This window comes from Aegilops tauschii, chromosome 2, assembly GCF_002575655.3.
Source record: "Aegilops tauschii subsp. strangulata cultivar AL8/78 chromosome 2, Aet v6.0, whole genome shotgun sequence".
Lineage (NCBI taxonomy): Eukaryota > Viridiplantae > Streptophyta > Magnoliopsida > Poales > Poaceae > Aegilops > Aegilops tauschii.
The window spans coordinates 288,749,106-288,821,194 of record NC_053036.3 but is presented as its reverse complement, the minus strand read 5'-3'; the positions used below and the strand labels follow the sequence as shown (position 1 = coordinate 288,821,194).

General features: G+C 44.2%; 3 protein-coding genes and 1 long non-coding RNA gene across 5 annotated transcripts; 1 reads left to right on the top strand and 3 right to left on the bottom strand.

The window, feature by feature from the left end:
* Nucleotides 1–24,898: 24,898 nt before the first annotated feature.
* On the top strand, nt 24,899–28,482 carry LOC109755645 (uncharacterized). 2 transcript variants are annotated; one of them, XR_012202506.1, is made up of 2 exons: nt 24,899–26,012; nt 27,998–28,482. It is a non-coding gene; the product is annotated as an uncharacterized lncRNA (long non-coding RNA). The 2 variants fall into 2 exon arrangements; XR_006669860.1 differs by having other exon boundaries at nt 26,093–28,482.
* A 15,896-nt stretch (nt 28,483–44,378) lies between these two features.
* On the bottom strand, nt 44,379–45,863 carry LOC141040946 (uncharacterized). The gene is made up of 2 exons (XM_073507060.1): nt 45,546–45,863; nt 44,379–44,795 (listed from the first exon to the last, which is right to left on the bottom strand). The coding sequence occupies exons 1-2, from the start codon at nt 45,861–45,863 to the stop codon at nt 44,379–44,381; spliced, it is 735 nt and encodes a 244-aa protein (XP_073363161.1).
* Nucleotides 45,864–48,330: 2,467 nt separating this feature from the next.
* LOC141040945 (uncharacterized) lies at nt 48,331–49,765 on the bottom strand. Its single transcript, XM_073507059.1, has 2 exons — nt 49,419–49,765; nt 48,331–48,760 (listed from the first exon to the last, which is right to left on the bottom strand). The coding sequence occupies exons 1-2, from the start codon at nt 49,763–49,765 to the stop codon at nt 48,331–48,333; spliced, it is 777 nt and encodes a 258-aa protein (XP_073363160.1).
* Nucleotides 49,766–53,125: 3,360 nt separating this feature from the next.
* Nucleotides 53,126–55,842, bottom strand: LOC109755641 (protein FAR-RED IMPAIRED RESPONSE 1-like). The gene is made up of 4 exons (XM_020314535.1): nt 55,771–55,842; nt 53,856–54,349; nt 53,343–53,725; nt 53,126–53,196 (listed from the first exon to the last, which is right to left on the bottom strand). Exons 1-4 carry the CDS (start codon nt 55,840–55,842, stop codon nt 53,126–53,128), a joined length of 1,020 nt encoding a protein of 339 aa, XP_020170124.1.
* Between the last annotated feature and the right edge of the window lie 16,247 nt (nt 55,843–72,089).

Sequence of the window (72,089 nt, the reverse complement as noted above, 5' to 3'; positions counted from 1 at the left end):
ACGCTGGCACCAAATAACAATTATTCAGGTCTAAAACTAATCCCGAAGGTAGATGTAGAGGTAGCGTGCCGACGACGATCACATCGACTTTGGAACCATTTCCCACGCGCATCGTCACCTCGTCCTTAGCCAGTCTTCACTTAATCCGTAGTCCCTGTTTCGAGTTGCAAATATTAGCAACAGAACTAGTATCAAATACCCAGGTGCTACTGCGAGCTCTAGTAAGGTACACATCAATAACATGTATATCATATATACCTTTGTTCACCTTGCCATCCTTCTTATCCACCAAATACTTGGGGCAGTTCCGCTTCCAGTGACCAGTCTATTTGCAGTAGAAGCACCCAGTCTCAGGCTTAGGTCCAGACTTGGGTTTCTTCTCTTGAGCAGCAACTTGTTTGTTGTTCTTCTTGAAGTTCCCCTTCTTTCTTCCCTTTACCCTTTTTCTTGAAACTGGTGGTCTTGTTGACCATCAACACTTGATGCTCCTTCTTGATTTCTACCTCCGCAGCCTTTAGCATTGCGAAGAGCTCAAGAATTGTCTTATCCATCCCTTGCATATTATAGTTTTTTTGACTGGGAACTGTAGGGGAAACCCCCACAGCATATCAAAACTTTATTGAAAAAGAGAGAGCAAGTACAAGTATTATGGGGGATTACAAGAGGTAATCAAACTAAACTAAGGGAACAAGGAGAAGAAACAAGTTAAAATTACAGAATATTGGCCTCAAGGTGGCAGAAATGAGATCCATCTAAGGAGGTCATCCTTATAGGCAGCTTTCACTCTATATTGCATTAAGCTAATATCATGGATGAATGCACTTCTCCATTTATTGAATCCAGCTCTCTCGTGCCTGAAGACCTTAGCGTTCCTGAGAATCCAGATATTCCAGGAAGCAATAAACACCACTTCAGTGAAGAAGGGCTTCCTAAAACTCCTGCTAGCATTGATAACCAAATCAGCCATGGAGTCACCAGATGACCAATCAATTTGCAGATAGTTCCAAACTCTGACACTAAAATTGCAATTAAAGAACAGATGGTCTCTTGTTTCCCTAGTCTGCAAAGGACAAAGGACACAATTTACTCCATCCTCCAAATGCCAATGCCTCCTGTCCACCATGTCCTTGGTGTTCAACCTGTCCATAATAAGCATCCAAGCGAATACTTTGATTTTCATTGTACAGGAGGACTTCCAGATCCAAGCTGTCAAAGGGTTGAAGGATTCTGATGCAAAAGTATGTGAGTAAAACAACTTTGGTGAGTACCCCTTAGCAGTGCCATTCCAAAACCAAATATCCTTGGACCCATGTGTTCTATTGTGGCCACCCAACAGAGACTGGAGAGTGGTCAGGTCATCAAAAGTCTGGCTGGACAAAGGAAGGTGGAAGTGCTGGAACATGTCCTGAGAGTCCAAGAACTCTTGAGCAGTGATCCAGGGGTCCTTAACATAGGAATAGAGCCTGGGAAATCTGAATTGAAGGCTAGACACCTGATCATCAAGTTGCCAGTTGTCTGACCACATGAGGGCAGTGTCCCCTCCATTAATCTGAACCCAAGCACACTCCCTAAAGTTTTGCATGACCTTGCATATATCCTTCCACCAGAAAGAGCCACAATCAGAAGTTCCTTGGGGTACTCTACCATGATAGTAGGTATCCCAAATTAAAGACACCCATGGGAGATCCTTTTTATTAAGAAAGTTATTCGCATGTTTGAGCAGAAGTGCAACATTCTGAACACCAAGATTAAGAATACCAAGGCCTTCCTTGTTTTTTGGCCTACAAATAAGGTCCCAAGCAGCAAGTGAAGGGGCAGGCTCACCCCTATTCTTCCTCCAGGGGCATTGTCTATGGATTCTCTCCAATTGCTTTAGTATTCCAGCAGGAACAGCCAAACTGCAAAGGAAAAAAATGGGCATAGAAGACAAGGCAGAGTTTAGAAACTGCAGTCTTTCCCCCTGATTTAAAAAAGAGGAACTAGCTGTCATTCTCCTCTCAGTCCACCAATGGCATAAAATCCACCATTTTAGGCCTTTTAGTTCCCACTGGTAACCTAAGGTAGGTAAAAGGCATTTTCCCAATCTGGCATCCAAATGCAGTAGCTAATTCAGTCATGACAGCAGTGTCCACATTGATGGGAATAATAAAGGATTTGTGGTAGTTCACATCAAGACCAGTGGACACAGAGAAGACCTTGAGCATGTCCTTCAGAGCTATAAGTTGGTCCTTGTCAGCAGGCAAGATAATTAAGGTGTCATCAGCATACTGAATCACAGGGTAGTCCTGGTCATGACAAAGTATAGGTAGATGAAGAGTGCCCCTTCTGAACATGTCATTGATTACAGTCTGCAGGAGATCAGCAGCTAGGACAAAAAGGAGGGGAGAGACTGGATCACCCTGTCTGACACCCTTTTTACATCTGAACTTCCTACCAGGAACTCCATTAAGCAGAACAGATGAGGTACCTGTGGACAAAAGTTGCTTCATCCAAAGAATCCACTTCTCATTAAAGCCCTTATATCTCAATATTTGCACTATGGCCTCATGCTCAAGGGAATCAAAAGCCTTCTCAAAATCCAACTTTAGAATCACAATAGGTCTCTTGGACTGGTGGAACTGGTGTAAATACTCAAAAGTCCGCCCAATACAATCCTGAATTGTTCTGCTTTTTATGAAACCATACTGGTTCTTGTGAACACACTGCATAATCACCTCTTGAAACCTATTGGCTTCCATCTTAGATAGGAACTTAAGACCCATTCATGTTAAAGAGATAGGTCTGAAGTCACCCACCTCTTCAGGTGAGGGCTTCTTAGGCACCAGAGTTATATATGAGTCATTGATATTTTCTAGGTGAGCAGAACCATCAAAGAAAGCCTGGGCCAGTTCATAAAAATCCTGAGAAATTATGTGCCAGCACCTTTTGAAGAAGAGACCATTAAAACCATCTGGACCTGGAGCTTTATCCACTGGCATATGTTTGACAATATTGTCCATTTCCTCCTTCTCAAAAGGCTTAGTGAGAATATCTAAACCGCCAACTGGTTCAAACCCATGCTAATTCCCCTGGAAGAACCCATTCTGTTTTTAAAACAATACCATATAATACCCTCCATTTGTGAGTGATCGGTCACCAAAGTACCATCAGGCAATTTTAAGCTAGCAATAGAATTCCTTCGATGCCTCTTAGTAGCCATAGCATGAAAGAACTTGGTGTTCTCACCACTCACTTTAATGTATTTGATAGTACATCTTTTCTTCCAATAAAGACATTGAAGGTGGAGCAATTTCTCAACAAGGTTTTTAACCACTTTCCTGAAATTGGATTCATGCCTGTAAAGTGGTCTATATTCCTCAAGCTCATCCAAGAGCAGAATAACATTATTGCATTTACATACTAGAGTTTTCTATTTGGAAATGTTCTTCTGCCATCTCTTGAGACACATTCTCAGGGACTTAAATTTGTCAGCTGTCCTAGCAGTAATATGCCCCTTTCTGGATTGTTTCTGCCATGAAGAATCAACACAATCCATAAAACCCTCCAGCTCCAACCAATAATTCTCAAACCTAAAAGGATTAGACTTGGGAATAGAAGTTTTGATTGTAACCACACAAGGCACATGGTCAGATGCAGTTCTAGCAAGAGGTAGCACCTCAGTCATGGGATAGTCAGATATCCAATCAACAGAAGTGAAGAACCAGTCTAGCTGCTCAAGCAGTGGAGTATCCTGCATATTGGACCAAGTGTAGGAGCTGCCTTTGATGGGCAATTCCAAAAGACCTAAGTGGCCAATAATCTCATTAAAGATGAACATGTCATTCAAATCACCACCAGGTAGGTTTCTGTTATCCAAAGAACGCAAGAAATTAAAATCCCCCAGTAGCAGCCAATTTTCATCCACAGGAATATTCATGTGATACATCCAGGTTACAAAATTATCCCTAGCTTCCCCCTGACAAGGACCATAAACCACCACAAGTGTCCACCTCTCATTGTTTTGCCTAGAAACAAACTCAATCACCACTGCAAATTGTTGGACTTGCAATAAAGTCCCATCAAAAATAGATGAGTTCCAAACAACTAGAATTCCACCAGAGGCCCCCAAAGAAGGAGAGAAAGCAAAGCTGTCAAATCTCTTGGGGCAAAAGCTTTTAATTGTTCTGGAATCGAATGAAGCACATTTAGTTTCTTGCAGACAAGCAATAGCACAGTGACTTTCATCTATCTTTTGTCTAATAGCTCTTTGCCTAGTCTCAGAGTTTAAACCCCTGACATTCCAGCACAGGACATTCCAGCTTCTACATTGAGTATTCATAAATAAAGATCATAAAGAAGTCCCCAAACCACATGACACACAATGTCATATGCCCAAAGAGCACATAAAGGTCTGAACCAACATTATTACATAGCCAAGGATCAGAAAATGAAAACCAAGTGCAGAAAACAAATTTATGGGCTTGCAAAACCCAGCATATGAAAAGCACACTATTCATTGAAGGCTTGATTTGTGGCAGCAGCAGGGTCCACCATAAGTGCATCCTCAGTGAGCAGTGTTGCATCAATCTCCAGCTCCTTGCCAATAGCTTGCAGATGACTTATGGGAGTAGGTGGAGGAACATCTCCAAGTGCAGGTTCATCAGGCATCTCTGCAGAAAGGGGCTTGGCCTTGGGCTTCTTCTTCTTGGGCTACAAAACCAGCTCATGGAAAGTGGGCTTAAACCCATCACGTTGGGCCGAACTTCTGGTACATCTTCGAACAGATGTTTCAACGAGAGGCGTTGGCACCAGAGTTTTGCGAGGCCTCCTCGTTTGTACACGCGCAGGGGGAGAAGGGACAACATCAGGCGTAGCCCTCTCAGCATCATCCACAAATAAAGCTCTAGCCACAGGTCGAGCAGGTTCCGGCTCCTTCCACGTCAACAGAGGAAGATCATCTTGCTGAAAAGCAAAATCCCAGTTTCTCTTTGTCAAAGTGACCGGCGACAAGGGTTTAGGCAGCAGTGGTTTTGGCACCTCAAACACAACTGGTGCATTCAGCAGGTTTTCAAACGATCGCCTCCAGATCATTTCAGGGGGCAGAGGGGGACCAAAGGGGACCTTAATCGCAGGTTGATCCAAAGCTTAAACGTCAATGACAGGAGGTTGATAGACCACAATTGCCCAGTTACTAGCATCCTCCAGGTCCGGTGCAATCTCCATCAGATCATTTTGGTTCACAGGTTGAGCCCCATCAATAAGAACAGGGGACACCTGTTGCTGCACATCAGAGCTTGGTTGAACAGAACTTGGTTGAGCAGAGGCATTCAACACCATGGATTCTTGATCCTCAACAGCAGGTTCCGCAGCAAGCTCATCCCAGTTTCCCCAATTGTCCTCATGCACCTCATTATGTGCAGGTTCAGGCGGAGGTGGCGGCACATCGTTCCACCCCAGAGCTGGGAATGGAGGCAGAAAAAAAGGTGGCATCTCCGGGAAGGGCACACCAGGCAGGGGATGAGGATTGCCATTGATGGGCATCCAGTCTTCATCTTGGGGCATCTGTTCAGCAAAATTGGCCCCAAGAATATACAGAGGCGCCGTCCAAGACACCCTGGCACCACCCCAGGCTGCATAATCGATGAACACCACATCTCTTGGCACCAGAATATCTTCTGGAAAGGACGCAAAGACTAAAGTGCGCACAAGGTATGGATCCTCACTAATCCAATGATGAAATTTCCCAAAGGTGTTAACCGCTGCCCGAATACCTTCTTCATTGCAAAGATCAAGTGGAATCCCCCAAAACATGAGCAGTCCCTGACGGAAACCCTGAACACCTCCAAAAGATTCGCCCTCATCGTGCTTCATAAAACGAACAAAACGATCATTGCCAAGAGGTTGGGGTGGCATCTGAAGGAGCGAGAATCTGACTGCAGCATCCCGAAGCTCAAAAAGACCCACCGATCTAATCCAAGGTTGAGCAGACCTCACCAAAACCCCATGAGCTTGCAGCCATTGAACAACTTCCTCTCTAGCAACACCAATCTGATCGGGAGGAGGGATGGGCATTACCTCAGCTAACATGAACTCCTCATGGCGGTGCACAATTGGGATATGTGGCATCACAAAGGTCCGAGGAAAACGAGCATCACCGCCGTCGATAATGTGATGGCCCGCCGGCACATACAGCAAGGGGTCGAGGGGGAAGTTGGCCATCGGAGAGGCACAACCCGGGCTGGAAGCAGACGGCGAGGACTCCGGCGGAGGAGGGGTCTCAGGCGGCGCAGACGAAGGTGTTTTGGGACCAGGACTGATGGAACAGGGCGAAGCAGTTAAGGCGGAAGTGCAAGAGGAGTCCAAGTTTGGTAAAAGCTGTGTCAGAGAGATATTCTCGGTAGGAGCTGAGCGATCCTCGGAAGTTGCAACGTTACCGGGTTTCGGTTTCCAAACCAAACCCAAGATCCGTGCAAACTTGTTGCAATCTTTTTTACCATGCCCCACCCGCAGACAAGAAGTACAATGCAGATTGGACATGCACGCCGCAGCAAAATGGCGCTTTTGCAAGCATATCTGACACGTTAAAATTTCGTCCACCATACCCGAAACCAAGTTATCAAAATCTTCTTCCGCTTGCTGAGAGGAAGGAATAATAGAAGGCCCAGAAGATAACACCGGCTCGACTTGGACCGTGGCACGTGTAGATGACGGCCCAACATGGGATGGCACGTCCACATTCAAAGAGCTAGTATTTCCGCCCGAGATAGACGGCGTCCCATCCGCGGCTGGAAGAAGATCCCTAACCGTGCCAAAAGATATGGAGGGGGTGGTCGACGTCCACCGGAGTTCAGCCGGCGGCGGGGGATGGATGACCACCCTCTCATGCACAGAAAGCGTGTACCCCGCATCTTCAACAGTTTGAATGCAATTTTGTGTGGCCGGATAACGATAACCACGGCAAGCAGGATAATTCTGGAACTTTGAAAATGAAAGCTTCTTGGCAGGGGCATGAGATGATCTTACCGAAGAATTAAGGGGTTTGGAGTGCATAGCCAACATGCCAAGGGCAGCTCGACGTTTGGAAGAACTAACAATGATCCACTCAGTATCACATTCCAACTTCCAAAGTTTAAACTCACGGCCCCAATTTGGGCCACCATTACCCCAAAGATGAAAGAAACATTTAAAATGATCACAAGAGAATGAACGGAGCTTGAGAATGATCATAGCCACTGCCTTGCAAGAAACTTGAAAACCAAAAACCTTATCCTTGATCATAAAAACCATAAACTCAATGGCAGAACCTCCGATGGCCGCCTCAAGCGCCGCTGCCACTGAATCCTCATTCAAACGAAAATCATGCCAGCCAAAAGAAATTACCATGGTGAAGAAGCCCGTATCATCCATGGGGTGCACCGGAAAGCCCGTAGATTGAAAAACCTTATCCGCAAAAACCAGACCCTTGGAGAAGTCCAAGCCAAGGGTGGATCCATCAACAGAACCCATGGAGCTGGATATTAGGACGTAGATCTCAGAGCGCCGGAGAGATCTAATGGAGAGGAAAGGAAATTTGGTGGCTAGGGGAGGAGATCACCGGAGGTGGTGGCGATCGCCGAGGTGGGGGTGGGAGCGCCTATCATTCCAATCTCTCCACGCGCTACACTAAGTTGCTTGCATATTATAGTTCATCACGAAGCTCCTGTAGCTTGGTGGCAGTGATTGAAGAATTCTGTCAATGACACTATCATCCGAAAGATTAACTCCCAGTTGAATCAAGTGATTGTTATACCCAGACATTTTGAGTATATGTTCACTGACAGAACTATTCTCCTCCATCTTGCAACTGTAGAACTTATTGGAGACTTCATATCTCTCAATCCGGGCATTTGCTTGAAATATTAACTTCAACTCCTGGAACATCTCATATGCTCCATGAAGTTCAAAACGTCGTTGAAGTCCCGGTTCTAAGCCGTAAAGCATGGCACACTAAACTATCGAGTAGTCATCAGCTTTGCTCTGCCAGACGTTCTTAACGTCGTCAGTTGCATCTGCAGCAGGCCTGGCACCCAGCGGTGCTTCCAGGACGTAATTCTTCTGTGCAGCAATGAGGATAATCCTCACGTTACAGACCCAGTCCGTGTAATTGCTACCATCATCTTTCAACTTTGCTTTCTCAAGGAACGCATTAAAATTCAACGGAACAACAGCACGGGACATCCATCTACAACAACATAGACAAGAAAAATACTATCAGGTACTAAGTTCATGATAAATTTTAGTTCAATTAATCATATTACTTAAGAACTCCCACTTAGATAGACATCCCTCTAATCATCTAAGTGATCACGTGATCCGTATCAACTAAACCATAACCGATCATCACGTGAGATGGAGTAGTTTTCAATGGTGAACATCACTATGTTGATCATATCTACTATATGATTCACGTTTGACCTTTAAGTTTCAGTGCTCCGAGGCCATATCTGCATATGCTAGGCTCATCAAGTTTAACCCGAGTATTCTGCGTGTGCAAAATTGTCTTACACCCGTTATAGATGAACGTTGAGCTTATCACACCCGATAATCACGTGGTGTCTCGGCACGACGAACTTTGGCAATGGTGCATACTCAGGGGGAACACTTTTACCTTGAAATTTAGTGAGAGATCATCTTATAATGCTACCATCAAACAAAGCAGAATAAGATGCATAAAGGATAAACATCACATGCAATCAATATAAGTGATATGATATGGCCATCATCATCTTGTGCCTTTGATCTCCCTCTCCAAAGCACCATCATGATCACCATCGTCACCGGCGCGACACCTTGATCTCCATCGTAGCATCATTGTCGTCTCGCCAACTATTCCTTCTACGACTATCGCTACCGCTTAGTGATAAAGTAAAGCAATTAGAGGGCGATTGCATTGCATATAATAAAGCGACAACCATATGGCTCATGCCAGTTGCCGATAACTCCGTTACAAAACATGATCATCTCATACAATAAATATAGCATCATGCCTTGACCATATCACATCACAACATGCCCTGCAAAAACAAGTTAGACGTCCTCTACTTTGTTGTTGCAAGTTTTATGTGGCTGCTATGGGCTGAGCAAGAACCGTTCTTACCTACGCATCAAAACCACAACGATATTTCGTCAAGTTAGTGTTGTTTTAACCTTCACAAGGACCGGGCGTAGCCACACTCGGTTCAACTAAAGTTGGAGAAACTGACACCCGCCAGCCACCTGTGTGCAAAACACGTCGGTAGAACTAGACTCGCGTAAGCGTACGCGTAATGTCGGTCCGGGCCGCTTCATCCAACAATACCGCCGAACCAAAGTATGACATGCTGGTAAGTAGTATGCCTTGTATCGCCCACAACTTGCTTGTGTTCTACTCGTGCATATAACATCTACGCATAAACCTGGCTCTGATGCCACTATTGGGGAACGTAGTATTTTCAAAAAAAATCCTACGCACACGCAAGATCATGGTGATGCATAGCAACGAGAGGGGAGAGTGTTGTCTACGTACCCTCGTAGACCGTAAGCGGAAGCGTTATAACAACGCGGTTGATGTAGTCGTACGTCTTCACGATCGACCGATCCTTAGCACCGAACGTACGGCACCTCCGCGTTCAGCACACGTTCAGCTCGGTGACGTCCCGTGAACTCACGATCCAGTAGAGCTTCCGGGAAGAGCTTCATCAGCACGACGGCGTGGTGACGGTGATGATGATGCTACCGACGCAGGGCTTCGCCTAAGCACCGCTACGATATTACTGAGATGGATTATGGTGGAGGGGGCACCGCACACGGCTAAGAGATTAATGATCAATTGTTATGCCTTGGGGTGCTCCCCTGCCCCCGTATATAAAGGAGCTAGGGGGAGGCGGCCGGCCAGGAGGAGGGCGCGCCAAGGGGGGAGTCTGACGGTGTCCTGGACTAGGGGGTACTCACCACATCGTCTCCCGACCAGGTGGATCGGGCCGAGGACCCCCATGGCGGTTCACTCGTGGGCCACTTCGGGCAGCCCATGCCGCATACAGGAGTATTCCACAATACTTGGTGATCAAGACAAGGACTCCTCTCCACCAACGTATTCGGCTAGGACTCTTGTTATCCTAGGCCTCCGGTACCTTATATAAGCCGAGGCCAGGCTAGTCGCTAGATCATTATGACATTACTCATCATACCCTTAGGTCTTAGACCACAACATATGATCTCGAGGTAGATCAACTCTTGTAACCCTATATTCATCAAGATCAATCAAGCAGGAAGTAGGGTATTACCTCGATAGAGAGGGCCCGAACCTGGGTAGACATCATGTCCCCTGTCTCCTGTTACCCATCGATCCATGACACACAGCTTGGGACCCCTACCCGAGATCCACCGGTTTTGACACCGACAATGGTGCTTTCATTGAGAGTTCAGTTGTGTGATTGGCAAAGGGTCAATGGCTCATCTACAGATCGACTTCGACGTCGGCATCTTCGTCGCCGGCTCGACTGGTCAACTTGGATTGACCAAGGACTGTGTCCTGCCTCCGATCATAATATTCGGACGCGGGCCTCCATCAACATTAACTCCGATCCGTATCAAGATCGTGGAGAAATCATCCTTGGAGCTCGGGGGCTCAACTTCAACATTGCCCTCGGGAGACCGTGCTGTTTTTCCCAACAACAAACTTGTATCCGCTGCCACCACCTCCTCGAGAATCGCTTTGACGATTCCTTTGGTGGAATTGAGCAAAATTAAGTCTACAACAACCATGCAAAATTTCGTCGAGTTCCGATGGAGGAATCTCTGGCAATCTACGATATACCAGAGCCCTGTCAAATCTGGACGGGAATCTGGACAAGTTTAGGGCGTGGTCTCCAACAACTAGCTCGGATGTCCTTTGGAAGATCCAACCGTTGATCGGCTGCGGAATTCCTATATCTACCACCCCTCAAAATTTTAGCTCGATCCGACCGTCCACACTCCGGGAACCTTCCGATTAGTGCATCACTTTTCGGATCTATTTTCTGCGTGAATACGGACCCGACCAGAATTCATGTTTCTTTATGAACGTGATATTGGACAACCTTTTTAAAGGAATTTTCTTCTAGGGTATTGTGCGTTGTTCTTAACACGTGCCCATAAAATTTTAAGCCTTCTCTGAGGCACTCTTCACGACCGCGCTGGTATCAAACCAGTCCGGTAACATTGCTCCACGTCTGCCGACCTGCGCTAGACAGATCGTCGCTTCATCGAGCCGAGCCTAACCTTATCGGATCATCAGCTCGGCAAGCCGAGAAAGAGTTCGGCATCACGAAGGATAAATCATCACCAACACCATCGCCCCACAGATTGCACGGGTCAGGTGCGCCGACATCGCCGCTCGGTCACTTCATCAATCCGGCATTGACTGCGTCACAAGTTATGACCATCGTCGGCATGGTCGCACTGTTGCTTCTTCAAGCCGATGCCCATCACGCTGAACTGCTTCAACACCTCGGCTGACATGGCAGCTGCAACGTCTCCTTACCGACCCGCTCTGTCATCTCGGCTAGACCGGGGACTTTGCTATTTCTTCATCAACCTACTCCGGTGACTTCGGCGTCACCAGTCGACCTGCTTTGACTCATCGGCTGACATGGAGGCTTCGACACCTCGGCTGGACCGGGGACTTTGCTATTTCTTCATCAACATACTCCGGTGACTTCGGCGTCACCAGCCGACCAGCTTCGTCACGTTAGCTGGACCGGGGGCTTTGCCTCCATGAGCCCACCTTTGCCAGCATCGCCATGCCGACGCTTTATCGCCCATCAGGCAATGGGTGTGCGGATCGAGTCCCAATTTTGGGAGTAACCTTTCTTGAGATTGCTACAACAGATAAACCAGGTGCTATTAATCCTAGTATTTTTTCTTGCTTGGGTTCATTTTTCCCAAGGAATTATTACTCAGGTTTGTTTCATCATCTGTACACAGGTCTACCAAATGGTGGCCATATTAACGACGGTCGCGTGGTGGTTCGGTCAGTTTCCGTATACAGTTCGACGAATGCCACATCCGGAACTCGGACCGGCCTGTGAATTCAGGCTTTGCCATGCCTTCACCGCGTCACGCCGACGCCCTGCATCGACATTGACTTCGGCGCCAGGCCACATCTCTTTAAATAAATTATTTTTGTGAAAAGCAATTATCCTTTTTGGACCACACTATTTTATGTGTGTAGGTAATCGACTTCGACTACGTCACGCGATCACTTCGGCAAGCCGACGTCGTTGTCCCAATCGGCATAAATCGGCTCGCATGATCACCTTGTTGGTCGAATTGCCATACCGACATGTTTGGTTGCCTCGGGGACTTCGGCATCGCTGAGAGAGCTCTACCTCATCGAGTGTTCGGCACACGAGCCATATTTTGTTTATTACTCACTTTGCATAAATTATAAATTATGCAACAATCTTTTTTTAAATTTATTATTATTCCTATTATCTCTGGCTTGCACTATTTTCTGTGCACAGGTAAAGAATCCGGGTCGGGCAGCGCTGTCACCTCGGCGTACCGACGTACCACGTCACCTCGGCTAGACCGAGGGCTTCGTCATCACTTAATTAACCCACGTTGGGGACTTCGGCGTCACACTGCCGGCCTCCATTGGTCGTGCTATGTCGCCACTTCGGAGTGCCGAGCTCTTCGCTCCGCCACCTCGGAACCGGCTTGGGGGCTGGGACCTTGTCCCGCCGTAAGCTCGGGCCATGCATCGACACCAAGCACATTAACTAGCTAAGTCGCTTTTATGCTCAGAATTTTCAATTTTCAATTTTGTTCAGTTTGACCAAAGCATTATAATTTTTTGGCAAAAAGTTGTATGTGAAAAAACTTCCTTGTCAAAACTTTGTTTGTGACACACAAATTCAAATACCCCGTCTACTTGGGGGCTTCCTTTATGAAGCTTTTCCTTTTGCATATGATTATACTTGTATGGCTTCGTTCCTTGTTCGTGTATTACGCCATAATATGCACCATGTTGACTTAAGTGTTCCGCAAGCTGGGTTGCCTTGCTCATGTGTTTACCCCTACGTTCCCGATTGTTCGGCTAGGGAGTAAAGGGAGTACCTCTGCGATTGTCACGATCGGGTCATCCGAGCTCGGACCTCAGACTGGGTGAAGCCGAAAGCTAGCGCTCTTATTGTTTTTAATCATGGTCGGCACACAACGGAACTCATGAGTACAAAAAATCTATTGCACAAGTCTCATAGTAACAATGAGCAACCGAAGAAAGGTATCGGTGGGGGTACTATTTTCTTCGAAGATGCTTCTTACACTTCGTCAGTAATATAGCATAAGTTCCCTAAGCGCGCTTTGTATGTTACAGCCTTATGGCCTGATTGCCTGGTTATCGGAAACACCGTCGATATTCTCGACAGGTGGAGTACATAACACTTTTCGGCCCTTGACCGAAGAGGGAGAAGCCGACGGTCGGTTAAGACGCGTTTAAAGTTCGGGTGAACACAAATATGATATAAGTACTTCCGTACATACAATCATTATACATAAAATTCTTTTACCCAAGTCACTTGGGGGCTCTTAAATTAGTATGAGGCATTTTATAATAAGTGTTCTTATGACTGGCCGTTCATACCATTGGCCGAAGTGTTTACGGCTTGACCTCGGCTGTCGCCGAACACTAACCGGGGGCTCATAGCTAGCTTCCGCAGTTTAAAGATCCTATGACTAAGTGAAAGTTATAAAGCCCGCATATCAGATTGCCTTGTTTCTGCTAACACAACCGCCTTCGAGCACCGAGACGTTGGCTAAGGGTTGTTTTGTTATTATGGAAACCCCCTTTGTAGCATCTACAAGGGGGTGGAAGCCGACGATGGGCCACTTTCAACTGATAAACGGTCGCAACGGAGTCAAAATAAACATATCATCGGCGTTTATATTTAATATACGAGGGCTGCCTTCCGTAATCATCATTATAAAGCCATAAATATGCATCAATTTGACTTAAGATTTTGGCCAAACTGGGTTGCCTGGCTCCTGTGCTTACCCCTACGTTCCTGATTGTTCGTCTAGGTGGTAAAGGGAGCACCTCTGTGATTGTTACTACCGGGTCATCCGAGTAAATACCTCAGACTGGGTGAAGCCGAAAGCTAGCAATCTTAAAGGATCACATTGGTCGGCAATGATGGAAGTGAAAAAATTGGTTCATTAATACCATAGAGTTCGGGAACTTTCCCCGAACCAAATCCTCAATATTTTCCTCCCACATTGATCGGAGGTGAGGTTTCATGATCATGATAAGCATGACGACCCAAAGAAAGGAACCGATAGCGAAACTATTTTCTTTGGAAGATGTTTCTTACGTTAAAATGTAATATAACATATCTCTCCGTGTACCTTTGTTTATAAAACCGTATGGTCGGATTGCCTTGTTTTCCATAAATCTTTGCCCTTATAACGGCTATATAAAGAAGGACAAACACTCCCCGGCTGCTTGCCGAGGAGGTTGAAGCCGGTGGTCGGTCAACAAAGTTTTGTACAATGCGGATCCAAGCATTAATGATGTAAAATACTTGGATACATAGGATCATAAAATGCGAGTAAAGTCGATTTATTGCAGCCCATCTTTTAAAGACCAAGGGGCACAATCTCGCTGGGACAACCGAGCAACTTACATAAAGGCTCTCCTAAATCCCAAGTGGCATCGATTTCCTATCTATTAAGCACCTTGGGACCAACCTTGGCGAGCCCAGCTTTCGCTGGCTCTAGCTCCTTTAAGAGATCATTATTATCTTTTTGAGAAGTTTGTGTTAAACACAACAAATTTTTCCTGTCAAACGGATATCGATCCTTAATTTGGCCACCCGTGCCCACATTAAGGCTCGGAGCCTACTGGGCTTTGCGCTCATTATTTACTAATATTAAAGGGGCACATTGATCCCCTGATCTGGTGTTCCCACACGACCAGTGTCTTGGGGGCTACTGCATTGGCAATCCAGTGCAGAAAATTTAAGTGCAATATAGTTTTCGAGGAGATTATGATCCTCAGGTTGGGCGGCAGCACCCAAACTGAGTCTCGAGGACTTCACACACCGCTTTTAGTGTCCCGAAGTATTCTGCCGAGCTAGGAGTTGATCCTCAGGCCGATTTTGCGAATCAACCTGAGTCTCAGGGGCTACTGGGATCAGCGGTCTTATGTCATCCTTCAGGTGCATCTCGGGTTTTAGACCGATACACACCTTGAGGGCTACTGGCTATATATCTCGGCATAGAATAAGTTGCACCAATCAAAAATATTGACAAAAAATCTGCCCGCAGTTGGGGTGGTGCACCACCTCAGAAGCAGTCCGGCATAAAGCTCGCTCGCCAGTGGCTGGCTCCATAGAGGGCATTTCTGGCATTAAGCTCGGCTAAACTCCTTCAACTTTTTTGAACCAAGGTGATATATGACACCTCGGATATAGTCCGGCGTTGGAGCTTGGACATAGTTCGACGTTGGAGCTCGGATACATTCCGGCGTTGGAGCTCGGAAGCGGTCTGGCGTTGGTGCTCGACTACAAAAGATACCTCGAATACAGTCCGGCGTTGGAGCTCGGACGCAAGAGGACACTGCCACCCGTGAACAACTTCGAACCCGAGGTGTGGCATAAAAATAACAAGGCATTGATAAAGGCCGGAAACTTAAAGGGGCTCCTCGGATACCCGATGTGTGAACTCTTCGGATTTACTTCGGCGATCCTCAAGATCGAAGATGAGAAGATTTGTTGAACCAATTTTCAAGACCGATGACCGAAGATGAAGAACAGTTTGGAAGGATCGAGGAGCGTCCCCAACTTGAAGACCGGTTCAGGGGGCTACTGACGGTGTCCTGGACTAGGGGGTACTCACCACATCGTCTCCCGGCCAGGTGGATCGGGCTGACGACCCCCATGGCGGTTCACTCGTGGGCCACTTCGGGCAGCCCATGCCGCATACAAGGAGTATTCCACGAGACTTGGTGATCTAGACAAGGACCCCTCTCCACCAACGTATTCGGCTAGGACTCTTGTTATCCTAGGCCTCCGGTACATTATATAAGTCGAGGCCAGGCTAGTCGCTAGATCATTATGACATTACTCATCATACCCTTAGGTCTTAGACCACAACATATGATCTAGAGGTAGATCAACTCTTGTAACCCTATATTCATCAAGATCAATCAAGCAGGAAGTAGGGTATTACCTCGATAGAGAGGGCCCGAACCTGGGTAAACATCGTGTCCCCTGTCTCCTGTTACCCATCGATCCATGACACACAGCTTGGGACCCCCTACCCGAGATCCGCCGATTTTGACACCGACAGAGTCCTACTCCCACCAGGAGTAGGACTCCTCCTTTCCTAGTAGGAGTAGGAAAGGGAAGGAAGGGAGAGAGGAAGAGAAGGAAAAAGGGGAGTGCCGCCCCCTCCTTGTCCAATTCGGACTAGAGGGGGAGGGGGCGCGCGGCTGCCCTGGTCGCCCCTCCTCTTCTCCCACTAGGGCCCATTAGGCCCAATATACTCCCCGGGGGGTTCCGGTAACCCCCCGGTACTCCGGCATATGTCTGAAACCTCCCGAAACACTTACGGTGTCCGAACATAGTCGTCCAATATATCGATCTTTACGTCTCAAACCATTTAGAGACTCCTCGTCATGTCCGTGATCATATCCGGGACTCCGAACTACCTTCGGTACATCAAAACACAAAAACTCATAATACCGATCGTCACAGAACTTTAAGCGTGCGGACCCTACGGGTTCGAGAACTATGTAGACATGACCGAGACACGTCTCCGGTCAATAACCAATAGCGGAACCTGGATGCTCATATGTGTTCCTACATATTCTATGAAAATCTTTATCGGTCAAACCGCATAACAACATACGTTGTGCCCTTTGTCATCGGTATGTTACTCGCCCGAGATTCGATCGTTGGTATCTTAATACCTAGCTCAATCTCGTTACCAGCAAGTCTCGTTACTCGTTCCGTAGTGCATCATCCCGTAACTAACTCATTAGTCACAGTGCTTGCAAGGCTAATAGTGATGTGCATTACCGAGAGGGCCCAGAGATACCTCTCCGACAATCGGAGTGACAAATCCTATCCTTGATCTATGCCAACTCCACGAACACCATCGGAGACACCTGTAGAGCACCTTTATAATCACCCAGTTACGTTGTGACGTTTGGTAGCACACAAAGTGTTCCTCCAGTATTTGGGAGTTGCATAATCTCATAGTCATAGGAATATGTATAAGTCATGGAAGCAATAGCTGTAAACTAAACGATCAAGTGCTAAGCTAACGAAATGGGTCAAGTCAATCACATCATTCTCCTAATGATATGACCCCGTTAATCAAATGACAACTCATGTCCATGGCTAGGAAACTCAACCATCTTTGATCAACGAGCTAGTCAAGTAGAGGCATACTAGTGACACTATATTTGTCTATGTATTCACACATGTATTATGTTTCCGGTTAATACAATTCTAGCATGAATAATAAACATTTATCATGATATGAGGAAATAAATAATAACTTTATTATTGCCTCTAGGGCATATTTCCTTCAACAATAGCTATCAAGATAGTCTGAAGATGGCCCCCTTCGAAGTGTTATATGGACAAAAGTGTCGAACTGTTCTGAACTGGTCAGAAACTGGGGAATGTCCACTTTTTGGTCCGGATATTATCCAACATGCCAAAGAACAAGTCCGCATTATTCGCGAGAATCTCAAGACTACTCAGTCACGTTAGAAAAGTCAGTATGACCGTCATCACAAAGACATGGTCTATCAACCTGGCGAAAAGGCTTATCTTCGAGTTACACCAATGAAGGGTACTCACCGCTTCGGGATCAAGGGCAAGCTAGCTCCTCGCTATATTGGTCCATTCACTATTCTCGAAAAGCATGGAACAGTGGCATGTCAATTGGAGCTTCCGCCGAACCTTTCTCAGGTTCACGATGTGTTCCACGTGTCACAGCTCCGTCGCTGCTTCAAGGACCCAATCCGAGCAGTGGATCATGAGGCGCTCGAATTGCAACATGACCTCTCCTATAAAGAGCATCTGGTCCGCATTCTCGACCAAGCTGAACGCCGCACATGTCAGAAGGCGGTCAAGTTCCTCAAAGTCCAGTGGTCACATCACTCTGAAGACGAAGGCACTTGGGAACGCGAGGATCGCCTGCGTGAAGAATACCCCACACTATTTCCTTCTACCTCCTAAATCTCGGGACGAGATTTCTTGTAGTGGAGAAGAATTGTAACGCCCGCATAATTATGCTACAGTGAAACTCTACTAATGATGCCACTTCACCTCCGTTACTGTTGCTAATCTCGCTTTAGTTCAAAAACCGATTCAAAATCAAATTCAAAATATGGCAAACAACAAAAGTTTTCAAATATTAAAACTTAAATGTTCGGAGTGTGACATAATTACATATACTAAATTAGGTACAACTTTGGTATTTTACTAAAACCAAAGTATATCGAAAATTAGGGAAAACAGTAAAGAAAGAAAATAAATAAAAAGAAAAGAACAAAACAGAAAACAAAAGAAAAGAAAAAAAGAACCCCCCACTAGGCCAACCGGCCCAGCTGGCAGCCAGGCCAGCCCGCCGGCCCAGCCGCACCCCACTCCCCTCCTCCATATCCCCCACCCAAGGGGAAAACCCTAACTTGACCGCACCACTCCCCCCCCCCACTCGCTCTCCTTCCCCCTTCACCCGCTGTCGTTGCCCTACGACCCCACGGTGAGGCCCCCGGCCTTGCTTCCTCTCTATACTCCCTCGTCGCGACTTGCTGCCGTCACGCGCCCGTCCCCGACTCCTCCCACCCGTGCGCGCGCTCGACCCCCCCCCCCCCGTGCCGCGCAACGTGCGCCCCGCTATCCGCCTGCGCACGCGTCGCGCTCGCCGCACATCCCCGACGATGCTGCCGATTCTTGCTGCTGCTGCGCGCCCTGGGCTATGCCCATGCCGCACACCGCGACTCTGCTCGCCTCCCGCCCCGTCCCGCCTCTGCCGCTGCTGCCCGCTCCCGCGTCCTCCTGCTGCTGCTCCCAGAACAGTCGCTCGACGGCTCTGCCCGAGTACGCTCGCGCCCGATCCAGCCGCCCCGCTGCAGCTTTGCTGCTCTCCTGCCGCGGCTTGCCCCACCCTCGTGCTCCTCCACGCCGGATCGCAGCCACCGGCGCCGTGGCCGCGCTCACCCCTGCGGCCACTGCCGCCGCTCCCACCGGCCCCGTGCGTACCACCTCCGCCTGCCGCTGCCAACCACAGGCGACGCCCTCCGCCGGTGTTGTCCGCTACGGCCGGCCCCCGTCCACGGCCACCGGCGCCAAGCCGCGCGCCCGCCCTTCGCACGCCGCCCCGCAGCGCCCTGTCGGGCGGGCTGGCGCTTGTCGCCTGGCTCCGCCCGACGCCCGTAACCCGTTTGCCCGATAAGGCCTCTATGCCACAGACAGGTGGGCCTAGCCCCAGAACATTTAAAAAATGGAATTAAATAAATATATATAATAAAAATAAAAATATTAATTAATTAAAGAGTTAATTAACTTAATTAATTCTGTTTAGATTAACCTAATCACTAGTTAAACTAATTAACTCTGTTTAGTTAGTCTGAGTCAATGACAGTGGGCCCACGTGTCAGTTTGACCAGTCAACGGTCAGAGTTGACCGCCGACGTTAGGCTGACGTCATGATGATATCATAATTACATTTTCTAATTAAATTAATTCTTTTAATTCTAAAAATGAATTAAAACTTTAAAAATTAATATAAAATAATCCGTAACTCGGATGAAAATACTTTGTACATGAAAGTTGCACAGAACGATGAGACGAATCCGAATACGCAGTCCGTTTGCCAGCCACCTATCCCTAGCATAGCAAACATGCAACTTCCCCCCTCCAGTCCGTTTGTCGAAAACATGAAACACCGGGAATACTTTCCCGGATGTTTTCCCCCTTTGCCGGTATCACCTACTGCTGCGTTAGGGCACACCTAGCACCGCTCATTGTCATGTCATGCATCTTCATGCTTATGTTTGCATTATATTTATTGTTTCTTACCCCTCTTCTCTCCTTAGACACCGAGACCGACGTCGTTGATGCCCCGGTCAACTACGTTGTTGACGACCCCTCCTTGCCAGAGCAACCAGGCAAGCCCCCCCTGATCAACCTGATAACGCCTATTCCTTCTCTCTACTGCTTGCATTAGAGTAGTGTAGCATGTTACTGCTTTCGGTTAATCCTATTCTACTGCATAACCTGTCATTGTTGCTACAGATGTTACCTTTACCCGCAATCCTAAATGCTTAGTATAGGATGCTAGTATTCCATCAGTGGCCCTACATTCTTGTCCATCTTCCATGCTATACTATCAGGCTGTGATCACTAGGGAGGTGATCACGGGTATATACTATACATATTACACATGATACATGTTGTGACTAAAGTCGGGTCAGCTCGTTGAGTACCGGGGGTTGATTCACAGATTGGGGGCTAAAAGGACATACTTTCCTGACGGCCCTCTATGTGGATCTTTGTGGCGGAGCGACAGGGCAGGTTGTGACCACCTAGGAGACAGGTGGGCCTGGTCCCTGCTTGGCGTCCACGGTTACTTCTAAATAACACGCTTAACGAGATCTTGGTATTTGATCTGAGTCTGGCTACGAGCCTATACGCACTAACCATCTATGCGGGAACAATTATGGGCACTCGACGTCGTGGTATCAGCCGAAGCTCTTTTGACGTTAGCGACGGAGCGGCGCGCCGGATTGGACCGTAAGCCTGCGCTTGTATTAAGGGGGCTAGGTCTGCTTCCGGCCGCCCTTGCAACGTGTAGGAGTGCAATGGGCGATGGGCCCAGACCCCTGCGCGCTTAGGATTTAGACCGGCGTGCTGACCTCTGTGTTGAGTCTAGGTGGGGCTGCGACGTGTTGATCTTCTGAGGCCGGGCATGACCTTGGAAAGTGTGTCCGGCCAAAGGGATCAAGCGTGTTGGGTTATGTGGTGCACCCCTGCAAGGAATTTGATCTATTCGAATAGCCGTGTCCCTCGGTAAAAGGACGACCCGGAGTTGTACCTCGACCTTATGACAACTAGAACCGGATACTTAATAAAACACACCCTTTCAAGTGCCAGATACACCCGGTAATCTCTCGCTCACAGGGCGACGAGGAGAGGATCGTCGGGTAGGATTATGCTATACGATGATACTTGGTGAACTTACCATCTACTCTCTTTTATATGCTTCAAGATGGAGGCTGCCAGAAGCATAGTCTTTGATAGGACTAGCTATCCCCCTCTTATTCTGGCACGGTGTAGTTCAGTCCACAGTTACTACCCATTTCATTGATACCAATGCATATGTAGTGTAGATCCTTGCTTGTGAGTACTTTGGATGAGTACTCACGGTTGCTTTGCTCCCTCTTTTCCCCCTTTCCATTCTTCTCGGTTGTCGTAACCAGATGCTGGAGCCAGGAGCCAGACGCCACCCTCGACGACTCCTACTAAACTAGAGGTGCCTACTACTACGTGCAGGCCGCTGCCGACGACCAGGAGTAGTTTAGGAGGATCCCAGGTAGGAGGCATGCGCCTCTTTCGATCTGTATCCCAGTTTGTGCTAGCCATCTTATGGCACCTTGTTTAACTTATGTCTGTACTCAGATATTGTTGCCTCCGCTGACTCGTCTATGATCGAGCACTTGTATTCGAGCCCTCGAGGCCCCTGGCTTGTATTATGATGCTTGTATGACTTATTTATTTTTAGAGTTGTGTTGTGACATCTTCCTGTCAGTCCCCGATCTTGATCAAACACGTTTGCGTGTATGATTAGTGTACGATTGAATCGGGGGCGTCACAGTGCCCTGGGTAGGGACGCGCCCCTTGAGCTTGTGGGCCCCTCGGGCATCTCTCGCGTTGATTCCGCTTCCCAAAAATCACATATATTCCAAAATAATTTTCCGTAAAATTTTATCGTGTTTGGACTTTGTTTTATATGGATTTCTCGCGAAACAAAAAAATGCAACAAACAGGAACTAACACTGATCACTGGATCAATATGTTAGTCCCAAAAAAGAAATAAAATGTTGCCAAAAGTATGTAAAAGTTGTAGAATATTGGCATGAAACAATAAAATATTATAGATACGACTGAGAGGTATCATGACCCAGGGTGGGCCCTACGGCCGGCCACGGCGGCGGCGGCGCCGGAGCTAGCTCCGGCGACCAAATCCGTGGTTGATCCCAACAAACACACCGCAAAAAGAGTTAAGCCAAATAGATCTCCAAGAGACCATTGTATTGAGAATCAAAAGAGAGAGAGGAAGCCATCTAGCTACTAACTACGGACCCGTAGGTTTACAATGAACTACTCACGCATCATCGCAGAGGCCCCAATGAGGATGATGAACCCCTCCGTGATGGTGTCTAGATTGGATATGTGGTTTCTGGAACTTGCGGCGGCTAGGATTGATTTTCGTCGACTCTCCTAGGGTTTCTGGAATAATGGGGTATTTATAGAGCAAAGAGGCGGCGCGGGAGGCCGGGTGGGTTGTGCCCCCCTTGGGGCACCCCTTTGGTACTTCTTTGGCCCATCATGTGTCTTCTGACCAAGAAAAATTCTCCAAAAAGCTTCGCTGTGTTTGGACTCTGTTTGGTATTGATTTTCTGCGAAGTAAAAAACAAGCAAAAAACAGCAACTGGCACTGGGCACTATGTCAATAGGTTAGTCCCAAAAAATGATATAAAGTTGCTATAAAATGAGTGTAAAACATCCAAGAATGATAATATAACAACATGGAACAATCAAAAATTATAGATACGTTGGAGACGTATCAGCATCCCCAAGCTTAATTCCCTGCTCATCCTCGAGTAGGTAAATGATAAAAACAGAATTTTTGATGTGGAATGTTGCCTAACATGTTCATCACATATTCTTTTCTTTGTAGCATGGACATTTGGACTTTTATATGATTCAAAGCAACAGTTTAGTTTTGACATGAAGATTTCAATACTCAAGCATATCAACAAGCAACCATGTCTTTCAAAATATCAACGCTAAAGCAAGTTATCCCTAGCCCATTATGCTCAATCATTGATCCATTCATGAAACACACTCGCATATTAGCTACACCCAATGCTCAAGTACGATCATAGTGCCCCTTAGTTGGTGCTTTATAAGAGAAGATGGAGACTCAAAATAAAAATTGCATAAAGTAAATAGAAAGGCCCTTCGCAGAGGGAAGTAGGGATTTATAGAGGTGCCAGAGGTCAAAGCGAAAAAGATAGAGGTAAAAACATTTTGGGTGACAGGCTTTTCTTGTCAACGAAAATGATCGAGTAGTTCCCAATATTTTCCATGCTAGATATATCATAGGCGGTTCCCAAACAGAGAATAAAGTTTATTCCTTTTTCCACCATACTTTCACATTCCACGGCTAACCGAATTCATGGGTGTCGTCCATACCAACACTTTTTAAGGAATTTATTATTTGACAACATAAAGTAAATTCATTTTTCATTTTGGGACTTTGCATCCCTAATACCTTTGCCGTACTCTCATGCAATGACATGTAAATAAACACTCATCTTGGGAATAACACATCTAGTATGGAAACATATTAGCCACCCCCTACCGTTCATGAGCGGTACGAGCACACAAAAGAGAAGTTTATTTTAAAAATTAGAGATGGCACATACAAATTTGCTTGGAACAGCAAAAGAATACCGCATATAGGTAGGTATAGCGGAGTCATGTGGCAAAACTGGTTTAAGGATTTTGGATGCACAAGTAGTGATCATAGTTAGTGCAAATGAAGGCTAGCAAAAGATTGAGAAGCATCCAACCAAGAAACGAAAAATCACACAAGCGAGCATTAATCACAACTAACACCGAATAATGCACCACAAGTAGGATGTAATTTCATTCCATAACTATTGACTTTCGTGCTTGCAAAGGGAATCACAAACCTTAACACCAATATTCGTACGAAAGCATAATTACTCATCAACATGACTCACATATTATATCATCATATCGCAAAACTATTACAAGGAATCAAGTTTATTTTGTCCAATGATCTTCATGAAAGTTTTTATTATATCCCTCTTGAATATCTACCACTTTGAGACTAAATATAGATGTTGCTTTTGATAGCTCAAACAAATCTAAGTGAAGAACATGAGCATACAAAATTTTCTTCTCTCCAAATAATTTAACTGAAGCATGAGAGAATTTCTTTAAAAAAAATACTAAAGCACACTGTGCTCAAAAAGATATAAGTGAAGCACCAGAGCAATTCCATAGCTCAAAAAGATTTAAGTGAAGCATAGGGAGCAATTCTAACAAGTCATAACATAATTTTGGCTCTCTCAAATAGGTGTATCCAGCAAGGATAGATGACTTGAAATAAAAAGCAAAACAAGCAAAGACTCATATCATACAAGACACTCCAAGCAAAACTCATGATATGTGACGAATAAAAATATAGCTCCAAGTAAAATACCGATGGTCGTCAGAAGAAATAGGGGATGCCACTCGGGCATCCCCAAGCTTAATTGCTTGCTTCTCTTTTAGATAACTGATCATCAACCACACCTGCACATGCTAGTTAAGTTTTGTTATATCTTGCTACTTGGCAATTAAAATCCATACTATTGTAAACCTTTTTCAATGATTTGTTTGTATACTAATGCATATACTCCCTTCATTCTTAAATATAAGTCTTTTTAGAGATTCCACTATGGACTACACACAAATGTATGTAGTCATATTTTGAAGTGTAGATTCACTCATTTTACTCTATATGTAGCCTATGGCGAAATCTCTAAAGGTCTTATATTTATTAACCGAGGGAGTAATATATTTCATATTTTTATGAGGTAGTTTTTTTTTTGTAATTCCTCCTATTGGTATGTCACACCGTGTCTACTGAGATCTAAGCACCTGCGTTAGTAGTCTAATGGCTCGACTTTTGGTAAGAGCCATTAGTCGCCTAGCAGAATACCACTTTTAACGTGAGTGTATAACGTGTCTTGTTATTACATAATATCTTTAAGTCTTAGATAATTTCTATTTAGGTAGCACAAAGGTGTCTCCGTTGATATTAAACTTCGTAAGTTGTTTAATTAGTGGACATAATTAAAAATAACTCATGTATTCAACATAAGATGTGCGAGTGTACATGTGTATGGATGTTTTATTCAGGTTTATAAAACGTAATTACATATATATTTTGAAACAACGCATCAATTTTACGGCCAACATCTTCTGCGCCCAGAAATTTGATCTTAACCCACGCTTTACTTCTAACTTTGACGATTCCTGTGTCCAACATGTATACGTATCGACTCATGGTCTTCAAATCGCCTCACTTCTCTCTATTAAAAAAACACATTATCCATTAGGACCCCTTCTCTCATCTCCGAGTTGTGCCCAATGTCACATTTAGATCTAGAGAGTTGCGGAGAGGGGCCGGCATGGAGATTGACGGAGCAGCAGCCGCAGTGGGACCATGGATTAGCTTCTTGTGGATGCAGAATCCGTACCGCTGGAGGCTTGGTCGTGGAGGCTCCTCCCAGGAACTCTACCTCCGGCGGCGGCGCCCACTGGGATTTATCAGCTCACCCGGCTTCCACCTTCCTCGCCTTACAGCCAGCGCTGCCGATGCCCCTGCCCCAGCCGTGGGACGCAGACGGAGGATCATGCTCCTGCTGCTGATGCGGATGCTGCTCTCGTCGACCTCGCACAGGGTGGCAAATCCGCCGTGCACGCTGCCCAGCTCGATGCTGAAGCTATGGGTTCGGCTCCCCCTTCGACCTTGCCACGGACCGACGGACGGCGTCCACGCTGTGCCCGCCGCTCATGTTGTGGACGCCCTTGATGATTATGGCGCCGACGCGGGCGCCCGACTATGCTCAGGTTCTTGCCGACCGCCTCGCAACTTGGATGTGAACATCGAGTTCACTTTCACCGATGAAATCCAAAACAAAATGCCCTTGCAAGGTCAGTACTACTTTTGCTTTAACTGATTATCAACTTTTTAGTGTTTCTTCTGAAATGTCCAAATTCCAAGTATCATACAGTACAATTGTAAAAATGTTTTGGGACTTTCTACGACCTGTGCATAGCCCCGCCATCAGCCAAGCCCACAGTCCCTTTCTGCTTTGGTCCCCTCCACCACAACGACCATGTTACAGGTCAGGTTCCTCTGTCTAACCTACTTAGGCAAAAATGTAAATACGTACCTATAGTTCAAATCCTGCAAGTTGCATCCCCTGATGCTGCGCAACGCTCCAACAACGCAGTTGTGTTCCTCTTGCTCTTCTATACTTCTGTATTTATTAAGAAAGACAACAACATAAGGGAGCATTGAGATGAAGGTTAATTTGTTTGTTGCAGCAAAGGACAGATCGATGTACTACATGATTTTTACTCCACCTATATACAATTATATGCACTTAAGTAGTCACTCAATCAGGAAACGCTAAACTGAAAATAAGCAATAAATTTCAGTCCTTATTTGTCACTATTAGAATTAATATTTAGCAACAACAGCAAACAAAATCAGCACTGATCTCCTAGAGCACTGCTTAAAATCAGATGAACAAATCTCGGTAGTGCAAAATTGTTATGAAACGATTTATAGAATGCACGTTCGTTGTACATATACACACAATTAGAAAGATTTAAGCTAAAGTGCTGTCAGCAATTCAATGGAATCCACATCTGCAAAATTTGCGCTGAGCTTTTCTTAAGATGTCGTTGCTCTTTTCAGTTTCATCAATAATATCTGATACACCAATGGAAAAATGTAGCCATGTAGATCCCCAAATATATGTAATTAGTTTGAAAATCGTACAAAATTCTAACCGTACATAGAGTAAAGATGATATACTCTAAGATCTCTTGCACTGAAGGATCTCCTTGTACACTTGCCAAATTATTTCATTGTGATTCTTCGGCTGTGATTAGAACTTTAAGTCCATCTGTAATACACCAACATTTAAATGTAGCCTTGTAGATCTATATATATATATATATATATTATATATATATATATAGGCACGCTAAACTAAGCCTAAGCGCATATTGCTTATTCTGCGCTCCGGCCACACCGCTTGGACTGTGCCTCGCTAAACAAGCCAGCGTGCAACTGCTCAGTTCTTTTGGCTTCCACTTGATCGTAATCATGAGTAAAACATAGTAACCGCTTTACTACAACCACACTTCTAATTTGGTGGGAACCGATGGTAATATTACGATGATGCATGGTAATCCAATGTGCTAGCTCTAGTAATTCATTCATTTATAGTTCATCCACGGTGCGCTCACTTGTGAGTGTATGGTAACTTCAAGTGGTAATTCTAGTAATGAGAAAACTACTATTCAATCCTAGGATCAATTACCACACCGTAATACAATTACCACCTAGAGGTTGGTAGCAATCGGCTCATAACAAAGCAGTCGACTTAGCTAATTAGCAACACAAAAGCTAGTGAGGTAATCCTTTTACTATATTTTTGCAAATAGTTATGAGCATCTAGACTAAAGGGAAAATGGCCAACTAAATCCACCTGTGCACGTCTCCTCTTTGTAGTGGTTGGTGGTAAAAGAATCCATTGGTTTTACTACTGAAGATGGAGACTTCAGACAATTTTAGCAATTTTACCATGCTTAATAGGATGGCCTTGCGAGGCGGAGAAGTTGTCCATGGAATCTAGTAACTGATTAAATTGCATTACTTTTTTTTTGCATGTGGTTTTACCATCATTAGTGATGCTTTATTAGCGGAGCGGCAGGCGCTGTGGGCATAGCGGCCGGAGCGCACGATTAGGCTTCTGCGCGTTCGCACATAATAGCGCTACCGTGTATACACACACACACACACACACACACACACACACACACACACACACACATCTGGGCTATTCTGTTACGCGTAACAGAATATTATTCTGTTACCCTTCTTGAACTGACGTGGTTTACAGGTTGGACTGACGTGGTTTTCTACTTAAACTGATCTTCCTACGTGTACGACGGGCGGAAACAGGGGATGCAACGTGAAGCTTCCGGGCGTTCTCCGGCGCGATGCTGCGGGCTATTCGTTGCTAGATGAGACATGTAAGGGGTTCCGCACGTGCGCGCGCTCACCTGGTCGTGTTTTGCGATCTGTAGTCATCGGAGGTGACGGCGTGGGCATTTGGCGGCGGACGTGTTTTGGGCGTTGGTGTTGACGGTGGTGTCCGTAGGCCTCAATTTACGTCCTGTTTGTTGTTTTGGATGTGAGAATTATTAGTATGTTAGAGTTTTTGGATATTAATTTCATTTGTAATTTCTGATTACAAGTTTTGGTGTTCTTGGTCATTTTCCACGCCCGCCATGTAAATGTGTTCTTCTTTTTCTGTTGTTTTACTTTCAAATTGGTGTTGCAGGGAGAGATATGAGGATTGTATGAAAAGATTTGCGTTGTCAATTTTGCTTCTTTTGAGTTGTTTCTACCCTGGATTTCCATGTTATTTTGTCGTTGCGGAGGTGGTGTATGGCGGCTGACTGTAGCCTATGATTTTTCTTGTAATCTGGTCAAACTGTGTAATTAAGTTGCGTGTTTTTCAGTGTTGTTTGAATTGCTGCCGTATGTGTAGTTGGATTGCTGCGTGTCAAAGTTGTCTTATTGTGCGTTGACATCGGAACTGGCTGCCTACCGATACCTCTGCACTTTGATTATAAAGCCCGAGCCCTTTGTCACTCTCATTCTACCAGCTGCAAGCAAAGAAAAGAGAGATGGATCCTAAGTTGGGAGAGGTCACAGAGGAGGAGGGGGATGCCGTCGATGTGAGGGCTGCAGTAGCGGAGCAGAGGAGGAGGAGGCGCAGGCGCAGGCAGATGGCACGACGTGCTGCTGAGGAGGAACTGGAGGCAGAGTTCAACAGACGCCTTGCGCGCGAGATGATGGATACTTACAACTCTAATGAATTGGAGCTTCTTTTGCCAGAGGGCAGGGGAAGGAACCATATTCAGATCATCAGTTGGGCTAGGGCGAGAGCAGCCACGGCTCCACATCCATCCATCAGGGCCAAATGGCGTCATTTCTTTGATCGTTATGACTGAAGTAGTGAAGATTATGTTTTTAAGATTTTTGTTGTGAGGGAGCAGATGTTTGAATGACTAAATAAATTGAACTGTTTTATCTCTGAATGTGTTGTTTTATCTGCATATGTTTTGACATGTGCACTTTTGAACTGCTTGTTTGTCAGAAGTTGAACTGATTTGTGGTCAAATGTTGCATGGCTTGTATAATAACTATTTCCTACCAGCTGGCTGCCCACCTGCCTATTTATTATTTTTATAATCTGCGAGTCTCCCTGGCTATAAATTCTATCCATCTATGTGTGGTGTGTGGCTCAGTCTCCCCGTCCTTTTTCTTCCTTCTTCCAGAATTAGATCTAGGTTCCTCCCTCTTCTCTTTGTTGTTTTCTTCCCTGTTCCTGTGTGTTCCATGGAGGATTGTTCATGCGGATGCCTGGCAAAGATGGCGCGCATAGCTGACGGCTGTGTGTACGAATCTGGTTTGGAGCTCACCCAGACTCAGTGCCGTGGGCAACTTTCTTGTCTGCTGTACAGCAACCATGGGTTTCGTGCGCCATATGTTTGTCGCCTGACGGTTGGTGACTTGAAGGAATCATGGGTATGTGTTTCTATTCCTTTTGTTTTCTACTTTTTTATAGGTCTCTTTTTGAATCCCATGAACTGGATCTGTAGTTTAGTGTTATGAATAATTTGTCTATATTTTTTTATTTGGTTTTGTCAGAATTTAACAGTAGGATTTCGGTGTGTATTTGTTCATTACTAAACAGTTTTTTATCCATTTTTGTATAATCCTTGATCTGTTTTTTGTCAGATGTTTTTACTATAGGTGTATTGATATGTATATTTCTTCAGTTTAGTCAGTTCACATGACTAGTTAGTTTTGTGTTATTGTTTTGGTTCAGATTTTTTCTTTTCAGTTTGTTATGCAAACCGTTCCTATATCTGTGTAAAAATTCAGTTATGTCAGATGTTCACTTTTGTTTTGTACTCCCATGCCCATTTGCAGAAAATGTCACCCAGGATCAGGATTGTTGCTCCTAGTTCCGGTGTTCTGAAGATGGAGACTTCAGACAAAAATGGGCATCAGTTGATGGAAGTTGCCTACCACATCGACTTTCATGGTTGCATCAACCTAACTACTGGGTGGAAGGAGTTTGTGGCAGAGTCTGGATTTGAGGATGGTGATGTTGTTATGGTTATGTTCTCCAGGGAAGATGACTCTCCGACGTTCAGAATTTATGTGCTGTAGGTTTAAATGTGGCAAATGACGCCGGTTGTGAGATTTGTGTGTGGTTGATTATGTTGCAGTATTTTTTCTTTAAAACTTTTGCATGTGAGATGGTTGAATTCTATTGTATTATCAGATGGTTTGGAACAACTTATGTAATGCTTTTCCTATTTTTTTGCTCAAGTATAACTGTTTTATTTATATATTCTTTATATTAGTACTGGAACAATTCTATAGTTGAACTGATGGGCATCCCTTGTTTTGACTGGTATATTTTCATGTACATAGCTTGCAGACGGAACTATACGCTGATGATTTGTAGAACCCCTTTTTTGGGGTTTGAGTTTGCTGAACTTACATTCTGTTAATGATAGTACTGAATTATTTTAGGTTGTCAATTACCAATCAAATTTGTTTGTTGTATAACATTTTTTCTTACTTTTTTACATGAATTTTGGATCACATTTTTTCTTTTTACAGTTAAATAATGATAGTTCTAGTATTTTTTAGAATTAAAAGATTTTAATCTTTGCTGCACAGTACTTTTTTTACTTGAACCTTATGAATTGTAGTAGTTGAACTTTTTATAAATTTGTTTCTGAAATTTTTATTATTACGTTTAATTTTCCAAAAAATTATATGTATTTCTATTTTTTTAGTTCTTACAATTAGGATGTGTTTGAACTTTTTACATTATTTGTTTTTGAACTTATTTCTTGTGAGGTTTTTTTAAAATTATCTGCATTTTTTTGTCGTGTGTGATCGGCTGGAATTTTGTAATGGGGCGAAGTACTGTGTTGGGCCATCTGCCTGAGTCGTTGTTTTCGGCCCAGATAGCTCGTCCGCGCGGCTGTGCAGCGCGGCGTGCGCGTGCGCTATGGGTTTAGTCCCACCTCGCTAGTCGAGGGGGTTCTAAACCTGTTTATAAGCGCAGTCGAGGCTCACCAGTCGAACTCCTCTGAACACTTACCTGAGCGCTTATACATGGCGCTCGCTCTCTCTCATGACCTGTGGGCCCTGGACGGCGGGCCCTGCGTTGTGCGGATTACTAGGGATTCGCCAACGGGCTCGAGTTCAAGTATCTAGCATCGTCAGGGCCTGCGCCTGTCCTTGGGCGGTCAATTTTTTTTCTTTTTGCTGTTGTTTAAATCTAGTACTTGACTCCACCAGTAACTTGGACCGATACTTTATGATCCTTGGGCGGTCAATTTTTCCTTTTTTGTTGTTGTTTGAATCTAGTACTTGACTCCACCAGTAACTTGGACTGATACTTTTTGTTCTAGTTCTTGTGAGTTTTGTTCTAGGAACGAGCCGTAACATGACTTGCCCCCGCACCGCACCGCACCAAAGGGCATAGTTGTACTGACACATCTTCCTTGTATGGACTTGCCGCCATTATCTATCTTAGGGGTGTGTGGGTGCGTGTGGGGTGGGGGGGGGAAACAGAATAACCGCATTGCGCCTGTCAAACGAGCGCACTGCCGCGTTAGTGCGAGGCCGAGCCGGGGGGGAGGGGGGTCGGGAACCCCCTTCCCCATCCCGGCGAAGCCGAGCCAGGAACGAGCCGTAGCAGCGCGGAGGCGAGTCCGTAACATGACTTGCCCCCATTATCTATCTTTAGGGGTGTGTGGGTGCGTGTGTGTGTGGGGGGGGGGGGGACAGAATAACCGCACTGCCCCTCGGTGCATTGTTGTACTGACACATCTTCCTTGTATGGACTTGCCCCCATTATCTATCTTTAGGGTGTGTGGGTGTGTGTGTGTGGGGGGGGGGGGGGACAGAATAACCGCACTGCCCCTTGGTGCATAGTTGTACTGACACATCTTCCTTGTATGGACTTGCCCCCATTATTCTATCTTTTAGGGGTGTGTTGGTGCGTGTGGGGGGGGATACAGAAGAACCGCACTGCGTCTGTCAAACGAGCGCACTGCCGCGTTAGCGCGAGGCTGGCGGAGGCGAGTCCGTAACATGACTTGCCCCCATTATCTATCTTTAGGGGTGTGTGGGTGCGTGTGTGTGTGGGGGGGGGGGGGGGACAGAATAACCGCACTGCCCCTCGGTGCATAGTTGTACTGAGACATCTTCCTTGTATTGACTTGCCCCCATTATCTATCTTAGGGGTGTGTGGGTGCGTGTGGGGGGGGGACAGAATAACCGCACTGCGCCTGTCAAACGAGCGCACTGCCGCGTTAGCGCGAGGCCGAGCCGGGGGGGGGGGGGGTCGGGACCCCTCCCCTATCCCGGCGAGGCCGAGCCAGGAACGAGCCGTAGCAGGCGACGACGTGGCGTGTCGCGGCGTCGCATGCGGAGGCGAGTCCGTAACATGACTTGCCCCCATTATCTATCTTTAGGGGTGTGTGGGTGCGTGTGTGGGGGGGGGGGACAGAATAACCGCATTGCCCCTCGGTGCATAGTTGTACTAACACATCTTCCTTGTATGGACTTGTGCCCATTATCTATCTTAGGGGTGTGTGGGTGCGTGTGTGTGTGTGGGGGGGTACAGAATAACCGCACTGCGCCTGTGAAACGAGCGCACTGCCGCATTAGCGCGAGGCCGAGCCGGGGGGAGGGGGGAGGGGGGTCGGGATCCCCCTCCCCATCCCGGCGAGGCCGAGCCAGGATCGAGCCGTAGCAGGCGACGATGCGGCGTGTCACGGTGTCGCATGCGGAGGCGAGTCCGTAACATGACTTGCCCCCATTATCTATCTTTAGTGGTGTGTGGGTGCGTGTGTGGGGGGGGGGGACAGAATAACCGCACTGCCCCTCGGTGCATAGTTGTACTAACACATCTTCCTTGTATGGACTTGCCCCCATTATCTATCTTAGGGGTGTGTGGGTGCGTGTGTGTGTGGGGGGGGGACAGAATAACCGCACTGCGCCTGTCAAACGAGCGCACTGCCGCGTTAGCACGAGGCCGAGCCGGGGGGGGGGGGGGGGGAGAGGGGGTCGGGACCCCCCCTCCCCCATCCCGGCGAGGCCGAGCCAGGAACGAGCCGTAGCAGGCGACGACGCAGCGTGCTGCGGCGTCGCATGCGGAGGCGAGTCCGTAACATGACTTGCCCCCGCACCGCACCGCACCGCACCGAGGGGTATAGTTGTACTGACACATCTTCCTTGTATGGACTTGCCCCCGCACCGCACCGCACCGAGGGGCATAGTTGTACTGACACATCTCCGTAACATGACTTGCCCCCGCACTGCACCGAGGGGCATAGTAGTACATGATTTGCCCCCGTTATCTTATCTTTATTTTTAAGGGGAAAAACCAGCACCGTTTTGAATTATTATTTCATTTGTACTTTTTGATAATTTTTATTGTACTGTTGTGAGTTATTATTTGTACTTTAGCTGTTTGTTTTCTCCCTCTATATTAATTTTTTTATTGTATTTAATTTTTTATTGTATTTAATTTTTGCTATTATCTTTGGTAACTGCCCAGAGATAGTGGGCTTCGCCACGGTTCTGGGCTTTAGCCGTCGGTTTTCTCCCACTCACCTTTTAACCTCCGCTCTCCCCCGTTTCGCTCCGCTCCCCTCTCCAAATCGATTCCTTCTTCGTTCGCCTCTTCTGACAGAGAAGTTGCTTCTCCTGTTTCGCCGCGGGAGCGTCGGCCGGCGGGTTGAACCCCAGGGGTGGAGGTCTGGGTGCTCTGTTTGCTCCTTTTGGTCTGCGATTGACTTCCCTTGCGTCCTCTTATGTACATATTTTCCCTCTATTTCTAAGCTCTTGCTCTCTTGCTGTCTCAGGCTGGATTCGCTAGGGTTCCTTTGCTCTTGAACGAGCGGTTGGCGACAGTGATACTCGATTCCATGGCGGATTTTGTGTTTGCTTGTAAGAGTTTTGCTTTGTATGGCGTGCCTGGTTTCTGAAATAGGTCAGAGCCCTAATTTTTGTTCATGTGTCTTGCAGATCTGGTTCGGCCGATTTTAGGTCTGTAGATCTCAATGGGTACATCATCCAGTCCGGACAAGTTGAATGCATGTGATTTTCCCTGTAATTTGGATGATGTTTTAACAGATCTGGTTTTTAGGTTGTATAGGTGTTGTCGTATCGACTTTATAAGTTGTATGTATTTTGATAGCTGTTAATTTTGCCCTGGATTGTGTTGTGTGTATAGTTTTGGCGGTTGATGTGACCTGCAGACAGTTTGTAGTACTGATCACCATCTGTAGGTTGTAGTAGTCAGTGAAGAACTAGTATGATGTTGAAAGAGCTTTCATTCTGAAGTTTGTTGTGCTAGTGGTGGGTTCATATTGTTTTATTGGGTGCACTTGTAGTGTTCATATAGTTGAACTGATTGCTTGTTCATTTACTCTTTTGCTAATTATGATGTTGTTGCAGATGTTGGAGTGACGGTGCCTCCTGATTCTGAAAAATCAGAATGCTTTCAAGATCTTGTGAATGTTATTTTTGTGACACCAAGTCCGCTAGAAGAACTAGCGGATGTTGCTGGTGTTTCCCTTATATTTGCTCTTTTTTTATCAGCCTTGAGTACATAAATATGCTTAGCTACATCAGTTGTTCCTTTTGTTTGTGTCTGATGCTATGCGCTTTATTTATCTTGTCTCTGCAATGTTAATTGTGTTTTGATTTTATATGTGTGTGCTTATGTTTGTTGGTTTATGCAGTTAATGACAGCCATGGTGCTCCTGAGGACATTGCTGATGTTGTCAAAGATATTAATGGTGGAATGTATTCTCTTAACGTTGATGATGTTGATGGCAGCTTGCAGTTGTCTGTTACTCAGTCATAGAGTGTTGATGGCACTGAGCCTGTTACTCAGGCTGAGGATGTTCCTATGCAGTTACAGCTCGAGGATGAAAGGATAAGAAAGAAGAAGTGTGATTTCCAAAGGAGAAAGGAGTTGGAATGGCGTCAAAAGGCTGCCAGTGTTCAACGAAGTGATCGGGATGTTGCTCAAGCTCCTGAAGGTGTAGGTGATGAAGGTGGTGACGTGGCCTTTTCAACTGTTGATGCTGGATCTCATGGAAGTGACATGCCTGTGAAGACAATCCTGATGCAAACTCGTTTGACGCAAGTGTTTACTCGTGATGCAGTTAAGGAGAAGAAAGCTGTTTTGAAGAGGAAGATGTCAGATCGAAATCCTGATGGCACACAGAGGCGTAGCCCACGTGTGAAAGCTGGTTCCCAACCTGGTAACAGCAAAGCTGATGGGGATAGTGTTGCTGTGAAGATTGGTCCAAGCAAACTTGGTGGCTCCCCTATCCGTCGTAGTCCACGGGTTTTGACAAATAAGAAGCCTTCTTCGCCTCCTCTTCCAGAGCGCTCTTTGTTGAAAGAAAATAATAAGCGTAAAGTTCATCCTGCGAAGGTGAACAAAGGTGTGAAGAAGCGTGCTCGTGTCGAAGCTGAAGATGTTGTATCTGAAAAAGATGATATCGAAGTTGATTCTGAAGATGAATTTGCAGTGGTACGTGTTTGTACTGTATCTGACTAACTAGTTGTACTTGCAATGATTTAATTGTGTCTGGGCTGGTATGCTGGCCAGGCGAGGCTGGTCATTGTTTGCATCAATCGAGGGTGCTACTGATGTTGTTTCAAGAGTTGAACTTGTGCAATCTTTACTTTTTTCTACTTGCCTTCATATGCTTGTTTTGTTTTCTATATTCATTTATTTCATGTGTGTCTTGTTTATTTTCAATTACAACCTGTTAGCGTTATGAGTCCGGTCAAGCCGGTGGGAGGCAATGCCGGAAAAGTTGCCTTGGATGAAGGTGACAAACGGAAATTGAACTTGACTGTTCGATGTTCGTTGGGAGAGTTTGAAGCTTGTGCTAAATTGCTTGAGAGTCGGCATGTGGCTAGGGTTCGTGCAGCTGGTTTGGTTCTATCTTCAATTGGAGGGTGAAGTCTAACATTTCCCGCCCTCTGATGGGAGTTTTGTACCTGAGGATAGATCCTGATACGATGACTCTTGACATGGGTGAGGCTAATAAGAAGCTTCGCATCACTAGCGATGGTATACATCAATTATTTTGGTTCCCTCGTGGTGGTCGTTCTTCGCCAAGGCCGTCAGAGGATGGATATGACGACGCTCTGATGAAGTTAAAGATCGGAGCTTGACATTAGCAGGAACAAAGATATCAAGACAAAGGATTTGAGGAATAAGCTCAAGGTGCTCGTCAAGGATCCTAGCAAAGATGACCTTGCTCTGAAAGTGTTCTTCATTATTGTGTTTATGAAGGTTGTGTTGCCTGGTGCCGCCCCGCGTGTTTCCAGAGAGGCAGCAATGTTTGACGGTCTCGTCTTTGAGGACATGGCTAATATGGATTATTGTCAGCTGATGGTTGATGAGCTTAGAAGGCCCGTTGTCAGGTACCAAGATGGTGTTACCATGGGGAAGGCAATTACAGGCTGTGCTATAGGGCCTATACTAATGTACCTTGACTGCCATATCCGTGGCAAGACTGCGGAGCCTGACATGCGAGTCCCCCGTATATGTTTCATGGATCCTGTCAAGCTTTCTGATCTGGTTGATGCAGATTTGATAAAAAAAGGCAATGCAGATCCAAAGACTTGGGTGTTTGGGAAGCTTCCGGTGAGTTTTATTTCTTTCGTGTCTTGCACACCTTTTTTTATTTAGGTATAGCTATTTTTGCTGGAGTGAACATGTGTCCCGCAGATTTACCTGTTTAGATTTTTTCATTTCTTAAGCTTTGTGAGGTTTAGGTACGATTTTTAGTACTGTTGTTTCATGTGTGGTTGAACTGAATATCTTTGTTCAACTGTCCTGTGGGTAAATACTAACAAATTGGCACTGACAGTTAAAGATTGATAGTGTTGTTGATTTAAATATGTTAATATCATGTTTTATTTTTCCCTGTGTGTTGCATTGATTAATTAACTCTTTTTTCCTTTTGTTTGTAGTGGAAAACTCAAGAGGAGGTTGTTTTTTTCCGACAATATAAACGGCCAGTCCTGGAGATGCCGTCGTCTCAGGTTCCCAAGTTTTCATCTCTGCACGATGAGTTGAGAGATGGCCGTGGTGTTGAGGGTGCTGGTTATGTTCCCCCTGGCCCTAGTAATGCTAGTACTTCACAGAGGCAGGGTTTCGGTATTGATGTTGCTGTTTCTGCGTTGGAGCGCGCTGAGCATATTTTAAGTAATGTGTGTTCTGAGCTGCAAAAGGTCCCAACAACAGTTGAGCGTCTGAGCTGTATCAATGGTATCCTTCCTGAAGGTCATCAATTTAACGCTGAGGAAGCAGTGGACATATGAGATGGAGAGAATTTTTATTGGTGCTATGCGTGACAGTGCTGCTGATCTAGTTCAGAGCTCGGTTCGTCTGTTGAACAACATGAAGCATTTCAAAACTATGCAAGACTCTCGCTGCAAGCCATATGAAGAAAGTGCAAATGTTGTTATCAGGCAGATTGAGCAGGATGAGGCTGCTGCCACCGACAGCAGGGCTGGTGATGGTACTGAGGCTAATGTTTCTGGTCACGAAACGAATGATGTTAGCTTGGAGCGCCCTGTTATTGATGTGAGTCAGTCCTCGGTGTTTGCAATTTTTACTATGTTGTTCTGCTGTCAGTATTGTAGTTGAACTTTCTCATCTTCATCGGTTTATTAATTTTTGTTCCATGCAGATTGAGCAGGATGAGGCTGCTGCCACCGACAGCAGGGCTGATGATGGTACTGAGGCTAATGTTTCTGATCACCATACGAACGATGTTGGCTTGGAGCACCCTGTTGTTGATGTGAGTCAGTCCTCGGTGTTTGTATGTTTTTACTATGTTGTTCTGCTGTCAGTATTGTAGTTGAACTTCCTGACCTTCATCTGTTTATTAATTTTTCTTTTCATGCAGGAGACCAGTCATAATGTTGAGGCTGCTGTTGACCGTGGAGTTAATGATCCATCTACTGATAAGTGCAAGGTTATTTTTATTTTTATTGTGTTTATTCATATTTTCTTGAATTTTCATGTGCACCAATGTGCCTTGCTTGTTCATTTTTCTATCCCACAAAGTTAAGAGTTTGCAGGTGGTACCTACCTTTTTTGTTACTGTGGTTTAATTCCTTGTGTTTATTGTTGCTAATAATAGCATTTTTTTTTTGCTTCATTACATATGAAATCAGGGTCCTGTTGTTGGCGACGAGCCTTGTTCGCCCGTTGGTGATGTTGCTTTGAATGTTAGTAGCAGCAAGATCGATGATGTTGCTGTGAATGCTTCAAAGGTTTGCTTTTCTGTGCACCTCTTGCTAGCTTATTTTTGATTGTTAGTTTTGCTCATATTATTCACTTTTTCTGAATTTTTATTTCTTCAGATGACTGATGTTGAGCGTGAGGCTGTCGTTAGTGATGGAGATGATGCTCGTGGTGTTCCATTCAGTAGTGGGCACGATGTTGGTACCAAAGTTGCTGATGAGGATGTTGGTGCTGCCAGCATACTTGATGCCAAATCATCTGGTGTTGGTATTGCTGGGAATCAAAATGTTTCTGATTGTGAAGATTTGCCGCCGGAGAATTTCCCGCCTGGAGGTCTTGATTACGGTGATGCATTGCAAGATGCCTCTAGCGTGGAGGAGGTGCCATCCGAGGATGATGATTTACTTCTGTCGATTTCTTCTGGCCCCTTGACGCAGGAGGCGCTCGTGTCGTCCCAGGATTTTTTTCTACAGACCCTGAAAGCGCAGCGATATTGCTGTCCTCTCAAGATCTCCCATCGTCAAACCCTGAAACTGGAGGCATATTGGTCTCATCACAGGAACTACCGTCGTCGTCAAACGCTGATAGTGCAGGTAAGGACTTGTAAATGAGGTGTACTTCTCAATTTTGGCATTTTGGACATGTTCACTTGTAGTGCTTGAACTTATTATTTTTCTTCTTTTTCTGCAAGCAGAAAGTGGTAATGTTGTTAAGGTTGATATGTTTTTCTTCGCTGTTACAAGGTTGCGCACGAACCGTATGAAACGGTTAGTTTGGGATTTTGCCCGTACCATTTTTTTTTTGCTTTCTCTCATATGATTATTGTTGTTATTGCAGTAGTTTTAATTCATGTAATCTTTTGTGTTCTCCTAGTGACAAGCCGATGTTTCAAAATAAAGAATGTGATGCCAGTGTTGGTTCTATTGCTAAAGCATTTGTCCCCACTGGCATGCTCAACTCAGACAGTGCTGACGTTGTTTTATATTCTCTACCTCAGAAGTACCGAGACACTGACAAGTTGATAGTTCCCAGATGGGTGACGGTGAGTATTTTCTTTGTAGATAGGATGATAACTTGTTTTGCCAATTTTCTAACTTTTGTTGTTCTTTTTGTACAACAGACCAAGGTCCGTGATGGAAATATTGATTCCAATGTGCTAAATTGGTTCACGAGATCGGGTGCTGATGGTTTTGACCAAGTAGGTGAACTTGAACTTTTTGTACTCATGAACTAGAACTGTCCTGTTTTCTTGCAAGTTTGGGAGGTGGGGGAATGAACTTGAGCAGCCTGCTTTTACCCCTGCACTTATGAATGATGTGTGCTTCTTTTTTTGAAGCTGAACTTATTGTCGCAAGGAAACTGAACTGATATGTTTGTTGCAATTTTAAAATGAGTAGCATATATTTTTTGTAGTGTTTTGCTTACTCAATTAGAACTTATGATTATCTTATTTTTTTGTACTTCTGAATTTCAATTTCCTTCTTTTATTTTATTGTTTGGAGGCTGAAATTTTTTGTTTCATTATGATTTGTTAAATTCATTTTTCCTCTGCGATTTTTTTGTCAGCTTCTTTTCCCTACTTTTGATCCGCCATCATTTGCGGCTACCATGAAGCCTAGTGAAGAATCTGGGCATTGGTGCTTGATTGTTCTGAATTTGAGGTTCCGTCGTTTCGAGTGTCTTGATTCACTGCGCGATGAAACCTGGAGTGATGCAGTTAGATTCTTAAGGACTATGATAGATAACCTCAGGAAGCTTTGGAGGGAGTCCAGCGTAGACAGGGCCAAACCGTTCTCGCCGGTGCATATTGATGGTTTCTCTTGCGAGTTTGTGCGGGTGCCGCAGCAGAAAAACACGTGAGTATCCGTTTTTAATGATTTTTTGTTAGTTGTTTTTGTTGCTGGGAGGGTGGTGTTCCTGTATTTTCGGATTTGTGATGTACCCTTTTGTATTGTATTTTGTTAACAGGCATGATTGTGGATTCTTTATGCTACAAAGCTGCAAGACCTATCATTGCCGGGAGGATGGAGTGATTGAAATGTTGGATTATAGCCATGAAGACATTCTTGACATTAGGAAAACTTTCCTGTATACCTGCGCAACTAGTGATGTGTTTGATGTTGACTTTCGTGGTTTGTTTGGCATCGAACCCTGTACTTAATGCATGACCTTTTGTAATTTTTTGCAGCTTGTACTTCTTGATTGGTACTGTCATGAATTATGTATCTGAACTTTACCCTTGATGTAGTATTTTATTTTTTTATTTTTGCAGGTGAGTGGCTGGATCTTGATGAGCATGACTACAGGATCTTTGGCAGCCAGTTCTCGGAGCTCGAGCGCGTATCTATTGATCTTAGCCAGGGTGTTCTCCAGAAAAGACAAGGTCTGGTGTTATTAAGGGGCGGTTGGGAGCTCTGAAAGGTTCTATGGCTGCTTGTGCAGAGAGCCCCTCTACACCCAAGAACCCCATTGTGGAATTGATAGACAGCGATGATGATGCGTTTGACAAGATTGCTGGCATGGGAAGAGTCACCAGGAGCGCTGCTGCTGCCAAGGGTTTATCCCCACTTGCTGGAATAGTGGCCCGTAGAGCTGGTGGTGCTAGGAAGGATCCTGCTTTGGATTCTGGCAATGTTACAAGCATGAAGCGTGCACCCAGAGCTCCTATAAAGTTTTGCTCCCCTGTGCAGCAGCTTCACCCTCATAAATTCCCTCACCTGGAGAAGGCTCGCAAGTTGTATAATCTGTTGCTTAGCGATGAAGCATGTGAGAAGTATGCGGAGTGAGTACCTCTTGTTACGTTTCCTCTTCTTTTCCTCTGTTGTTTGTAACTGCTAGATAAATGTGACCTGAACTGTTATTTTTTCTACAACTTGAACTGCTATGAATGCCTTATCTTGCTTCCCCCGCTTTTTGTTCTTGTCCGTGCTGCAGGAATACATTCTCAATGATACCTCGGCCCGATGATAGCGTAACCAGCTTCACTGGGAAACGCATCTGGGAAGTTTTTGCACCTGGGCAAATGATGGAGGGTGATGTAATGGACTTCCTCATTGATGATTAAAATAAAGATCCTGATAGAAATGTTGATTTTGCGTCTGGGAAAAGGGTATTGCTGAGTCCATATTTCATCACGGTAATCAATCAGATCGTTCGTTTCTCTTAAACAAGACTGCCTATTGTTTTACGAGTTTTGATAATACTTTGCTTGTTGATCCTTTCCACCTGTCTATTTCTTTTCTAGGCTTTTTGCAGGTTGTGCTTGACTATACGTTTTACGGTGATGAAAATAAAGCGTTTAATGTTGAGAGTGCAGCGAGAGATTTCAAGAGCTATGTCAAAGAAAAGGAAGACTTGCTCACTGCCGACCTTGTGAGTTCTACTAGCTGATTTTTGGTTTTAATTGTTTGTTGTCATGCTGGTTTTTGTTTTGAATATTTAACATCTCTTTTTTGGTCATTTGTTTTTAGATCATGATGCCTCTATTCAAGCCTATGGTTTTAGCAAAGGATAAGAAAGTGAACCACTTTTCCTTATATGTCATGAATCGGTACCGATGTAGCGTGGACATGCTTGACTCTTTACCTTATCCGAAGAACCAGTGTCCTTCAAAGAACACCTATCATAAAGACTGCGAGAAGATTGTGAGTGACATTTATTATCTATACTGGATTAATTTTTTCCACGTCTTTGTTTCTGCTTTTCTGAGACCTGAAAATGTGTGGCTTCTTTTCTTTTTTTACAGATCTCCAGGATGGTCCAAGTAATGAAGGCTTTTTATGGTGATGCTCAGTACAATGCGAGCAAGCAGCCCAAATGGGAGCTTTTTGCAAAGAAACCAACGTTTGTGAAGGTTCCACTTCAAGGGGCGAATGAATGTGGCCATTATACTCTGAAGTATGCAGAATCCTATGATGGTGAAAAGATCGTTGGGAACATTCGAGATAATGATGTGGGTTCTAGTTGAGCTTTTCACTTTTCTGTGTTTGGCTGATTGTGTATTCTTCTTTTTAATGTGTCATGATTTTTGATAATTTGTTTTATTGTTTTGCAGCCTCGTATTGTTGATTGGAATGCTGAGGATCTGTATAGAGTTGTGTTCAACCGGAATAACCAGCTTCTGGTGATGGAGCTTCGCAAGGAGTTTTAGCCTTTGGCTCCTGGTGCATAGAAGAAATGGTCATCATTCGCGTAGTGAAATGGATAGTTGTGTGATATATCTCTTGAAAGCATTGTAGGCTTTGATTGTAGTGTTTTGATGTCTTTGATTTTTGATAGTTGTGTGATATATAACTTGTGTATGTTTCATTGGGAATTCGTTCTGGTTAAGTTCTATTTTTTGTACTGAAGTCTTGTAAACTAGTTGAACTGAAAACACGTTTTCCCAAGTTCATTACGAGTTGTTGCTGGAAAAGTGAGATTTATTTTATTTTCATCTGTCCCAACCTAGGTTGGACCTTTATAGTTTCTGTACCCTCTTTTCTTGTACTTATTGTATAGTTATGTTAGTACTGAATTGTGAGTGGAGTGACACTTCCTTGTTATGTAGAACTTATTTCATATAATGTATTAGAACTAAAGTTTTTTTTTGGGATTGAAATTATTTACGACCAAGTTTTTACGTGATCTCTAGCCAGATTTTATTGAAGTATAAGAAATTTAGCAAAATTTGAGAGCCAATTTTTTGTTTGAACTTCTTGAATTTTAGTAGTTGAACTTCATAGTAAAAGTTAAAGCACTGGTTTAAATTAGCTACATTTAACAGATAGACGTATAAAGTTCATAATGACTTCACTAGTCAATGTGGGCTGATGCTTCTGTTGTTTGTTTTTTGTTAATTTTTGTCCTTGGTTTAACTGTAATCTATTTGGTTGAGTCTTGGCCTTCTTTCTCAAGGCATTAATTGGTATCATCATAGCACTTACCGAATAAACTAAGTTGTACTGAGATTTCTATTGTGCTGGTACTTTGATCATTTTATTTTCTTGTGTTGTTTGAAGCTAGTGCCTCACTGGTCAATGTGGGCTGATGCTTCTGTTGTCTTTCTTGTGATTTTTCTCCTTGGTCGAACTGATATCTTTTTGGTTTAGTTTTGGCCTTCTTTTTTCTAGGCTGTGGTTCTTCTCAAGGCAATGTTTGGTATGATCATAGTACTTGCCTTACAGACTAAGTTGTACTGACATTTCAGTTGTATTATTACTGTTATTCTTTAGTGTGTCAATGTTTTATGGAATGTGAACTGAAGCTTCCCGTTCCTTTTTATTTTTTGTAGAATGAATGTACCGTTTGTTCAAGTGTACCAGAACTCTCAGTCCTAGCATGCTAGTGACTAGGAAATACGTACTGATTGTTCTTTGCTTTTTCTGTTGCAGCACTCAGTAAATTTCTAACTACTATTAGCACGATGCTGTTAGTAGTGAATGTTGTCCTCGGCTGAAACTTAGTCTTCTTAGTGTTCTTCTGAAACTAAAAACTGATTTCTTAGTGTGATAGTACTACCGTAAATGTCTAAGCTGTACTGAGCGTCCAATTCTACTATTTGCTGTTGTCCTTAGTTAGTCTGCCACTGTTTTTGTTTTGTTGTGAAAATATCCATGTGTGATTTTTGTTTCTGCATGACTAGTGATGCGTGGCAGCCATCAACTTTCAACTTCAACCTACTTCAACTTCAAATGATCGATGAACAAAATAGGAAGCTAGCAAACTTGTTGAACGACATAAGCAAACGATGTACATGATAGACATAGGCAAACTTGTTCAAACCCTGACACACATAACATAAGGTAGCTGGTTCAACATAACGAAAGCAAACTACAAATCTGAAACAACAATATTAAGGACAGGCAGAAGTGCGAGCAACACGAATGCAGACTTTCATTCATCTTCATCCCGCGAAGTTGCAGTGGTAGTAGGGGTCAGCCTCCTGCTCTTTTGAAATATACCAACCTTTCACGATGTTGTCGATTGTCTTCCATGACTTGTACATGGCGTACGCATCTATTCCTGCGTACGTGATGAGGTTGTCTGGCAGCGGGCTGGTCCCCCACAGTTTGTGTTCTCCCTTGTCCATCTTCTTCTTCATGCCGCTGTAGAATGGGTGGATTACGCCGCCTGCAACATTGGCCAAGGAGTCGTAGTATTTGCTGGTCTTTGGATCTTTGCACTTGCGCTGCATGTCAATGAAGTTGTTGGGGTTGATCTCCAAACCAGACTTGTTCAACATCCGCTTGTCACCTCCAATGCTAAAACTGACAAATGTGTACAATTTCTCCTCCTGCAGGATGTCTTTGAGGCGCTTGGGCTTGCAAGGGGGGAGACACACATTTAAAGATTAGTCTTCTTTTTTGAAGATTTAATTCTTCTGCTTTTTGGTTTTGAAAGTGATAATCCATGAGGTAGATGCTTATATAGTATAAGTCATGGATGAATGTAGTCCAGAAACTAGTACACAAAGTCCTGAAATTAAATTCAACTACACCATGTTATTTTTCTTTTTTGCTATCTTCAGTGCTTCACCAAATGATTCACCTAATTCAAGAATCATTTTACCAGATTCAATGATATATGTGCTGCTTGATTCAAGTTTAGTTTTCTTTTTTGTTGAATAAAACACCTATACCAGTGCTTGATACATCTTTGTGCATCAATTATATATCAAGTTCAGAAATTAATTTGAGAAACATGTGCATCAAGATATGGACCTATACCACTTCACCAAACATCTTTTAATACATAAATTCTATAAACTATACTTGTGCATCAAGATCAGAATCTATACTAGCACATCAAGTTCAGAAATTAATTTGGTGCATCAAGTTCAGAATTCTATAAACATTTTTTCAGATGCTAATCTGGTGAAACAATCCACTTCACAGTTTCAGAAATGCATGTAAGTTGAGAAACATGTACTCGTGCATCCACTTCACAAACTATAGTAGTTCATCTAGTTGGGAAACTAGTTTAATGAAGTTTTTAGTGAGTAGTACTAGTACAACAGATGAATGAACAGTAGTATGGGTTACCATTTTGTGGCTGCTGCGATGTGGTACACCAAGCAGAGTTCCTCGACGCACAACTGCAGGACTGCCGCCATCTGTGGAGGTTCATTGTCGCTGGTGAAATCCACATCAACTCCGATGAAGCTCGGATACAAGCCGCCGCCCTTCATCCTGAGCCTGCTCATCACCTTGTCGGCCTTGTCTGGTTCGCTGGTGCAGAGGATCTCCAGCGTCTCTTTGCCGTGGAGCTCAACCCCTGTGAGGGTTCTCGTGTACTCGCGCTTCTCACCGGGGACGTGAACGTCGATGAGGTTCCTGCTCTTGTCCGACGGCTCGCCATGATGACGCTTGGCGGACGGTTCCTCTGCCATCGCCTTCCTCCGGCGACTATGGGCTTGGGAGAGAGAGTTTCTGGTTTGTGTGCAGTGGAGATTGAAGCGGCAATGGTGGTTTTTGGCAATGAGGCAGAGATGGAAGACAATGGGGTATTTTGCAGTGCGTCGACGGGGATGTGTGGGAGGCGGTTCGTCGGGGGCGTGGGTGTGGTGGTCGTGGGGGTCCCCGTTTACAGTCCCTTGTGGCAACCGCTCAGTGGGTGGCGCGGGTGGTGGCCTGGAAGAAGCAACCGTCCAAGTCAAATGGTTTTACTGCTGCACTGACTAGTCTTGTCAAGCTGTACTTATGACCTACTAAATCCCACTTGCACGTCTCAGGGGTGGTGATGATGGCATTTTGGACTGTTTAGGTGACGTATGCTTTGTGATGTTTTTCCATGTGGATGTTAAGTATTGTTTTTCCACTGAAGTCTTATAGACTAGTTTATCTCAAAACATTTTTCAGTGCCCTGGGAGTTGTTGCTCAAAACTGGTACTTATTTTATTTTCATCTGTACTTACCTAAGTTAGGCCTTTATAGTTTTTGTATTCTCATTTTAGTGCACTTATGGTTTAGTGCTGTGTGAACTGAAATGTAATTTCATACAGCGTGCGGTTTTGAAATTTGGTGTCACAGTGGTGTGAGTGCTCTGACTGATCCTGCTTTTTTAGTACTGATGTCATATGTATGTTTGAACTGAGTTTTTTTGTTTTTTTGGGTGGTTTGGGGGATTGAGATTATTTTACGACCAGATCGTTCGTTGAGGTGTGTACTGATTTTATATAAATTAGAAATTTAGCAGAATTGACAAATAAATTATATTTGAACTTCTTGCATTTTAGTAGTTGAAATAGTCAGAATTTATATAAATAAGAAATTTAGCATAATTGACAAACATTATATACTTGAACTTATTTTAGTTGTTGAACTTGTCAAAATTTATATAAATAAGAATTTAGCATAATTGACAAACATTATATGTTTTGAACTTTTTGCATTTTAGTAGTTGAACTTGTCAGATTTTATGTAAATAGGAAATTTAGCATAATTGACAAACATTATATGTTTGAACTTTTTGCATTTTAGTAGTTGAACTTGAAAGTAATATTTAATTTGGTTTTTAAAATTATGTACATTTAACAGATAGGCTATTAAGTTCTCTTCTTTTTAGAGGTTCATTGTTTTTGTATCATATTTTCTCCTTTTTTATCATCCGTGGTGCAGAGCTAAAATTATTTTTATTTATATTTTTTGTATTTAAAGTTATTGCCTGCGAACTAGTATTTGAATTTATATATTTTCAGTTTTGAATATTTTTCTTGTAGTTTATATTTCTTTGCCTCGCCCTCTGGTTTGTTTAACTCGGCTTATTGGTGGGGTGTTTGTAAACGATGCATGCTATTGGGCCGTTTTCCGGCTCAGATAGCTTGTCCGCGCGGCTGTGCAGCGCGGCGTGCGCATGCGCTCTGGGTTTAGTCCAACCTCGCTAGTCGAGGGGGCTCCGGACCTGTTTATAAGCACAACCGAGGCTCACTGGTCGAACTCCTCTGAATACTTACCTGAGCGCTTATACACGGCGCTCGCTCTCTCTCATGACTTGTGGGCCCTGATCGGTGGGCCCTGCATTGTGCGGATTACTAGGGATTCGCCTATGGGCTCGAGTTCAAGTATCTAGCAGCGTCAGGGCCTGCGCCTGACCTTGGGCGGTCAGTTTTTTCTTTTTTTGTTTGTTTGAATCTAGTACTTGACTCCACCAGTAACTTGGACTGAAACTTTTTGTTCTAGTTCTTGTCAGTTTTGTGTAAGTGTAATTTTAAGATGTACCTGCGTGTAGACTAAGTTGTACTGATAGTCCATTCATAGTAGCGCTTACGGACTGATGCTTCTATGTACTTTTTATTGTAGTAAGTATGTACTGTCCGATCAAGTGTACTAGTACTGTCATTCTTAATCTGCAAGCGACCAACATAAGTGTGTGCTGATGCTTCTTAACCTTTTTTGTTTGTAGTACTTGTTAATTTTCTAGCAGCTACATATGAATGAGAACACTACATGAAGTACTAAGAATTTTTGCTTCAACTTTTGAAGCGTTGTTAAGCAACTCAAATTGTGCTGATTATTCTCAACGTTATGTTTTCTATACAATACTGAATCGAAACTAGACATGGAACAACGTTGTGTGATTAGTTGCATCATAACTACTACTTTAGAGCAGCCACAAAGTTCCATTCAGAAGCTACTTTTGAATTTGAAATGATGGATAACAACATACGAAGCTACCAAACTTATATAATGAGATAAGCAAAACATTGTACTTGATGGCATAAGTAAACTTGTTCGACCATGACAAGCACGACATAATCATACTGGTTCAACCCAACAAGAGCAAACTACTAATTTGAAACAGCAAGATAAAAGGCAAGCACAAGCGGAAGTAAAACGAAGGCAGGCTCTGATGTATCTTCATCCCGTATAGGGGCAATAGGGGTGGTCGTAGAATTTCGCAGCCTCCCGCTCTTTTGCAAATTCCGAACCATCTGTGATGTAGTCGATCATGCTCCATGCCTTGTACGTGGCGTATGCATCTACTCTTGCGTACTCGATGAGGTTGTCTGGCAGCGGGCTGGTCCCCCACAGTTTGTAGTCTTCCTGCGTGTTGATGTTCTTCTTCATGCCTTTGTAGAATGGGTGGATGACGCTGGCTGCAACATCAGTCAAGGAGTCGTACTCTTTTCCGGTGTATGGAACTCTCCACTTGCGCTGAATGTCGATGAACTTGTTGGGGTTGATCTCCAAACCGGACAACTTCAGCTTCTCTTTGTCACTTTCAATGCTGAAACCGGCAAATGTGAACAACGTCTCATGCTGCAGCAACTCGTTCAGGCGCTTGGGCCTGCAAGGGGAGAGACATTTTTGAAAATTGGCATTACTTTGATGTTTGAATTATTCATTTTGTTTTGTTTTACAAGCGATGAATCCATGAAGTAGATGTTTATGTAGCATAAATAATGGATGAATGTACTTCAAAAACTAGTAAACAAAGTTCTGAAATTAAATTAAGTACATCATGTTATTCTTCTTTTTGGATTAAACATAGTTTCAGTCAATGTTGTATGTTCTGCTTTGGTACTAGTTTAGTTTACTTTTGTTGAATAGGATAACACATAAACAATGCTTCACCAAGTCCTTAGTTTATTTTATTATGAAAATAAAATTAGATCAAATTCAGAAAATACATCACTACATCAAGTTCAGAAACATCTTTCTAATACATCGAGTACATAAACTACACTATTGGATCATGTTCAGAAACTACACTAGTCGATCAACTTCAGAAATTAATCTTCCGCAAGATTTTCCAAATAGTAATCCAGTGCATCAGGTTCAAAAATACATTTATAGTGTATCTACTTGAGAAAATGCAGTAGTGCATCCACTTTTCACAAACCACACTAGTACATCTAGTTGGGAAACAAGTCTGATGAAAATTTTAGGATACAGTACTAATAAAACAGATAAACCAAACAGGGCAAATGAGTAGTATGGCTCACCATTTTGCGGCCGTTGCGATGTGGTACACCAAGCAGAGGTCGTCGACGCACAACTGCAGGACTGCTGCCATCTGGGGAGGTTCATCTTCGTTGGTGTAGTGCACACCAACGCCGACGATCCTACGAAGCATGCGGCCAAGCTTCCTCCAGAGCCTGGAGATCACCTCGTCGGCCTTGTCTGGTTCACTGGTGCAGACGATCTCCAGCGTCTCCTTGCCGTGGAGCTCAACCCCTGTGAGTGTTGTGGTGTACTCGCGCTTCTCGCCGGGGACGTGAATGTCGACGAGGTTGCTGCTCTTGTCCGACGGCTCGCCTTGAGGACGTTTGGCGGACGGTTCCTCCGCCATCGCCCTCCTCCGGCGGCTGTGGGCTTGTGAGAGAGAAGTTTGTGGTTTGTGTGCAGTGGAGTTGGAAGCGGCAATGGTGGTTTGTGGTAATGAGGGAGAGATGGAAGAGAATGGGGTTTTTTGCAGTGCGTCGATGGGGATTTGTGGGAGGCGGTTCGTCGGGGGCGTGGGTGTAGTGGCGTGGGGTCGCCGTTTGCAGTCCCTTGTGGCAACCGCTCAGTGGGTGGCGCGGGTGGTGGCCTGGAAGAACTAACTGTCCAAGTCAAATGGTTTTTACTGCTGCACTGACTAGTCTTGTCAAGCTGTACTTATGACCTGCTAAATCCCACTTGCACGTCGCAGGGGTGGTGATGGTGGCATTTTACTGTCGCACTGATTCGTCTTGTCAAGCTGTACTTATCAGCTGCTTATCCCACTTGCACGTGTCAGGGTTGGTGATGATGGAGGTCTGTACTCCTCTACTGTGGTACTTGGACTGGTGATTGAAGTGTAATTGAACTTACCAAATACCAGTGAGACTATGTGTGATGCTAATGTTTTTTAAAACATTTTTTGTATTTTTTAAAGGATTGTTTATATCAAGATAATCTCTGAGTAGTTTTTACAGATAAATTAGATTTTCATCAGTACAGAATGTATTATATTCACATTTTGCTTGAGGTAATTATTTTTATGTACTGATGGTCTTTCTGAATTGGGACTGGCAGAAGTAGACATAGCTTTGTTTTTTCAAAATGATGTTTTTTGGAGGTGTTCACGGGTGTGTTTGTTTTACTCTGCCTTTGTACTGACGACTGAGAATTATCAGTACTGATGTACTATAAGAGTTTAAATTTTCCTTAATATATTTTTGCTGAGTTACTGGTCAACAGTAGTGTTTTCATCAGTACAAATGTATTTGTGACTGCATTCAAAAGGATTATCAAATGGTTTACATAATAATGTCACTGCTCCAGCGGGCACAATTCACAAATTATATCAGTACTGATGTGTACTCTGCCTTTGTACTGACGACTGAGAATTATCAGTACTGATGTAGTATAAGAGTTTAAATTTCCTTTAACATATTTTTGCTGAGTTACTGGTCGACAGTAGCGTTTGCGTCAGATAAATCCAGATAAGTTTTTTCAAATGTATTTGTGACTGCATTCAAAAGGATTATCAAATGGTTTACATAATAATGTCACTGCTCCAGCGGGCACAAATCACAAATTATATCTTAACTATAGTACTGATCGAGAAATCGACGATAAAGCTAATTAAGTTTTGCTAATGACAGTGTTTCTGAAATGTTTCCTCATTGTGTTCCGAGGCAACTGAGACTACAAGCTTATTTTTTAGTTGACGCAGCAGCATAACCACTATGTATTGTTCAATCTTGAGCTTCTCCTAACTGGCCCCGAATGTTGAGCCTTGCCGGCGCCCTTTCCTGGTTGAGCCTTGGCAGCTTCATCGTCAGTTTCAGTTTCTTCGTCCCCGACACTGTCATCTTCATTGTCTTTGTATGATTGGTCGTCATTCTCGTCAAACTCTTCTTCTTCATCGTCTTCATTTGATTTCTTGGAACTCTGCACCTTGCCCTGTTTCTGTTCAGCGCCACTGACCTCCTTGCCCACTTTGCACATGCGGGCATTATGCCCGTCAGTTCCCCCACACTTGCGGCAAGTGTAGCTGTTACGTGTGTTGTCTCCATTGGTAGAAACCTGGGTGGCTCCAATCTGCTTGTGCAGCGTTTGCTTGTTGACAGTGGCATCTGTGCGGAGTGGGCATGTGCGGTAGTTATGGTTGCTCACGACGTTGCAGAATCCGCATGCCCTTATCCTGAGAGGTTTGCCGTCCGGGCCAAATTCCACACGCTTGATGGGGCGTGGCGGCTTTTTGGCTGCTCTTTCGCTGCTTGTGTTTTACTCTTCCTCCCCTTTGTGTTTGAGAATATGGGTGGTTTAATCACCCTTTCCTGCTGCTGCCGGTAGGATGTCCTGTTGTCATGTCGTTCGCCTACAGCACCATCAAGCTCATGATCTTGCATGTGAGCATGTTGCTACTCTTGAGTGTGCACATGGGCAAGCTCTGGTTGCTGCTGCTCCTCTTCCTCATTGTCGAACGGGTCAACAGCTCCCAGATGGTTCATCTCAGATAACATTGTATCAATATCCTGCTCAATGGCTTCATTGTCCGCGACACCTCCATTTTCAGCAGAGTGCATGGCGTCGAGTTCTTGTTCAAGCTTGTCCAAGACGACCCGTGACCTCGCCATTTGCTCTTGGCTTCTCAGGCTTTTTCTGTGCACCCTCATGTTCAGCGTCAGCAGTGAGCTTTCAATGCAGTATTGGGATGCCTTGTTTGACGCTACTATCCTCAAGTCATTTCTGTTGAATGTTGGCTGGATGTTCGGGCGTTTGGTGTATCTCCTGAGGATGTATTTCTCTGGAACGCCGGCAGCCTTAATTGTCTGCATCATGCACAGGACATGCACGCAGAAAAGACCTGTATTTTTTGGAAGAGGTGCATGTTTTATGTCATTTCATTCGAAGAAAAACTTTGCAAAAAAAGTAGTACAGTATGTAACATATTTTTTTAGTCCTCACCTGTGTGGTCCCATAGCCTGCACTTGCACTCATATGTTTCTCCCACGGGGTCTGCAACCACCTGGAACGCGTGCTGAGCCCACGCAGACAGTTTTTGCGGGTGGTTGTAGCGCACGAGGTACTTTGTGGGCTCTTCCGTCTCTGTCGCCGTGAAGAGTGTGCTCAATTTTAGCCTATTTGTGATCTCGCTGTACACAGCTCGTGATTAAACCTTTGCCATCTGGGTATCAAACCCATAGAAGGTCAGCGTGTTTTGTTCCTTCTGCACATGCAAGAATGATGACCAAATTGTTAGTTTTCTCGCGGCAAAAACTTGTCTAACTAATAAAGTTTTACTTTAGTAAGCATGTTATTTTTTGTCTTACGACAGGTGATAGAGCTATACCCGGTTACCCATTGTCTCCTGATTCTCTGTCTGCCTCCTGGTTTTGACGCAGGAGTTTACCTGGCTGACAAACCAGTGTAGGTTTTGTCTCACACTTACGAAGTTCTTCTTGAGCACATAGTTCATGCTCTCACTTTGCTGTGTGGATGTCATTTTGGCGCAGAAAATTTCTTTGAAGTAGGCTGATATCGATCTCTCACGCTCATTCCACATGGCCACCATCGTGGCATAATCGTGGAGGTTGTACTTATCCATGAGTCTTTTCCAGGCAGCCTCAAACTCAGTTGGCATGAGGGGCCAGTTGAGGATTGATGTGAATTCATCCTTAAAGTCTTCGTGCAGGTTGTACAGGTATGCGAGGTGTTCCCTGTACTTCTTCATAATGTACTAGCGGCACAGCTTGTGTACTGTGTTCTTGAAAGCATCTGGGATCGCCGAAGCCATTGTCGGGCACTGGTCTGGTAATGAGAAAAGAGACGTGGAGTGGTCAGCAGATGGTGGTGCATATATACAAATAGAACTGACACAACATTTTTACTGTGTTATTTTCCTTTTAATTTTTTTGGGGAGGGGGGGTGGTTGGGGGTGGTTTTGGCGGTTGTACCTGTGAGGATGCATATAGGAGCCTTCCCTCTCATACACCTTAAAAATGTCTTGAACAGCCATCTGAATGAATCTGCATCCTCATCTCTTATCAGGGAGAAACCAAAGAATGTAGTCTGTAAGTGGTTGTTAGTACCGACAAACAGCCCAAGTGGCATATGGTACTTGTTGGTCTTATATGTGGTGTCAAATGTTACACAGTCACCAAAGTCCTGATAGGCCCCTCGGCAGCTTGCGTTCACCCAGAATATGTTCTTAAATCTGTCGTACTCATCGAGTTGCATGTCACAGAAGAATTCCCTGTTTATAGCTTTCATCTCCCTAAAGAAGTTGACAGTCTTTAGGACATCTTCCACACCATCCATCCTTGAATTCTTTGCTTTCCTGCATATTAAAAGTTCATTCAAAAATGCATGTTGAACTGGCGTCAGGTCATGCGTTGCGTAATATGTTTGTACTAACAGAGGAAAAAAGACGGAGGCGGTTTATGGGAGGAGAACAAGTTTGTACTTACAGGTTAATCAGGTCTTTGGCATTCATTTTGAGGAAGTAGCTACCAGGGTCATCACCACCCAGTATGCTCATGATTTGCGCGTGTTCAATGCCTTTGAACTGCAGGTACTTGACGTACTCCAAGATTGTTTTGTCAAAGTTTTTGTGGGAGTGCAAGAAGACAAGCATTTGCGGAGTGAGCTGTAGCGTGTGGTTGTGTTCCCAGACTATCTCTTTTATGACAAATGTTCCATCCTTTTCCTTCTTCAGCCTCATTTTAGCCCCGCAGTTAGTCCTGGCTGTCGTTTTGTTCCGCTGTCTATTTGCTTCAGACACCTTCGGTTCATAGACTCCATAACACGTGCAATAAAGGTAGGCTCTGGTCTTAAACTTGGGGCCTTCCCTGACAGCAAAACCCGCGTGCTTCGCATAGACGTTGTAGAAGTTCTTTGTTTCTTCAAAAGTTTCAAAGCGCATCTCTAGTCTTGGCAGAATGTAAGCTTCAATGTTAGGTGGCTGCACGCGACAGTGAGCAAACAAAAACGCAGTTATGAAAATGTTAGATGGGGTGGTCACAGTACCATGGTATGGACTGTGCTTGTATGTTTTTTTCTATATGGATACTTACATGTGTATAGCTCTGTGCTGCCTCCGGTGTTTGCTATTCACCCTGGTGTATGGGCGCGGGTGGTGTCACCCTTGGCACATCCAGCAATGCATCTCTTGGAGGGAGCAATGTTGACGAAGATCTACATCTCTCATTGTACGGCCGTCTCCCCTCATATTCGTTGTGAGGTTGCTCCTGTCTATATGGCTCATATCTTGTACTTTGGAACCTGCTAGAGCAGCCAAAATTTCTATCTCTTTGGCCTGGTCTTCTCGTCGCAACCGCTTTTGCAGCACGGATTATTGATGTTGACGGAGCGACTGGTGGAAGCCTTGTTGCAACCCATCCACGGCTTCCTGTCCTTGGCTTTCTGCATGCGCTAGGGAAGGAAAACATTTGTTGTTGGGGATATTGTCGGCCTTGTTGCAACCCAGCAATGACAAAGCTTGTATTCCCACATATTGGTGTTTGCTGCATAGAAGAACCTGTTCGTGCTTCTGATGATTCCGGCGTATCTTGAAATCTGCCTGTATTGTTGAAGTATCCAGGTGGTATTTCTCGTGTTACCCAACCAGGCGGTGCCCCATATCTGCTTGGCTCATCAAATTCTCGCTGCGTGTGCCGCCTTGCATGCTTCTGCAATGACATTCAACAGTTTTGGGATTAATCTTTTCTGCATTTTTCTCGTATACATGCTATGGGTAACATGTCATGCACTGAAGGAAATGTACAAGTTGAACTTGCATCGCTGACCGTTATTTAAACTTTGTTCTCTATTTTGTATCTGGTTTCGTTTTCAGTTGAACTGATGAACGTACATGTTCAACACTGATGTACTGTTTTTTAGCACTGCTTGTAAACTGAACATTGAACTTCAGAGATGTATGGATATATACAAAACTAATGCAAGTCTTCTCTTTTGTTCATCTATAACTTATGCAACTACACTAGAAGTACTCCTAGTTTATGTATCATTGAACTTACAGTGTAACAAGTGTATATTTTTTTCAACAACATTCTTTCACTAGTTCGAACTGACGCAACTACATGGCATGTACTATTAGAAATAACATCATACAACTTGCAGTGGTAGCTGAACCTTATATAAAGCCTAGTAGCTACTTGGACTGATGCATAAGTTTATGTTTTTTGGCTTTGAACTGAAGCTAGCATATTAGAGGTACTGACAGTAACCTAGACATCCAAATTGTGCATCAAGTGGCAGGGGTGTAATGAACTGATCAAGCATTTGCAATGTACTATCAGGTTCTTCTTCATAGCAGGACTGATGAACTGATGGACTGACACAAACGTGGGAAGCAGACATTACCTCCAGTGGACTGACTTCTTCTTCTTCCTCTCGTGGGCGGCGTACTGGCATGTTCTTCGGAGGCGGCGCCATTGATGCAGCTCCTGCTTGTGGTGGACGTCTGGCGAAGAGGTTCGGGGAGGCAGTACCTTGCGGGGATCACTGCCACGGAGAAGGAGCCCCGGCGACGGAGGGAGGCAGGAGGCTGAGATGACGGCCCCGTTGTTGGATCCGGCGACGGAGGGAGGCAGGAGACGGGGATGACGGCCCCATCGATGGATCCGGCGACGTAGGGAGGCAGGAGACAGAGATCATGGCCCTATCGATGGATCCGGCGACGGAGGGAGGCAGGAGGCGGGGATCACGGCCCCGTCAATGGATCCGACGACGGAAGGAGGCAGGAGACGGCGGCAGATCCGCCGCTGGCCAGTCACGGCGCCGCGGGCTCCCTCGCTCTGGCTGCCGCCGTCGCTCGCTCGCCCACGACGGCTGCCTCCGGCGGAAGAAGGCGGGTTGGGTTCGGGCTGGGTCGGGGGGATTCTACGGTGGTCTGCGCGTCGCGCCTATATAGGGCGGGGGGGGGGGGTAACAGAATAATATTTTGTTACCGGCAACAGAATAGTCCAGCCCTATATATATACATATATATATATATACATATATATATATATATATATATATATATATATATATATATATATATAGTGGCCGACACAAAATGCCCCAAAATGGCGGTAAATAAGAGCCAGTGGCAGTCATACTATAAATAAGCCCATACTTCGATTGATATTTCGCAAGAGTATTATTGGTAGGCCAGCTAATTTCAACCTATTCAAGAATTCTTTGCGTTTGTGTACAACTGATCCCCATCTTCTGTATTTGACATTGCGTTGCACACTGTATCTGAGCTTTGGTATGTTACCTCTTCTCCATCTATTCTACTCATGATAAGTATTTACCTTAGGTGCCATCTCGTTTCTTGGCCATAAGATGGCTGTTTCTTCAAGGTATTTTCGATTTGTCCATGGGTTGTGCTGTGCCCCCACCAAGACTCTTTTATTTTCTTCTCGCACTTTGGCTACTTGAACCCGTTTGGATGTTGAACTTGTTGTTGTTGATGGTTGCTTTATAATATAAAGCGGGGAAACCCTTTTTTGTCTTAGGATAGGTGTTGTTGATGATTGCTTCCAAATTGGTTTACTCCCTTTCCGCCAAAGTAAATCTTTAGGTATATTTACCCAAGCCTCATCTTCTTCATTTCCTATTAAATCATAGCCAATGTTTAGAATCCAATTGCTAAATTATATGGTCTTCTTTTGTTCCTCTGGTCTCTGGAGTATCTGTTAGTGCAGTAACACACATGATTTGAGTGAGCTTGAATTCCTCGAAGTGCTTCCATTTAGTAACCACTAATTCTTGACATCTACAAACATGCCATGGACTAATGATGGCGATATAACTGAGAATCTATAGTTTAACTACTTACTCCCATCAATTCATAATAGGTTGTCACCGATGCCATCTCTTCCACGTTCTCTTATCAACTTGTAATACAAAGGATATCACCCTGTCATTTCATCAACATTTTTGGCTATTTAATTCGTGGAAACATATTCTTTCAATGACAAATGATCGACGCTAATATAATATATCAAGCACACCTAGTATTATATGGTCTACACGATTATTGTGAAGAGAATCATCTTTCTAGATCTCTTACATTCTGGCATGGAAACTATCAAACTTATGAGTAGATAAGAAAAATAAATCAAAAGTCGTATTCTATGAATTTATGTTTTAAAATAACAGCAAAGGGCAAAATTATAAACGGTCAATCATGGTATATTCATTACCTCCAGTGAACCACATCTAGGAATAGTTGTTTACACAAAATTCCATTGAATCTATAGTATTCCGTTGCAAGGCTACCTAGGCTTTTTTCAAATATGCACACGAAGGGATAAATTTTGCTCATTCACACTGACTTTATTAATCCTCATTCCTTTACCTGTTGATTATGTATGTTCTTGTTTGATGCAGAAGGCAACGTGGCTAGTGGCTGCGTGCAGCTTGAAGTTTGTGTTAGCTTCTGCACCGGCCAGCTACCCACTTCTCTCGATTTCAGTAAATCTGCAATATCCAGTCCAATGCTACGTTTGCTTCAAATCTGCACATGAAGGAAATAATTTTTCTCATTGACACTTACTTCATTAACCCCAACTCTGTTGGGGTTGAGTTGGGGTTGGTGATTTACGTTCTTGTAATCGTGTTTGATGCAGGAAGGCGCTGGAGACGTGCAACTTGCAGTTGTCTTAGCTTCTGCACCAGCTGCTACCTGCTAAGCGCCACACGGTAGCTCTTGATGTCTGCCTGCCTGGACTACCCCAACACCCTTGCGCTATCTAGGGTTAGGGATGTGCTGACATACGTACATGCCAGATCGGAGACAATGCACGCTTGATGTTGGATATTTGTGTTGTGCGCAAGTTCACACAAAGGAAACAGATCGAGGCCGACGTCGGTGCATGGGTAAAGTCCTGCAGAGTCGGACAATCAAGGAGGATGGCGACGGGGAGGGGCCCTTGCTGGTCTCTCGATGACACATTTGGAAGAGAAGTTTGCGAGGGAGTCGTTTGTTTGCATCCCGTGCAAGTTTTTTTCAAGGCTAATGGAAGAGGCCTTAATTTAAGGAGGCATACATGTGGGATATAAGCCCAGACTCTTTTTCTATTTCATCCGATGGCTATAGATAGATAATGGGGAGATATGATGGCTAGTATTGTTCGCGTGGGATAGAATGCCTGGACTCTTCTTGTACTTCATCCGATGGATTCTATGGCTGTAGATAAGTAATGCAAAGATCCGATGGTTAATTTTCTTAGCTGTGGAGGATTAACGTGGTGCTTTCTTTGGTGCCTCCAATTAGTAGATATAAGATAAGATATAAGATGGCTTGGGTATCCATGGGGCATCCCCAAGCGTAGGCTCTTCTTACTCCTTATTTCTTCATTCATCGTGATCTCACCCAAAACCTAAAAACTTCAATCACACAAAACTCAATAAAACCTTCATGAGACCCGTTAGTATAACAAAGCAAATCACTACTATAAGTATTGTTGCAAACCCATTCATATTTTATTTTTGCATTATATCTATTGTATTCCACTTTGCTATAGCTTATACCCTCCAATACAAACCATAGATTCATCTAAATAAGCACACAACACAAAGAAAATAGAATCTGACAAAAACAGAATAGTCTGTAGTAATATGAAAACTTTCAATACTTCTGTAACCAAAAATTCTGAAAAATTAGGACAGCGTGGGCAATTTGTATATAAATCTTGTGTAAAAAAATCAGAATTTTATCACGCTCCTGCTAAAAATTAAAATTATTTTTATGGGCATAAAAGTTTCTATTTTTCAACAAGATCGAAGCAACTATCATCCAACATGATCCCATAGGCTTTGCTTGGCACAAACACTAATTAAAACATAAAAGACACAATCATAACAGTAGCATAATTGTGCAAACACCCAAGAATAGAAAGAAAAAGACAAAAATAAATTTTATTCATTGGGCTGCCACCCAACAAGCGCTATCGTTTTACGCCCCTAGCTAGGCATAATGCAAGGATCTAGGTATTGTGATCTTCATTTTCCAACTCTTCAATCAACACTTAGAATTCTTCAAAGATTTGGCATATAAATTTTCAACAACAATACTTCTAGGAACAGGTTTGAGAAATTGATTCTTGCCGGTAGGATCTCTTATCGCTTCAATAAAATCGGGGTGAATACTAATCATTTTAAGATCTTCTTTGTTACTATTAGAGGTTGCACCCTTGTTTTTAGTGACTTGAGTAATCTTGCTAATTTTTACCGGAGTTTTTTCAATAGTTTTAGTGGAAGAAAAAGCCGTGCTTATATTACTAAAGATTTCTTCCAATTTATCGATATGAGACGGGCTTTCTTCAATTCTTCCATGAATTACGATCCCCTTTTCTTTTAAAAACTTAAGAACTTCTCCTGCTTTTGACCCAATTTTACTAGCAAAATTATGCATCTTTTTATCCAAGTTTTCAATATGTTCTTCTGCAACCATTTTCTTTTCAATAGCATCAAGTCTTTCCATAACATGCTCAAGAGTTAAAGTTGTTTCATTAACCATAAGAGGTGGTGATCCCACTAAATTTCCCATAGCATTAAAAGCATCAAGAGAAGGACACATCAAAAAATTTCCACCGGTAATCGTATCAAGGACGAATCTATACCAAGTGGTGATGCCCACATAAAAATAGCAAAGAAGAACCACTGTAGATTGCTTACGGATAGATCTATTATGAGCATTGCAAATTATATACCAAGCATCCTTTAAATTCTCCCCTCCCCTTTGCTTAAAGATAAGAACCTCATTCTCGGGAGTGCACGCAATAGAGGAAGAACTATCCATAACGACGAAAAGTAGCCAACAAGATTGCACACAAAAACAGATCTGACGAGAAAACGGTGAACGAAAAAGAGTGCGAATAAAACAGCAAATTTTTGTGAAGTGGGGGAGATGAAAACGAGAGGCAAATGGCAAATAATGTAAATTGCAAGGAGATGATATTTGTGATTAGGAACCTGGTAGATGTTGGTGATGTCTCCCCGGCAACGGCGCCAGAAATTCCTTTTGATTGCGATTTGAACTACGTCGGTATTTCCCCAAAGAGGAAGGGATGATGTAGCACAGCGACGGTAGGTATTTCCCTGAGTGATGAGACCAAGGTTATCGAACCAGTAGGAGAACCACGCAACACTACGTGAACGTTACTTGCACACAAAGAACAAATACTTGCAACCCGACGTGTTAAAGGGGTTGTCAATCCCTTCGGGTAACGGTGCCAGAAATTGTCGAGTTGACGGGATAAAAATATGATAGATTGGATAAATAGTTCTCGAATAAACGCAAAATAAAATAAAGTGCAGCAAGGTATTTTTGGGTTTTTGGAAATATAGATCTGAAAATAAAAGAGAATAAAAATAGATCTTGAAGGCAAATATGATAAAGAAGAGACCCGGGGGCCGTAGATTTCACTAGTGGCTTCTCTCAAGAAAAATAGCATACGGTGGGTGAACAAATTACTATTGGGCAATTGATAGAACTTCAAATAATCATGACGATATCCAGGCAATGAACATTATATAGGCATCACGTCCAAGATTAGTAGAACGACTCCCGCCTGTATCAACTACTATTACTCCACACATTGACCGCTATCCAGCATGCATCTAGATTATTAAGTTCATGGAGAACCGGAGTAATGCAATAAGAACGATGACATGATGTAGACAATATCTATCTATGTAGAAATAGACCCCATCTAGTTATCCTTAATGGAAACAATACATATATGTTGTTTCCCCTTCTGTCATTGGGATCAAGCACCGTAAAATCGAACCCATCACAAAGCACCTCTTCCCATGGCAAGAAAAATTGATCTAGTCGGCCTAACTAAACCAGCGATTCTAAGAAGAAATACGAGGCTATAAGTAATCATGCATATAAGAGATCAAAGAAACTCAAATAACTTTCATGGATAAAAACATAGATCTGATCATAAACTCAAAGTTCATCGGATCCCGACAAACACACCGCAAAAAGAGTTACATCAAATAGATCTCCAAGAGACCATTGTATTGAGAATCAAAAGAGAGAGAGGAAGCCATCTAGATACTAACTACGTACCCGTAGGTTTACAATGAACTACTCACGCATCATCGGAGAGGCACCAATGAGGATGATGAACCCCTCCGTGATGGTGTCTAGATTGGATTTGTGGTTTCTGGAACTTGTGGTGGCTGGGATTGATTTTCGTCGACTCTCCTAGGGTTTATGGAATATTGGGGTATTTATAGAGCAAAGAGGCGGTGAGGGATGCCACCGAGGTGGGCAACCCTCTGGTACTTCTTTGGCCCATCATGTGTCTTCTGGCCCAGAAAAATTCTCCAAAAAGTTTTGCTGCGTTTGGACTCCGTTTGGTATTGATTTTCTACGAAGTAAAACACAAGGAAAAAACAACAACTGGCACTGGGCTCTAGCTCAATTAGTTAGTCCCAAAATATGATATAAAGTTTCTATAAAATGATTGTAAAACATCCAAGAATGATAATATAACAGCATGGAACAATAAAAAATTATAGATACGTTGGAGACGTATCGGCGGCTCAGGATCTGATACGTCTCCAATGTATCTATATTTTATGAAGTATTCATGCCATGTTTATTATAGTTTTGTATGATTTTGGTGCACTTTTATATGATTTTTATGGACTAACTTTTGACTCAGTGCCCAGTGTCAGTTCCTGCTTTCTGCTTGTTTTTGGTTTTCCCGAAAATCCATATCAAATGAAGTCCAAATGCAGCGAAATTTTTTGATAATTTTTCAGAACAAAAGAGACCCCTGAAGCTTCGTGGGAGGACCAGAAGAGCCAAGAGCTGGCCACTACCCGCAGGGCGCGCCAGGGGCCATAGTGGTGGGCTGGTAGGTAGTTGGGACCTCATGGCTCATCTCACTATGAAACCGAAGCCAAAAAATCCTGTAAATACAGAAACCCCCAGAAATAACCTAGAACTTGGACTCCGCCGCTGCAAGCCTTTGTACCTCCATGATCCAATCTAGATCCCTTTTTCGGCACTCTGTCAAAGGGGGAAATCATCACTGAAGGCCATCTTCATCATCCCGGCGGTCTCCATGATGAGGAGGGAGTAGTCCACCCTCAGGGCTGAGGGTTTGTTAATATAGTTTGTTAATATAACTATGTGTTTGATTTCTCGCTCTCTCGTGTTCTTGATTCGGCATGATCTTGATGTATCACAAGCTTTGTTAATATAGTTGGATCATATGGTGTTTTCCCCTCTCTATCTTGTTGTGATGAATTGAGTTTTACCTTTGAGATTGTATTATTATCGGATTGAATACTTTTATGGATTTGAGAACACTTGATGTATGTCTTGGCACTCAACTCATGGGTTCCCGAGGTGACATTGGGGCAATCTATGCATAGGGGTTAATGCAGGTTGATACATCTCCGTCGTGTCTACTTTTCCAAACACTTTTTCCCTTGTTTTGGACTCTAACTTGCATGATTTGAATGGAACTAACCCGGACCGACGCTGTTTTCAGCAGAATTGCCATGGTGTTATCTTTGTGCAGAAACAAAAGTTCCTGGAATGACCTGAAACTTCAAGATGATTATTTTTGGAAATAATAAAATATACTGGCGAAAGAATCAAGGCCAGGGGGCCCACACCCTGTCCACGAGGGTGGGAGGCGCGCCTGCCCCCCATGGCGTGCCCCTTGCCTCGTGGCCCCCCTGGAGCTCCACCGACCTCAACTCCAACTCTATATATTCGTGTTCGGGGAGAAAAAAAATCAGAGAGAAGGATTCATCGCGTTTTACGATACGGAGCCGCCGCCAAGCCATAATCTCTCTCGGGAGGGCTGATCTGGAGTCCGTTCGGGGCTCCAGAGAGGGGAATCCGTCGCCATCGTCATCATCAACCATCCTCCATCACCAATTTCATGATGCTCATTGCCGTGCGTGAGTAATTCCATCGTAGGCTTTCTGGACGGTGATGGGTTGGATGAGATTTATCATGTAATCGAGTTAGTTTTGTTAGGGTTTGATCCCTAGTATCCACTATGTTCTGAGATTGATGTTGCTATGACTTTGCTATGCTTAATGCTTGTCACTAGGGCCCGAGTGCCATGATTTCAGATCTGAACCTGTTATGTTTTCATGAATATATGTGAGTTCTTGATCCTATCTTGCAAGTCTATAGTCACCTACTATGTGTTATGATCCGGCAACCCCGAAGTGACAATTATCGGGACCACTCCCGGTGATCACCGTAGTTTGAGGAGTTCATGTATTCACTAAGTGTTAATGCTTTGGTCTGGTACTCTATAAAAAGGAGGCCTTAATATCCCTTAGTTTCCGCTTGGACCCCACTGCCACGGGAGGGTAGGACAAAAGATGTCATGCAAGTTCTTTTCCATAAGCACGTATGACTATATTCGGAATACATGCCTACATTACATTGGTGAATTGGAGCTAGTTCTGTGTCACCCTATGTTATGACTATTACATGATGAACCGCATCCGACATAATTCTCCATCACCGATCCAATGCCTATGAGCTTTTCACATATTGTTCTCCGCTTATTTACTTTTCCGTTGCTACTGTTACAATTACTACAAAACCCAAAAATATTACTTTTGCTACCGTTACCGTTACTTCCATACTACTTTGCTACTAAATACTTTGCTGCAGATACTAAGTTATCCAGGTGTGGTTGAATTGACAACTCAACTGCTAATACTTGAGAATATTCTTTGGCTCCCCTTGTGTCGAATCAATAAATTTGTGTTGAATACTCTACCCTCGAAAACTGTTGCGATCCCCTATACTTGTGGGTTATCAAGACTATTTTCTGGCGCCGTTGTCGGGGAGCTGTAGCGACCAGACCTCAAACAGTCTGATCTCTGTGCATCAGTGTCATCCCTGGATCGGTAATGCTGACGCGCACAGTACTTGAGGATTTATAACAGAGTGGCAATCACACACTTATTACATCGAATGTCTCAAAAGGGAACTTATTACAATAAATATGGCTTAAGGCCATCTAATACATTAACAGCAGAAGGCTTGGAAGATAAAGTGAGTCCATCAACTCCAACGGCATCACTAAGTGAAAGACCACGACCTAAGGCTCCTTACTCGTCGTCTCAAAAGTCTGCAACATGATACGTTGCAGCCCGAAAACTAGTCAGCACATGGAATATGCTGGCAGTGTAACACAAGAGAGTAATGAACAGAATAAAGCTATCACTATATGCATATATGGCTGGTGGAGGCTGTATGGTTAATATGTTTTGCAGAAAGCCAATTTTTCCCTACAACAAAGGAATAAATTTTATTTAACTACAAAGTGGGTTCAAAACATTGAGAATGGTAAACCCCATCTCAATCCCAATTAAAAGGTAATTAATAACCCAACAAAATTAATTTAGAGTGTTGAGATCCACATGATAATCCAAGAACCACATACTCAAGATGTCCATAACCGGGGATAAGGCTAACCATGATTAGTTTGTACACTCTGCAGAGGTTTCTGCACTTTTCCCCACAAGACTCGATCTCCTCTGTTTGATTTCTCGCACTACATGATGTTTGAGAAACGGATGACCGAGGCACAGTCTTTCCGAAGAGGTCCCCTTAACCGATAGATAGGCCTGTACACCTACAACCCCCTACATCTGCTCGCCCACCATGGAAAGGTTTCGCACAACTTACTGAACTATGCCAGAGCCCATAATGGCATGTGGCTGCACACGGAATTTTCTAGCATGAATAATCATATGATCCCTTTGAGCCTGGGTGGCAGTCCATAGGAGAATCACATGGTACCCCGGGATTTCCAAAAAATACAGACAACACTGGGTTCCCCAGGTGCCTCAATCCACCCAGATGTGTATTAAATTGCCACCTTAAGTTAACCATTAATTAACAATACTCACATCTGTCATGAATACACTCAAACCCAAACCACGTCTACGAGCATAGCATAGCAATATAAGCAACGTAGAAGTAACTCCCAAAGGTTTGATAATAAACAGGTGAATAGGTACTACCTCATCTAGTTCCCAAACCCACAATTTAATAAGATCCTAACCATGCAATTGTTTGAGGATTGATCTAATGCAATAAAACTAGGTAGTAAAGAGGTATGATCAAAGTGTTACTTGCCTTGCTGATGATCCGTGAAACCTAGAGACTCCTAGTAGCACGCTTCGCACTCCGGGTACTCTATCGCAAACAAACAAGCATACAATAAGCAATCAAGCAAGGTGCACGGGCCAAACTCAAATAAGAAGATCTAACCAGAAAGTTCAACTTAAGAACTCCGGTTTGCAAAAAGAATCAAATCAAATGAAGCAACAAAACTCAAATTGCGAAAGAAACAAGCTTCAATTACTAATCTGGACTAAAGTCAAATTTTACTGTAGCAAAAACTTGTTTAAGTTGATTAAACAGAAAGAGGGCTTCGAGGCGAAACTCTAGGCGATTGAATCGTCTGATTCCGATAAACGAGCGAAAAGATAAACTAAAACGAAAATCGGATCAGAAATCGCGATCGAAAATAATCGCGGAAAATCCGAGAAAAAGAAAAACTGACGAACAGGCTAACGAATGAACGTTCGCTATCTGTGGCTACACGGTGAAAACCGTTCGTTAAAACGAACGAACGAACGAACGGGCGTTCGCTAAATAAATAAACCGATCTGAAATAAAAAAAGGGATCTAGGGTTTCGAAAAAAAAATCGATCGGTTTTCTCGCGAAAACCGAGGCGGCGGCTACCTCCAGCGAGGTCCGGCGAGACGGCGGCGACGGCGGGCGGCTCCTCCGGCGGGGTCGGGCGGCGGCAACGAGGGGATCCGGCGGCGGCGGGGCTGCAGGGCGGCGCGGGCGGTGCGGCGGCGCGGTGGCGCGGCGAGGCTCCGGTGGCGGCTTGGGGACTCGGGCGGCGGCTAGGGTTTCGGGTGCGGGGGCTGGCGGCTCGGGCCTCCGCGGCTTTAAAGGGCCGGCCGGGCTAGTGTCCAGGTCGGACACGGCCCGGTTAGGTCGGTTCGTTTTTTTTAAATATTCCCCACAGAAAAACAATGAATAGAAATACTAAACCAACTCCAAAAATCCTGAAATAAATTTTCCCCGTCCTCTAAAAATCTACCGGACAACGTGAACATTTATTTTGGACTCTAATGCAATTTTGAAAAAATGCATATTTTTCCTAATTCAAATAAAATAGCGATAAAACTCCGAATAAAATTCTTATTTGATTCTAATATTAAATCTCCCATATTTCTTTATTTTGAGGAAGTCATTTTATCCTCTCTCTTTTATTTTCATAAAATAAATATTGGAAGAGAAAATAATTAAAATCAAACGATCCTCTTTTCAAAATTTGAGAGAACTCAAATATGAAAATAACGAAATCCCCAACTCTCTCCGTGGGTCCTTGAGTTGCGCAGAATTTCTAGGATCAAACCAAAATGCAATAAAATATGATATGCAATGATGATCTAATGCATAACATTCCAAATTGAAAATTTGGGTTGTTACAAACCTACCCCCCTTAAGATGAATCTCGCCCTCGAGATTCGGGTTGGCTAGAAAATAGGTGAGGGTGATCCTTCCGTAGGTCTTCCTCTCGTTCCCAGGTGGCTTCATCCTCGGTATGGTGGCTCCACTGAACTTTACAAAACTTGATAACTTTGCTGCGTGTGACTCGGCTCGCAAACTCGAGAATCTTGACTGGCTTCTCCTCGTAGGTCAAATCGCTATCCAACTGTATCGCTTCTAGCGGCACTGTATCTCTCAGAGGGATATCAGCCATCTCTGCGTGGCACTTCTTCAACTGAGAAACATGGAACACATCATGAACTCCTGACAATCCTTCAGGCAATTCCAACTTGTAAGCAACTTATACCATACGTTCCAAAACATTGTATGGTCCCACAAAACATGGTGCTAACTTTCCCTTAACTCCAAAGCGCTTACTCCTTGATGTGGGGATACACGAGGATACACTCTGTCTCCAACTTCGTGAACTGTCTCCTTGCGTTTAGAATCCGTATAACTCTTCTACCCGGACTGGGCTACCTTCAGCCTATCGCAAATCAGCTTAACCTTCTCTTCAGACTCTTTAATCAAATCTAGTCCAAACAACTATCGGTCTCCAACTTCATCCCACAACAAGGGTGTCCTGCACCTCCTTCCGTACAATGCTTCGAAAGGGGCCATCTTCAAACTGGCTTGATAGCTGTTGTTGTAAGAGAACTCTGCGTAAGGCAAATTGTCGTCCCAACTAGATCCATAGTCTAGCGCACAAGCTCTCAACATGTCCTCCAAAATCTGATTGACTCTCTCAGTCTGTCCATCCGTCTGCGGGTGAAAAGCTGTACTAAACTCTAGCCTGGTTCCCAAAGTTTCATGCAACTGATTCCAAAACTTTGAGGTAAATTGGGTTCCTCTATCTGATACAATGGTCCTCGGAACTCCATGCAAACATACGATCCTGGTCATGTATATCTTTGCCAACTTAGCACTGGTGTAAGTGGTCTTTACTGGGATGAAATGAGCTACTTTCGTCAAACGATCGACTACAACCCATATCGAGTCATAGCCTGAATGAGTCCCGGGCAATCCCGTGATAAAATCCATGCCTAGCTTGTCCCACTTCCATTCGGGTATCGGCAATGGTTGTAGCAATCCTGCTGGCTTTTGATTCTCTGCCTTCACTCTCTGACATACATCACAAACTGCTACATACTCCGCAATATCCTTCTTCATTCCGGTCCACCAGAAACTATCCTTCAAATCCAGGTACATTTTAGTATTTCCTGGGTGAATCGAATATGGCGAATCATGGGCCTCTTGCAGAATCAACTTCCTGGTCCCCTGATCATTTGGCACATATACGCGGTCCTCAAACCACAAAGTATCGTGCTCGTCCTCACGAAATCCTTTAGCCTTTCTTTTGCTCATCCTTTCCTTTATCTCGGCAATCTCCTGGTCTGTCTTCTGAGCTTCTCTGATCTTATCCATCAAAGTAGATTGAATCTCCAAAGCTGCTACATAGCCTCTCAGAACTATTTCCAAACATAGCTCGCAAAGATCCTATGCTAACTCCTTGGGTAACTCTCCGGTCATGAGTGTATTGACATGACTCTTGCGGCTCAACGCATCGGCTACTACATTAGCCTTTCCGGGATGATAATGCAATCTCATATCATAATCCTTAATGAGTTCCAACCATCTCCTCTGCCTAAGATTCAACTCCTTCTGCGTGAAGATATACTTCAAACTCTTGTGATCCGTGTATACCTCACAATGGTTCTCGATGAGGAAGTGTCTCCAAGTCTTCAACGCATGCACTACGGCTGCTAACTCCAAATCATGCGTAGCATAATTCAACTCATGGGGTTTAAGCTGTCGGGAGGCATATGAAACAACTCTTCCCTCCTGCATAAGTACGGCTCCAAGTCCTCGATGAGAAGCGTCGCAATACACTTCATAATCCTTGCGTTGATCTGGTAGAATCAACACTGGTGATGTAACCAAGCGTTTCTTCAACTCCTGAAAACTGGCCTCACATTCCTCAGTACATTTGAACTTGGTGTCCTTCTTCAACAACTCCGTCATAGGCTCTGCAATCTTCGAGAAATTCTCAATGAACCTCCGGTAGTATCCTGCGAGTCCAAGAAAACTTTGGATCTCTCCAACCTATGTGGGTGCTTCCCAATTTGTCACCGTGACAACTTTGGTGGGGTCTACCACTATTCCTTCTCCGGATATAACATGTCCAAGGAATCCAACTTCCTTCAAACAAAACTCACACTTGCTGAACTTGGCGTATAGCTGATGTTCTCTGAGCTTCCCAAGTACTAAACGCAAATGCTCTTTATGCTCCTCTTCATTCTTCGAGTAGACCAGAATATCATCAATGAACACCATGACGAACTTATCCAAAAACTCCATAAACACCTTGTTCATCATGTTCGTAAAGTAGGCAGGTGCGTTAGTCAGGCGAAATGACATAACGGTATACTTATATAGCCCATACCTCGTGGTAAAAGCTGTCTTAGGTATATCCTGCTCTCGAATCTTCAGCTGGTGGTACCCTGCTCGCAGATCGATCTTGGAAAACACCTTAGCTCCTTGCAGCTGGTCAAACAAATCATTGATCATTGGTAGTGGGTACTTGTTCTTGATAGTTACTTCATTCAATCCTCGATAATCAACAACCATCCTTAACGATCCATCCTTCTTCTCCACTAGAAGCACTGGGGATCCCCAAGGTGACGAACTTGGGCGAATATAACCTTTATCCAATAACTCCTTAATCTGCTTCTTAATTTCCTCCAAATCCTTTGCGGGCATTCTGTATGGTCTCTTAGATATTGGCCCTGTGCCTGGCAAAAGCTCAATAAAAAACTCAATGTCTCTATCCGGTGGCATGCCTGGCAACTCTTCTGGAAATACAACCGGGAAATCCTTAACCACTGGTACTTCCTCCTGTACAACTCCTGATAAGGAATTTACTAGAGTCCTATTCGGCACATGCCGGGATACATACTTGATCCTTCTTCCTTCTGGGGTGGTGAGCAGAATCGTCTTACTGGCGCAATCGATGTTTCCTCCATACATCGATAGCCAATCCATACCCAGAATCACGTCCAAACCTTGCGATTCAAAAATTATCAGATCTGAGCGGAAAACATGCCTACCTATGGTCAATGGCATCTGAAAATATCCTTGGCTTGCCATATACTCTGCTCCTGGCGAGCTTACTAACATAGGTGTACTAAGAACTTTGGTGGGCAGTTTATACTTATCCACAAATCCCCTTGATATGTATGAATGCGATGCACCAGTATAAAAAAGAACGACTGTAGTAAATAACTTAACCAAAAACTTACCTATTACTGCATCTGGTTGAGCTTCAACCTCCTCCACGTTAACGTGGTTCACTTGTCCCCTGTTGAAAGGGTTGGGCTTCTTCCCAGAGCTTCCATTGCCGTTTCCATTCTTAGCTTCAGGACATTCATTGGCGTAATGTCCGATCTTCTGGCACTTGTAGCAAGTAACGTGGCTTAAATCTTTCTTGCCAGGTTGGAAGGTTCTGTCCGTTGCTTCCTCCATTACCATTCCCGGTCTTGGGGCCACTATAATTGTGCGAACTTCCTCCAGTGTGATTGTGACCTCCATGGTTATGCTGAAGGGGTCCTCCCGAGGTCGGGGTAAAACGGGGTCTCTGTTGAGCTCCAGAATTATACTTCCCTTGTCCATACTTCCTCTTGCGGTTGTCAATCTGCTGCTGCTTCCCTTCAAGCATGAGAGCTCTATCTACCAACTCCTGGTAGTTATTGAAATTTGCCACCATCAACTGCATGCTCAGCTCATCATTCAGTCCTTCTAGAAACTTCTCCTCCTTAGCTTCATCCGTAGCGACGTCATCTGGGGCATAACATGCTAGCTTACTAAAGTCATCCACATACTGGCCAACGATGCGCCCTCCTTGGCGTAAGTTGCGAAACTCACGCTTCTTCATGGCCATAGCTCCTGTTGATACATGGGCAGTGCAAAAAGCCTGCTGGAACTGGTCCCATGTAACCGTGTCGATGGGGTAAGTGGCTGTGAAATTCTCCCACCATGATGCTGCGGGTCCATCAAGCTGATGTGCAGCAAAACACACTCTCTCCGCATCTGTGCATCCTGCAGTGGTAAACTCCCTTTCAGTCTTGCGGAGCCAATCATCTGCAACTATCGGCTCGGTGCTGCTGGAGAACACCGGTGGATTCAGCCTTAGAAAACGGGCTAAGTGATCAACAGGTGGTGGTGGGTTGTTGTTGTTCCCTTGATTCTGATTCTGGACTAGTATCTGCATCAATGCATTCTGCTGCTGGATCAACTGAGTGAGCTCCGGTGGGAAAGCAAATCCATTGTCGCGTCTCGGAGGCATCTGCTGGGTTTAGAAAAGGTGAGAAAGCAGAGTACAACACAAACATATCACTCAATCAATCAAACAAGGGCTTACAATCGGTCTAGAACTATCGTTACAAAAGTGCTCGGACTATACTATATACATGGTGGAATACTACTACTGATATGGTGGTCGACTAGAAAAATTGATCGGTCGAAGACTCCATGATATCCACTCCAACTTCATCAACATAGTCATCATTGCTATCATCGGGGTCCGAGTCGGTGTCGTCGATGATGATGTAGTTCTCCGGGCAAGTGGAACCGTCGTCTTCTCCTCCTAGCACGGGTTCTCCCATGAATACTCCAATCTTCCTTGTCAGGTCGTCATTCTTCTCCACTAGTACGACAATTTCCTCCTCATAATCTTCGCGTGTGGCCTTGAGTTCTTCCTGCAGCTTCATGATCCTTGTCATCGCCTTCTTCAAATCTGTCATGACTGCGCACATCTAGTTCTCCTGGCGTCGAATGTGCTGGTTTAACTCCTGGATGAAAGCTGCAATCGATCTATCCTTCCTAGTGCTGATCATCTCCCATTGCTCGTCTCGGCGCCCACAAATCTGGTAGATAGTATCCTTGAGATCCTTGTGGTAAACTTCTCCAATGCGTCCCATGGTGATGTGGGCTGCCATACTCTTTCCTAGACTCCAGGTTGGTGCATCAAAGGAAAACTCTATGGGCTCAGTGACTAGTGTGAATGTCCTTCCTGGAACTTGAACTTGAATCATCAAGCGCTCCTCTTCTGGT

Excerpts from the sequence above, each read along its gene's own strand:
- LOC141040946 (XM_073507060.1), bottom strand. The coding sequence starts at position 45,863 with ATGGCAGAGGAACCGTCCGCCAAGCGTCATCATGGCGAGCCGTCGGAC. Across the intron at positions 44,796-45,545 it reads GCGTCGAGGAACTCTGCTTG|CCCAAGCGCCTCAAAGACAT; the intron begins GTGTACCACATC and ends CCCCCTTGCAAG.
- LOC141040945 (XM_073507059.1), bottom strand. The coding sequence starts at position 49,765 with ATGGCGGAGGAACCGTCCGCCAAACGTCCTCAAGGCGAGCCGTCGGAC. Across the intron at positions 48,761-49,418 it reads ATCGCAACGGCCGCAAAATG|GCCCAAGCGCCTGAACGAGT; the intron begins GTGAGCCATACT and ends CTCCCCTTGCAG.
- LOC109755641 (XM_020314535.1), bottom strand. The coding sequence starts at position 55,842 with ATGGCGCCGCCTCCGAAGAACATGCCAGTACGCCGCCCACGAGAGGAA. Across the intron at positions 54,350-55,770 it reads AAGAAGTCAGTCCACTGGAG|CCACCTAACATTGAAGCTTA; the intron begins GTAATGTCTGCT and ends TGTCGCGTGCAG. Across the intron at positions 53,197-53,342 it reads TCCTATATGCATCCTCACAG|ACCAGTGCCCGACAATGGCT; the intron begins GTACAACCGCCA and ends TCTCATTACCAG.